General features: G+C 39.8%; 6 protein-coding genes across 8 annotated transcripts in view; all 6 read right to left on the bottom strand.

Moving 5' to 3' along the window:
• Positions 1 to 1,482, bottom strand: part of tcf25 (transcription factor 25 (basic helix-loop-helix)) — a 16,491-nt gene extending 15,009 nt beyond the window's left edge. The window contains exons 1-4 of the mRNA XM_058629331.1: positions 1,139 to 1,482; positions 350 to 496; positions 178 to 249; positions 1 to 88 (exon numbers count right to left, since the gene is read on the bottom strand). The exon at positions 1 to 88 is cut by the window's left edge and continues 34 nt beyond it. Of these exons, the coding sequence (XP_058485314.1) occupies positions 1 to 88; positions 178 to 249; positions 350 to 496; positions 1,139 to 1,354 (523 nt within the window). The 5' untranslated portion in view covers positions 1,355 to 1,482. The remainder of the gene's footprint in view (positions 89 to 177; positions 250 to 349; positions 497 to 1,138) is intronic.
• Positions 1,483 to 2,813: 1,331 nt separating this feature from the next.
• LOC131459533 (cytochrome b-245 light chain) lies at positions 2,814 to 6,384 on the bottom strand. Its single transcript, XM_058629467.1, has 6 exons — positions 6,243 to 6,384; positions 5,965 to 6,034; positions 5,294 to 5,368; positions 5,108 to 5,191; positions 4,879 to 4,960; positions 2,814 to 4,158 (listed from the first exon to the last, which is right to left on the bottom strand). Exons 1-6 carry the CDS (start codon positions 6,298 to 6,300, stop codon positions 3,973 to 3,975), a joined length of 555 nt encoding a protein of 184 aa, XP_058485450.1. The 5' UTR covers positions 6,301 to 6,384; the 3' UTR covers positions 2,814 to 3,972.
• A 963-nt stretch (positions 6,385 to 7,347) lies between these two features.
• Positions 7,348 to 10,809, bottom strand: mvda (mevalonate (diphospho) decarboxylase a). The gene is made up of 10 exons (XM_058630417.1): positions 10,591 to 10,809; positions 10,310 to 10,380; positions 9,646 to 9,760; positions 9,411 to 9,557; positions 9,024 to 9,223; positions 8,846 to 8,920; positions 8,468 to 8,686; positions 8,176 to 8,291; positions 7,978 to 8,086; positions 7,348 to 7,876 (listed from the first exon to the last, which is right to left on the bottom strand). Exons 1-10 carry the CDS (start codon positions 10,658 to 10,660, stop codon positions 7,796 to 7,798), a joined length of 1,203 nt encoding a protein of 400 aa, XP_058486400.1. The 5' UTR covers positions 10,661 to 10,809; the 3' UTR covers positions 7,348 to 7,795.
• A 563-nt stretch (positions 10,810 to 11,372) lies between these two features.
• On the bottom strand, positions 11,373 to 14,447 carry pdcd5 (programmed cell death 5). Its single transcript, XM_058630418.1, has 6 exons — positions 14,260 to 14,447; positions 13,207 to 13,247; positions 13,019 to 13,080; positions 12,841 to 12,932; positions 12,014 to 12,085; positions 11,373 to 11,918 (listed from the first exon to the last, which is right to left on the bottom strand). The coding sequence occupies exons 1-6, from the start codon at positions 14,323 to 14,325 to the stop codon at positions 11,871 to 11,873; spliced, it is 381 nt and encodes a 126-aa protein (XP_058486401.1). The 5' UTR covers positions 14,326 to 14,447; the 3' UTR covers positions 11,373 to 11,870.
• A 575-nt stretch (positions 14,448 to 15,022) lies between these two features.
• LOC131459745 (5-hydroxyisourate hydrolase-like) lies at positions 15,023 to 17,685 on the bottom strand. 2 transcript variants are annotated; one of them, XM_058629820.1, is made up of 5 exons: positions 17,613 to 17,685; positions 17,202 to 17,299; positions 16,145 to 16,281; positions 15,912 to 16,047; positions 15,026 to 15,402 (listed from the first exon to the last, which is right to left on the bottom strand). In XM_058629820.1, the coding sequence occupies exons 2-5, from the start codon at positions 17,253 to 17,255 to the stop codon at positions 15,313 to 15,315; spliced, it is 417 nt and encodes a 138-aa protein (XP_058485803.1). In that variant the 5' UTR covers positions 17,256 to 17,299; positions 17,613 to 17,685; the 3' UTR covers positions 15,026 to 15,312. The 2 variants fall into 2 exon arrangements, with proteins under 2 accessions (XP_058485804.1, XP_058485803.1); XM_058629821.1 differs by lacking the exon at positions 17,613 to 17,685 and having other exon boundaries at positions 15,023 to 15,402; positions 16,145 to 16,278; positions 17,202 to 17,586.
• A 1,787-nt stretch (positions 17,686 to 19,472) lies between these two features.
• On the bottom strand, positions 19,473 to 59,168 carry si:dkey-234i14.2 (heterogeneous nuclear ribonucleoprotein C). Of its 2 annotated transcripts, XM_058630037.1 has the most exons (7): positions 58,811 to 59,165; positions 54,259 to 54,334; positions 31,086 to 31,136; positions 24,649 to 24,818; positions 23,317 to 23,430; positions 21,458 to 21,615; positions 19,473 to 20,841 (listed from the first exon to the last, which is right to left on the bottom strand). In XM_058630037.1, the coding sequence occupies exons 1-7, from the start codon at positions 58,830 to 58,832 to the stop codon at positions 20,803 to 20,805; spliced, it is 630 nt and encodes a 209-aa protein (XP_058486020.1). In that variant the 5' UTR covers positions 58,833 to 59,165; the 3' UTR covers positions 19,473 to 20,802. The 2 variants fall into 2 exon arrangements, with proteins under 2 accessions (XP_058486020.1, XP_058486021.1); XM_058630038.1 differs by lacking the exon at positions 31,086 to 31,136 and having other exon boundaries at positions 58,811 to 59,168.
• Between the last annotated feature and the right edge of the window lie 2,817 nt (positions 59,169 to 61,985).

Raw genomic sequence — 61,985 nt, 5'->3', positions numbered from 1 at the left:
AGCCTCCACAATCTTCATTTTGCAAACTCAGACTATTGGGCTGGTCCAGATTCTCCAGCAATAAATCTATGTTATCATCCTGAACAGCCTTTTGAAACCACATAGAGAGGTCATTAAAAAACTTAACAGTGATTTAGGAGTTCTAATGGCAGATATGGAGCTTCTTTAAAAACGCACCTGTCCATTCTCTGACCTTCCTTTTGTCTTCTTCTTTTTCTTCTTCTTTTTAACTCTGTCTTCAGATGTAGACTATTAAAGAAAGGAGAAATTACTAGGTGGCAAATTGAGATCAAGAATATTTGAGTCAAATCAGAGGTAAAGTACCTTTGTCGCTTTATTTAATCCTTACCTTGGAAGATGTTTCCTGTTCCTTTGTGTCAGGTTTGTCAGGGTCTCCATTATCATTCTTTTCCATGCCACTTATTTTGTTTACATCTGGTTTCTCCACTTCTTCATCAGGTAAGATTTTCTCTGTCTCATTGTCTTGATCACATATCTAAGAAAATGTGAATGTGGTAATTAAGGGTAGTAATGGAATACTTTATTCCACAAGTATTCCATTGTTCATATAAGCTTTATCAGTCAAATCCAAAATCCATTTGACAGAATTAAATCTGATGTGTTTACTGTCTCCAAAACAGCAACAATGGAACTTGCCATAGCTAAGAGAGCAGTAACTTAAGCTAAAAGTAAAGCAATAAATTAATTAATAAATGGATAAACACAATAAGACAGATTGACTCCAGACATGTATTGTACATGACTAAATGAAGTACCTGAAGTGAGTCAGTTACTTAAAAACACATACAAGTACTATGTACTGTATATTTAAAAAGTACCAGTGCAGAAAACTACAGTTAAGGTTGAGTAAGTAGAGGTTGAGGAATAAGTTCGATTCTGTGCAGCATACTGTAGAGAAACTATGTCTCTATGTCTATGTCATAATTTTATTACTAACAGTGATGTTCTAAGGTGGAAAACACCGGTGTTGACAACATTGTCATGATACGAATAACATGTTTACATAGAAGAGCTAACTTGTATTAGCAGGGGCTAGCTTGTTTTAGCAGGGACTATCAACACATTGATAATAGTTCAAAGAAAATTATATTTCAGTATATTTGTAACGTGCCCTTACCAGCTCATAAATGTTGCTGACGTTTTTCTGCGCCTTGCTCTTCTTTGCCTTTCGACCTCGGTCTTTGTTGTCAGTCGGGTAAGAAGTAGTAGCCTCTTGCGGCTGTTCCTCCTCGGACTGCTCCTCTGGGCTGCCATCCAAAGCTAGTTCCCCGAGGTCCAAGGCCTCCTGACCCCGCTGTTTGCCTCGGAGCCTTCGCAGCGCCCGGCTAGACATTGTCTTCTATCCGCGGGACACATACACGTCAATGTCCGTGATTAAATCACTTTTACATAAGCTGGCAAACACTGTCAACCCAAAACGTTCGATGTGCTTCTTCTTCTATGTGGCCCTTTTCTTCTTCGTGGAATACATTTCCGGCAGGCTGTACGCTAACAAGCGCAATGCTGCCCTCCATCGTCACGAAAAAAATTATCTAAAAGCAGCTGTGCCCCGATTTATTTTATAATCGCCAACAAAAAAGCAACAACTTCAAAAAAAAACAGGATACTCTGTGATACAAGTGAGTAAACTCTGTGTCCTTTAAGTTTTACATTTCTCTGAGTGAAGAGAACGTGATGAACTGTTTATGAACTCCCACATCTTTGCTTCCCTAATACTTATAATATTACATGTCATGTCATGTCGTTTAGCAGACGCTTTTATCCAAAGCAACTTACAAGGGAATTGAGTACAACCTGCCAGGGGTGGAGCTGAACTTGCAACCATAAAGTCTTTTGCACACAGGGTGCCACCGTGCCGGTCTTAACCACTAAGCCACTCCACCCCCCAATGCTACAATCTATACCACAATGACCTTATAGCAACTTCATCTTTTCAGTTTGATCTGCAATAAAGCCTTTCCCTTTCACTGTGCTGTGAAAGGACAAATAAAGTTCAAAACATCAGAACACCAAATGTCAAATTAGATAAATCCATAGAACAATAAAAACACAAAGGTATCGCACCATGCTTTTTAGACAGGCTTTTTTTTTAATTGAAGAAGGGTTTTATATGATTTTTTTCTATTATTATTGTTCTGTATTTGGTTATCATTTCATTTTATTGTGAAGCACTTTGTGATTTTTATCTGTGAAAAGTGCCATTATAAATAGAATGTACTTACTTTACTTACAAAAAGCAAGTAAGAATAAATAAAATAATAACTCACAAGAAGAATAGATAAAAGATAAAAGGATAACATGGACGTGATGTGTCTGGGGCAGTGAAATTCACTCTAGAAACTTTACTGACTAACAATTAAAAAATGTAAGGGACTACTGTGCCTTGGTGGTGTGTTTCACACTTTACTGCCACACACAGAAAGAAATGAGGAAGTACGATTTCACCTCTGATTTCCCCAGACTCCAGCTGCTTGACAGGTCAGCTGTGACCAACAAAGAGGAAACACTGATAAGTGTCACAAGAAAGAAGACATGACACCAATGTACTGGTCTGACAAGAGGCAGAGTTATTATATTATTATTATTTTTTTAATAAGCCATTGCACATTCTTTTCCCCATCGTTAGAAAACAATAGAGGCCATTGTGTCAAACTACTGTACATGGGCAGACAAGCACTTGAGAGGATGATGGGAAATTCTGCTGTATTGAAATCCATTGTGCTTGCATAAGGAGGAAGTTGCACATGTTATTACAAGGTAGAGTAAGATGGAACAAACCAAGTCAGGTAGGATTCAAAGGGTACAATGGATTTATTTACAAGACTGTAAAAAGGTACAGAATTCACTCAGCCTGTCACTTTAGTCCTAGCAAACAGCACAGAGTACAGTCCGACAATAATCTGATTATTTGGCATCAAAAAAATAAAAATATACAATGGATAAAAACACAATCCAATATCCTGTCTACAGTTGACAATATTTTGTTCTTAGATCTGTGCATTACAATGCAATACAGTGGATGTAGCACAGTTTAAAATACAGTATATGGTGGTTGGAGGAAAAACACTTTTATCACAGCAGTAAAAAATACAACATAAACTCCTTTTACTTCATTTATATATTGGAGTTAAAGCAGCTACAGCATTAACATGTATCACTTATGGCACTTGATTTGTTTAACACTAAGCTTGATATTCACTTAACTCATCCTGTATGAATGCAAGTGTGAATGGTTTGGGTGATGATGACATGGCCAACGTGTAAACCTGCCTCTCACCCAGTGTCAGATGGGATTTGCATCAGTTTCGTCGACGCAAGATTTCAAGCCAGGTGCACACGACACCACTTTCTTAAATGCAAAGTAATTTAGCTCAGTTTCATATCTTTAGGTTGAATATTGTAGCAGACGTCCAATCATAAGATGATTAAGTAGAGAGCAAGCAGATTATCGGGCTGACAATCTTGTAGCATGAACTAAGCCTCACAGCAGAGCTTCCCCAGTTTCAGAGGTTACATGAAAGTAAAGTTACCAATAAATAATTATGATTATTCTCAATATTGATCTTACAATTTTACTCATAAGTAAGAATCCCTATGTAACATATGTCATTAAAATTTGAATAACGAAGTAGGATATCAAGTTTTATTAAACAAATTTAAAAAGTCTAGCTGTTTTTTTTTTCTTTATTTTCCCAGAGCAAATCATTTGTTTGCTAGATACCTGCAGTACCTTCACCTGCACTTTGAGCACTTTACCCATCATCCTTTGAATTCTCTCCTTGAAAAACACATTTATCTGCAGGTTGAGGTATATTGAGGTATACAGGCGTGGACAGAACATGGCGTCCAGTCAACGGTAACTAAACTTTGTCCAGAATAACAGAACTTCATTGTTGAGGATCTCAGGCAGTCACTGGAAGCCAAAAACACAGGACGGGACACACGCACTGGTTACTCATCTGCGACAGGGATGGGGTTGTCATATGCTGCTCCCTCCAGGTCGTCTACTCGTTTCCTGCGCATCTCCAAGGGAGGTCTCGGAGGTGGATTCTGAGGAGGATTCTTCATGCTGTCCATTGGCTTTCGAACCTCCTTATGTGGAAGAATGGGCACCCATTGTTCGCCGTGGATAGCTGCCTGTTAAAGCAAGCAGATGACAAGAAATAAATTAACGAATTAAAAGTTAAAGCTGCAGAAAAATAGTCAATTGTTCAGTCGTATCCCTAGGTCACTACATATGTGAATATGCCACAGATAACCAGAGGTTATGCCTCAATCTCCGAAACACCCATATTTACTTACTGAGTTCAATGTCCCATTTTCTTTTCCTTTTTTAGGTTGCTTTTCAGCATAGACAGTTGTTACAAATGCTGTAATAGGGACCTTTTCACTGGTAAAGGTTATTATTATTGTTATTATTAAAGGTTCCCGTCATGGGCCAGTTTTTCTCCAGGATTGGGAGCCGAGTCTACAGAAGGTGCAGAAGTCTAGTTCTCTCTGATCACGTGGAAAGGTTATAATGGCAGTATTAATCAACCACACTAACCGTAACTACATGTTGAGCGAGTCTGCACACCTTTACTCTCATCATGTATCATTAGTTCCATTTCAGAAACGTGTGAAGCCTGGAACGCTTTATGACATCATTTGCAAACTTTAGAACTGTAAAGAATCCAGACACACCCCTGACTGTCAGCTTTCATAACAACGTGACTATGTCTCAATTGAGGTACCAGTAATGAAAGCCTCTTCCTTGTTACCATCAACCAGTCTCTTCCTGCTAAGAACTTTATCAGAGTTGCCAATATACTGAAGCTTTTGGTTTGGAGAATATTACGGTGAATGCTGCCAACTTACTCCAAGGTAGATAAGGCTGGCAATACCGAGGCAGACACATCCGAGGACAGTGGCCAGCATGAAACCTCCAGGCACACACACTCTAAGGAAGACCAAGGGACAGACAAACACTTTGAGATAACAAAGGCCATAAAGACAGGTGTTTTTTTTTCCCTTTTGTTGCAGGGCTTAGCTGTTAATGACAAGAATGCTGTTCAGCAAAAGGAGGCGGCAGTTGGAGTTAACTCACGCTGCGTGTAGAAAAGCTCGTACATAGTAGTTCCTCGTCAGCGGTCCAAAGGCTTTTACACACACAGTGAAACAGTACTGACCCCTGAGGGAGAAACGACACACAGTGAAGGGACAAATCAGCTTTGCTGGCGACTTGAATCCATTATGTTGCAAAAAATATAAAAAGTAAAAAATAACATCTTACGGTCTCGCCATACTTGTTCCCTTTGACCTTTTGCTTCTGGGATACTCAAGAAGGCACACAAACACTCCAGCAGCTCTAGTTATCTGTCAAGGCTGATTCACGCTCTCTAATATGACCTCAGTGTCAATTTAAATCAAATTTAAATCAGGTACAAGAGTTGTCAAACAATTGACTACATTTAATCTAATTTACTTACTTTTCTCTTGAAACATATATATGCTCTTAGTTATCTGATTTAATAATTATGTAAAAGACACAGATCAGCTTTCAATCACACATTCATCACAGAAAATCTTTGCAGGACCAAGAAAAAAAGGTTTATTTTGCTTGCATACCTTTATTGGAGAGCGTTTCCTGATTCTTGTATAAGTAGAATTTCAGGATTTTCCATTCTTTTTTCTCTCTTTTTTATCCTTGTGGTCATTTCCTGATAATCATTTGACCTACTAGTTTTAACTGCTGCCAATTAAGTTCTTTGTAATATGGGATTTGAAATATAAGTAAGACAAAAAAAGACACATTATATTACATTTGTGGGATATCATATCATATCATATCATATGACAGAGCCATAAATAGGACAGCTAAAGTCAGACAAATACTCTGCTCACTGAGACAAATATCAAATACAGTTTGCTGTTATGGTTTGTGTTTAAAAGTATAAAGGATACACTGCATATGCAGCAAACTGCCAGCCTCTGAACTGCCCAGCCACCCCCACAATGCCTCCAGTGAGGAGAACTGAAAAGAAGAAACAGGAAGTTAAAATAAATTAAAACAAAAGTACAAATGTACACCTTTTATGGTGTAAAGAGAAGTGAGCACTGAAGTGATGCCAAAAGAGGTGACTTTCAAGATGAACACATTTCCTGTATGTATCTTATCTATGCCCTGAAATAAAGCTAAAACTCAGAACACAATCACAGGTTTGTCATCATTTAATACTCACTGAATCCTGAAGCCAGAGCCTGCTCATTTGCCCACATCGCCCACTCTATTTTCCCCATAGTGTTGAGTTCAGCAGCAGCTTCTCTGCACGAAGACCACACTTTACAAACTCACTCGCAACTTCTGATTTGTTTCAACGAGGAAGAGAGAACAATGTAACTCTGAAGTGTGGGGTGTGTAGGTGTGCGGCAGTGGGGGCGGGGCATACGTTGACCACTCCCCCTTTCAGTCGGGATGAGAGGGCGCCACGCAGGTAAATAAACCTGTTCACCTGTTCTGTCCATTTATCTACATATATAATCTAAATGTTTCCATACAAAATAAATAACTACAATCATCAGCAGTTCAACTATTCCTTAATCTGAATTGGACATTATTCAGATTTTGTTTATGGCTGCAACGATTATTCGATTAATAATTACTGAATGAATTGTCAACTATTTTGATAATCAATTAATCGGTTTGATAGTTTTATTTAATAATTAAATGTTTTCTGATCGTTTAGGCTCTTAAATGTGAATGCTTTCTGGTTTCTTTGATCCAGAAATAATTAGAGCTGAATAATCATCATATTGAGGTTTGGAAAACACAGATGAACATTTTTCAACATTTTATGGATCAAAAGATTACTCAATGAATCAAGAAAATAATCAACAGGTTCATCCATTATGAAAATCATTTTGTTTATGTGAGTTTCTGATAGAATATTCTATTAATATTCCTCTTAAAGTCGGATTATGACGGTTATTCTACCATCGTTGTGAAGACTCATTATAATCCATATAAGACATAAACATGTCTACATAATGTGATTAAAATCGCAATAATCCGAAACTTAAGAATGACCTTATTCTGGTTATGGTAAGAATGAAAATGCTGTTTACAATTCACCCACAGTGGGTTTTTTAATGAGTACATGGCGCTTTCTTAACGACTGTCGTATCATCTGGTTAATATTGGAATGTTGCTGTTCCTGTAAACCTTTACTGACTTCTCTTAACCATACAGTATTTGGCTTACCGTATAATTAACATTTAATTGCCATTTGCACCGACCCTGTAATATGGAAACATCACCTTCATTATTACAAATATTAAAACACCAAACATGAACATTTGTATAGACTAAAATATATTTTATTCAAGTTTACAGAATAGAATGCTGCAGTGTACTGCTCAAAAACACAGTGGCAGTGTTGGTACCTCAAACTCCTCATATTTATCTGTGCTGCATCTGTGAGCAAAGCCTTTGGTTACACTTGACTACTACATTACATTACATGTCATTTAGCAGACGCTTTTATCCAAAGCGACTTACAATAAGTATACTACTATAGATGTTAAAACACATTAAAGAATTCAGTGGGGTCTAAAGACCTCTTTGATAAATGATGGGACAGAAATATAAATTCCTCGTGTAAATTATTAAAAGAGGTGAAGGCCTCAGGTGTTTTTGTGCTTTATAAAATCTAATTTAAGAATTTTTTTCTTTCTTTCTTGTATGTCAGCTTGACTCTTATGAATCCAATCCATTTTTCTTCGGGGCTGCATGGCATCATACAGTTATCTTCGGCAAACCATCAGGTCCAAGCAGATGCTGAGAAGAATCCTCCACAATGCAAGGGCCTGGTCCAGCCTTGAAAACAAAACGAGAAAAGAGCTGATTTTACCAAGCAAAAGACTCAACCTCTGCAAGTGTCTGTGTGTCAATATCTAAAATCTTGTGTTTGGCAGTACCTTCGTGCTAATCATGTAGCTTATTCCCTTTGGCATGGGCTCCAAACCAATAGCCTGTTCTAGTTCCTCAGAAAGAGACGCACAGTCAACTGGAAGGCCCTTGATAAACCTGCACAGAAGGAAAAGTCACATGACATGAATTTATTTTGTAAAGATAAGAGAAGGAAATCTTGGTAAACCTGGCAACTGTAAACTTACTGTCCTGCGTTGGTATCTGGGGGAAAGAAATGTTGAACCACCTTAACAAACTCAGGAACGTGTTGCTGCAGAGTGAAGATTACAGCGTTGGGCCCTGCATCAAAAGTGTACGCCACCTAAAAGGAAACAAACAAATGGTGATTATTATATAAAGTAGGGGAGTTTTTTTGGCCACATCATCCAGCAATTAAATAGACAATGATCCCAACAGATGAGTGTAACACAAGACGTTAAAGTACAAAAAGAGGAGTAGGCCAGTTAGTTTCTGGAACTAAACAGTGAATAAGCTCACCCTGGTCTCTCCATAATGCCTGTTGTATCGATGCACCAGGTTGATGACCTGTCTAGACACATGATTAAGGTAAAAGATAGGAGGGTACGTGTCGAGGCAGGTGGCATGGAACTGGTTGCTGTCCTTCATGGTTAGTTCAGCGAACGCAGTGAAATCCTTTCTTTTTACTGCGTCGATCATCTGTACCATCCGGTCCAGGACAACAGACTCAGCCCGGTGCTACACACAGAGAAACAGTAGACACAGAGCCTCGTGCGTTTCAATTAATTGGGTTTAAATGCAGCTTAACAATAAATAAACCAGTAACCTTAAAGACCTGTTATCAACCGCATTGACAATAATGTTAGTACATCCAATAAAGCAGGGTGAATAAATTACCTTCAAGAGACAGCTGGTTTGTACACTGGTTTGCATCCCAGAGGTGCTGCCTACTGGCTTACGTTCAGCACTGGCCTGTGACAATTGAAAATTGTATCATATTCAAAATCAAAGAGGTAGCAGGGATAATATGGAAATAGAATCGAAGTCACACACAAATGCACATAATCAGACCTACCACAAGTACAAGGATTCTGAGTTCAGGCCAGTAATTCTCTGGCTCCACCTGCTGGGCTACACTGTCCTTGCCGTCATCTTCTTTTCCCATGATCCACTGCACAAAGCCACCATAAATACTTCTGCATGCACTGCCTGAGCCCTGCCGAGCAATTCCAGACAACTCTCCTTCCACGCCAAACGCCTGAGCCAGAGTGTAAACTGCAACAGTGGGACAAAAGAGACACTGATGTATCAGATAATGATACATTTAAATGTCTAAGTATTATTTATAATATCGCATGACCTCTATGCTGTGCTGAAAGGTGACTGTTTAGTTCTGATTTAAAACAAAAGCAGTGCTCTTACATCAGTAGTGTAGTATTTGCAGTGAAACAAATACACTCACCTAAGCAAGCGAATCCAGCAGCTGAGGAGGCAAGACCCGCAGCAGTGGGGAAGTTATTAACCGAGCAGATGTGGACTCTGTGTGACAAACTATTTGAATTCAAACCAGGGTCCCCATCATTACGCCTTTTCCGTGCAAGTCGTCGAACTAAATGCAGAACAAACGAAACGTTTACTTCAACTATTTACACCTCACCATGTCCTTTCTGAGGAAAATCAAAACAGACAATACTCACTCTCTCTGAGACAGGACTGTAGCCTCGGGTGGGTTATGTCCTCCTCTTTGCCATTGAGCCATATTCGATCCTCCTGAAATGATCTGCTTGTTGCAACTGTTGTGGTTGTTTTCAGCTAAAGAGAAGTAGGAAAGTGCAAATGTATTAGAAATATAGAGCCATATTATCACTAATATTATGTCCAGTTTGTAAACTTAGAGAGATAATGCATTCTTAAACACATTCATGCTTGTGTTAAAAACACATTTAGAACCAAATTTATAAAAACAAATAGAGGTTGAATATGACTTATGACACCATCTAGTGTGTCACAGCTGCTTGGATTTAGCAGGGGCAAAGCTGACAAACAGTGGGATTATCTCCATGATTAGCCCCTTAACCTAAATTTAACCATCACAATTCAATGCCTAACCTGTACCCTAACCTAAACCCAATTTTAACCCTAGAAGTCGTAACCCTCAAATAGCCATTTTAAGGAGCAACAGACTAACATTAATTTCCTGGTGACTTACTCTGGACTGGCCTTACCTACTTATCTTCACCTTTAAATGTAAGAATTGAAATTGTAGGTACTTTATTTCCATAAGTCCCCATATTGCGCCTGTGTAAACACATTTAGGTCCCCACAACATGAGTAATACCTGGAACACACACACGTACATACCTGGTCTTGGTGTAATGTGACACTCAAGGATGAGTTAATGGGAAGAATCAATTCTTCATCTCTCTTCCCCCCTGAAAAGTACAGTCGTACGAGTTATACACACAGTTATATATGCTGTAACATGCTAAAAGTATTTAAAAGGGTGTGAATGTGCTTTCTCCATTACACGCCATTATTAATATAGTATGTCAGTATTCAAGCAACACAGGTACGTACGTTTACAGATGAATAAATTAGCTTCAAGCTATACAGACCTGCTCAACAAGGCTAAAAACACTCACAGTATTTGATGACAGCTATGTTCACAGGAGCGGTACATGTGACGATGTTCAACCGTTCCTCCACGGGCATAGTTGCACATACAAAGCGACGTGGATACACGTTTAAAAAGAGTAATTTCACGTTTAAAAGAGTGACTTCACGGTTAACACCAACACTGCTCAGGGCTTCTCTCGACAGTTCAGCTTCCCTGTCACCAACTCAACCTTGTTGCAGCGTTCACGTGTCTCTCCTCATTGGCTGGCGATGAACATGTGACTGGGACGGCCGCCAATCAGAGCCGAGTACTTTTGACGGAGCAGACGAGGCAACCAATGAGAAACCATCTGACCACGGTCGTGCGAAAGTGGGGCTAGAACAGAGACCCGCCCACAAACGGAGTGTAGCGTTCGAGCCAGAAAAGTCCATAAAATAATGTCTGAATGATGTTTATATTGTACTTTTATTTATTTACTTACGTTTTTCCTAGGTATATTACGTGTTCTGTATTTTGTATGTTTCCGTTTTTTCTATGAATATGAAATGACAGTGAATCTTGAATCTGTTAATGCACCAATATCAAATTCCTTGTTTGTTTTTTGGTTATTAAAACGAGGGACAATGCTATACTACATGTTGACTATACGTTCATATTCACAGGTATGAAATTTCTTCTATTTAATTTATTAGTTAGATGCCTTGATCGATTATTTGACATTTTATTTTTATTATTATTGTTCAGCAAATTGAAACATTTCCAAAAGACTTAACACTTGACGTTGTAACAACAAAAAATAAACATGGATTTAAGGCTTCTTTACTTTTTATTTTTGTAAACTTTGACAACACAAGGTCAGCAAAAGGAAAATAATTAAGTGCCTGATCCAGAGCTGATAAGAAATTGGCCCTGAATTGAAATCAATGAATAATCAATGATGAGTCTAGATAAAATGGATCAACAGTATGTTTTGCGTTTCGTAGTAAGTAACAATGGTGAAATGAAAAGTAACTACTGTGTAGGACAAGATGATCGCATGTTGCTGCTGTTGTCTGGGGCACAACACAAGCAGCGCAAATTTATAATTGATAAGAAACACACAATACATACAATACCATATTTGACAGTGTGTGTATTGTACCCCCGCCACTTATGCCACAATGTCAAAGTCATGTCCTTGTTTTCGTTCTCTTAATGTGAAGTTTCCAGAAACACAAAGAACTTGTGTAGCATCCCAAGACTCAGCAAGTAGAGTCCAAGTAAAGCATATCCACTCCCAATTTCTTGGCTCATTCCAATTGTAAGTTAGTCATCAAACTCGTCGTCTGAGTCCATCACCTTCCGTCTGTTAAACTGGCAGAGGATTAAAAAAAAATAATAATAATTAAGTAAGGCACATAAGGTACGAATAATGCATCAAACAAATGAGACATTTCAGTGGAACTTACTTTGACAGTTGTCTTTTTCTCCGTTTGCTGACTGACTTTTTCGAGGATTTCGATCAAGCCTGACTCTGAAATCTGACAAAAGGAACTCTGTAAGCTGCACTGCTACCATGAATAAGAATATTAGGGATGGGCATTTAAAAGCAAAATTCCTTTTGATAGTCACTGATATTCACCTACGTGTCAGGATAGTTTAACACTAATTAATTGAGTCTACAGCTCACTTACATTATCACTGGGGATGGGCATTTCAGAAGCCAGTGGTTGGGTCAGGTGCAGATTTATGCAAATTCTATTCAATAAGGTTTGGTAACATTATGTGTGAAGCATCATATGCATTTTATTTGAAATGCATGTATGTTTCAGCTTATGTTGTTTTGCTGTAAATATGATAGACACAAACACATTGAACTCTCCCCCTGAGCAGGTGATTACAACACTAAAGAACCTAAAAAGTGATTTCAGGATGCATTTCTGTTTGTCACTTTCAGTGGAGATGAGTAGAAAGCTTAATTAAATTTGACAGACATGAGACAGACAAACTAGCTGAACTAGCTGTGCTTTGTGTTTTAAGGAGGAAGCTTCCAATGCAAAAGTAATACACATAATTGTTGGTATGCGAAGGCCACTGTAGTTCCCAGATATGCCTAAGGGTAAGTGGTTTGTTATAATCTGCAGTCTCACCATGTGATCTTAGTTGCATCAGTTATTTTATTTTTTGGAATCCAGTGACTTTTCAAAATATTTGAAACCAATGCCCATCCCTACAGAATATAAACAGTCACAGTCACATATATAGCACATTGAGCACCACAGCTTATTTTTGATACCTTTCCTCCTAAACTCCCCATTCGAGCCATTTGAATGAGATAGTTTTCAACTGCATTGGCCTTCTCTGGCTTCACCAAAGCAAGATTGCTTACTGGAAAAAAAGAAATAAGAGAACATGATTCATTTCCAATGGAAACATTTCAACAGGATAAAACATACGATTATAAGCACACTTACATCTGGCACGGGCAGACTGGTCAAGAACCTGGGCCAGTATACTGTTCCTCATGTCAGAATCTCTGTAAATGTAAAATAATAAAGATTCTGAAAATTAGCTCCACACACTGCAGTTGACTTTTGGTGACAAGAAGCCTCTTAAGCTTGGTGGTAAACAGGTTCCAGCTTATACAGCTTGTATTGCTTACCTTTGTTTGGCCTCCTCTGCTTGCTGACTCTTTGAACCATCCTGAAACAATAGGAAACAGGAACATGATAAATACAGTAGTTGCTGACACACGGTGTTGTAATTAAAGACAATCGCTGGCAGATAATGGTATAAACAATGGCTGAACAAATTCATCAATCACAAATGTTATGAGGGACAACAAGACCAGCAATGGAAAACACAACACTTCGGTATATTTTTCTGTTTCGTTTTGGTTTAGTTTATGTCTGTATAATTTCCTTTGGTGTTGCAAATATATAGTATTTGTTTATGGTGTTGATAATTCAACACACACACTCATGTCAACCACTCCCCATCCATAGACTGCTGATGCATGAGTGTCTGTTTTGAATGTGCACAAACATGTATGTCACTTTAAGCTGTTTTCATTGTTATTAGTGATTTTAGGTTTAGTCACTATATTTGTATTTATTAATTCGTATTTGCACTGTAAGAAGCTGGTGAGTTATATTTTTTAAGTGTTTTTTTTTTTTCAATTTGCCCAAATAAAAATCTGTCAATTTATATTGCATAGTATAGTCCCAGCATATCATAGCAGTCATATAGTGATATTAATAATTAAGAAATATCTCACAACATAGTAATATTATATATATATGTATGTATGTATATATATATATATATATATATAAATATACATATATACATGTTTATATACTGTATATACATATATATATCATGCATTCTTACGTAGCAAAAACTAATAATACAAAAATACGCGTCTTTTCTGACATTACTACTGATTGTCTATCTGTCTCATTTAGCAAAGGTAAAGCTATCACTTAAATTATGCTCATTTTTACTGAAGTTTATCTAACACGAGTACAGGGATTATATGCGTTATGCTTATTGGCCTCGGGTATTAATAATATATAAATACACATGCATGTTTCCAGTGTGAAAGCCACATTCGTTGAGTTGTGGTGACTGATTTAGCAACGTTAGCTAGCAGCACATTGAGCTCAGCATCTCCATATACGGTGGGCGCTAACACGCTCATGTCTAGCCTTACCCCGTGCTTTGCCTGTAGTTCCGCCATTCTCTGCCGCCTAATCGCCTCTAATTCGTCGTCTGCCATGTTTTACAACAAAGCGGATAGAGATACAGAATACGATAACGACTTAAAAAATCACGAACTCCTTTTTTCATCAGAGCCAAGGCCCACCTAGCCCAAGGAATTGTAATCAATGTGGATAATACCGAGGCAAAGCAATCGAGCACAGAGCGGGTTAGTGTCCTGCGCTCGATTGCTTTCATCTCTTTCTCGTCATACTTTGATGATATTCACCACCCATCATTTTTTCATTCTTACTAGTCAAAACTACAGTTACAGATATGTTCAGATACGTCAGTCAGCAAAGTCTCAAAACTTTTACTTTTACTCCACTACATTTCTTTGTTAGTAGTATCCCTTTTTTTGTACTCATACAAGACTGCAATTGAAGAAATCCGACTTGTAGATATCTGAAACTGTAGTTTTGACTAGTAAGAATGACATCACAGATATATATTTCTCTAAATTACATTTAGCTATTTAGCTATGTCAGAGCTTTTAATTACTTTAATTTTGCCATTTATGTATATTGTAACCCTTTCTGTGTATGAGCCCTTTTCCATGCATATACAGTCATTTTTTGATACTACAAATTGACTTACCTCATTGTAATTATCTATTTCATGTTGCATGCAGGAGCTGTCAGTCATTTGTAGTTTCTTCATGAGGACAGAGTTCATGCAATGTTTGAAATGTTTTATAATTTTCAACAAAATGTCAGGTTATATTTCACATAAAATACAGAGCAAGTGGAGATGTTTTGATCTGAAATGGATTCCATTTACCACCTCATCTAATAGTTTATTTAAATTATGTTTTTGTAACAGTTAATACACAAGCCAAAGTACAATGTGCAATATGGTTTATTTTCCATAACTGTCATCTAATACTGAGACGGATGTTGCTGAAGCTGAAGCTGAAGCTGGCTCTCTCTCTGTGGTGAAGAGCACGGGTGTTAGATGGAGGATGGAGGATAAAGGTGCAGCCGCTGGAGTCCATCACGTTTCATCTCTAGCTCCCTCTGTATGTACTGTAAGAGAAACGACTCAGCAGCAGAGGGACGTGGTACTTCTGCTCAGGGTCATTTATAGTGAAGACAATCTGCAGCAAAACAAAGAAGACCATTTACATTTATTTGCTTATTTGTTTACATGCAAGACACTCTTATTACAGTACTGTCAAGATGACTGATACAACTGCAAAAATACAGTAAAGCTGAGGACACACTACAAGATTATTTTGTCCGATTATTCCCACGATTCATAGTTGGGCAGAGTCTGCACCAGTCAGCACTAGTTGGGGACAGTCAGCAAGGTTGGTTGGCACAGAAATTGACAAGTGTGTGAGGGTAACAGACCGGTTGGATGGTTGTCTATGTGTGAGGATAAAGCAGTAGAAGATGGACTAGTGTGTACAGATTACTGACCCAACTGCAAACACATGTAGCCAATGAAAAAGAGGAGTTGGGACACAGGAAATAGTATCAGAAGATGAAGACGACAGGAAGTAGCCTGGCTTTCCAAAACGGTAACGACTGTGAAAGTTGTGTAGTGTGTCCCCAGCCTAACACAATAAGCACCTAAAACAACAGTCATGATGCCTTTCCTCACCTCAACATAGGGGTAGAAGGAGGTCTCTCCCATACTCGCCCAGTACTGAGCGGTTTCAAAATGCAGTTTGTACACACCAGCTGTAAACTGCTCTTTTGTGATGAGTCCTGGGCACCGTCCGTCATCGTTTGTGGCGCTTTTAGGACAAATACACGATTCAAGGTGTGAGAGTGAACATATGAATATGGCAAGAGTAACATTAGAGATTCCAATCAGGTAATTATGATAATCACCCGCTGGTTATCAGTGTCCAGGCATTGGTGCTGGAATCTTGGCGATAGAGAACGAGGGCTATGTTTGCTGCAGGCACGCCCATGCCAGTATTCAGCACATGGGTGGTCAATGTACCGAGTGCGCCTGCCATTGTCTGCTACAGTCAATAAGACATCATCAGTCGACTTGAATATGATCAGTCATATCAGTTCACACTTTTAAAAAATACTTTTTTGACGGATTAATAATTATCACGCAGAGTTAGTTCTTTTCAGTTAATGTGACTTTCATCCCAAATTTGTAAGATCCCATCTACACTTAAAGTCAAATAAACATCACAGAAAAGTGATCTTTATTTGACTTTATTTTGACTCTTAAACTGTTTGTACTCTGAATTTTAATTGTTTATTCTAGGATTATGCTGTAAGGCACTTTGTAGCTTTGTTTTGACAAGAAATGTAAATAATGAAAATATGACAAGTGTTCTGTTTTACTATGCACAGACTAAAAATGTAAATAAAAATCAGTCATGTTCGGGCTGTTTATTTCTTCTTTTCGGGAGAACACTATTTGCTGCACAGTTGGGGGATTTATTTCTTTGTAATGAAGGCATAAATCTGTTAATGTGTTGTTAACAGCTTCATAGTTCATAACTGGCTGAATAATTACTGTATCTGACAAATATTGCAATCAGTAGACACTTGAGTTTGTGATATTGAACACAACACTTTGTATCATTCCATCCTTAAACCCTACTGAACGAAAAGTAAGTAGAAAAAAGTAAATTGTGGTTCATGTGATGTCCTTAGCTGGAACTTGCTGGAAACATGATACAGTTAGTTATAATGTCTTTTGTAAATCCCCCAAAACACAAGGTGAAAAGCAAAAATATTTCAAACTTGCTCTCTACAAGCTAAAATACAAAGTAGTTGTTAAGAAATAGTCTCTGTAAATACGAACCTGACACATGTGAGTTAACAGTGAATTTCTAAATTGAAACAATATTAGGTCTCAATATTGACAGAGTCAAGTGATATAGATTTGTACATCCAATATGTTGTATATAATTATGCTTACCTTGTTTTCAGGCAAAATATGACGCTTTATATGTTGTAGTCGAAGTGCACTCATGTGTACTGATGAATGAAATCCAAACTGGGTCAGCTGGGTTTTATCTGAGAAAATATAATTTCACGGTTTCATTTAAGAATCATCTGACTTTTATCACGTTACCACTGTAGTTTGTGCACCCCATTCAGCATGACTCTGGGTGGACATGGTGTTATCTTTATGTCAACATCAGACTGGTTTTGCAAGAGTTCTTTTGCCTGCAGCGCGTTGAACTGAGAGGAAATAATGCACCGTGAGTTGCTCTGAGACTCGGGATTCGTGCAAGTTCAAGTAAGCACAACTAACCGCACTAAAGACAATTTTACTTTCTGGCATCGAACATTTGTACTGTTATAACTGAGAAAAATCGTCACTCACGAAAAGCTTCCTTACTATATTCTGTGGACCAACTTCCTGCGTTTGACACAACCACAGGGAGTAAAACTTGACAAGGTGCGTAACAGGAAAAAACTACAAAATAAAACCGGAAACAAGGAAATATATAATAATAAAAAACTCTTTGTGAATGGAAATCAACATAAAGAGAGAGAGAAATGAGGCGCTTTTCATTCTTCATTTTTTGATAACGTCCATGGATATGGCATGGATTTTTGGCAACATTGTGTATTTCTATCTCATTTTGTGATTTCCAGCTCAGCTCTTACAGTAAGGCTAAAATACACTGTGTACAAACAAGTGTCACACTCAAACCTTTAATCGCAAAAAATGTCCCATTGAAACTCATTCAAACTGCAAGTTTTAAACCCACTTCACGCATTTTGTTGGAAATTATCATTTTTACTGCTCTCCACCAGATGGCGTCATTTGGCCATATTCGGCATGTAGAGAAAAAAAACAAGCTATATCCACTAGATGGCACTGTCACAGTTCCTCCCTCCCTCTAATTGACATATCACAGGCTGTAAAAAAAAAATACTTTGCATGTGGTATATTGAAAATAACACATGATCTAGGTTTTTCTTTCATCATGACAAAAACCTGGTATTTAAAGGTAGAATCTTTAAAACCTAAGTAGTCTTTGATATCAATCATTAGGTCAGATGTAGGTGGAAAAAAGTAGAATATATTAATGTATAATGTGTTATATATATATATATATAGTGGTATGAGTGTGCTTGCGTAATATTTTCTCATGACCACTCACTAAAAGTACAACTGATATTGTTGATAAAAACAAACAAACAAGTAAACACTGAAATTCAATTGAATGCATAATATTCATAATGTAAATGGTACGTTGTGTTAAATATGTTAATATGTTAGCCCTCCATATTATTATCTACCATTCAGGTCGGTGGCAAACAGAATAAATTAACTGGGGTCACACTATAGCTGTTTTGGTTTTTGGTCTGTTGTCTTTTGTGTTCGAAACCTTTGCATGATCATGTTTTTGGAGCATCTCACTTATATACAGTACTGTGCAGAAGTCTTAGGCCACCATTAGATTTGTTCTTTTAGCAATGCTATAACGACAATACAGGATAATTATTTCTTAGTCACTTTACTGGAACACATCCAGAAAATGTGTGCAGTTTTTTGTTGTTTAAAAAAAAAACAAAAAACCCATCCTCTACAGGTGTCAAGTATTTAGCATGATCTACCCTTACACTTGAACAAAAACACAGCTCTGTAAATACTGGAGTGGAACCTTAATTAATGTTACTGGTAAATCCTGTGTTTGTCCTACTATTTCATTTAAAGAAATATCTGCTGTAAAAAAACGTCTATTAAACCAGGTTTATTCAAGACATGCTTGAGCATTACATACACATGTTGCATGAGTTAAACTCATTGACAGCTCGCTAATATGGTGGTGCCTGAAACTTTTGCACAGTACTGTAAATCTATTTTTTCCTTTCTTCGTGATCTCTTTCAGGCTAATGTGGCTCTCTAGAAATACATGTGGTAATGGAATGGCTGCAGGTGCAATTGTGTTTTTTTTCGACCCATTTCTTACCACAGAGTTTCCAGGTTGCTTTGAGATTTTTGAGTCTGAGTGGAAAATGCTGTTGTCTGTGTGTGTGCGTGTGTGCACTGTTATTGCCCCACAAAAATACACACAGTAAAATACAGTGTGCTGCTGCAGACCATCTTCTGTGTGTCAGACCTTTACTAAAACCATCAGAGTATAAAGGAAAAAAAGCGGCATTGCAGGTTCAAATAGATGCTGTGTCAGACTCAGTGTATCCAAGGAAATAATAACAACTGCATTTTGACTCAATATGAAAATACTTTTACTACTGTGATAATGAGTATTTCCACTTGGCTTATCTTAAGATCAAACAAAAAAACATGTAACATTATAAGAATTATAATAATAACATCATTGTTTTCTTAAAAATCATACGAGAAGTCCCTAAAGCAAGACTAAAATCAGACAAATACAGTTAAGTTTTACAATAATACACAATATTACACACTGATCTGGGCCTCTGCACGTTTCTAAGTGCCAAATACATCAGGGAAGAGAGTTGCAATGTTCCCCTGATACATTTGAAGTAGAACTGATACCTATGTTTAAAAAGCGTGTACATTTGTAAACCATTTCTTACAGTCAGAGAAGTAATATTGTGAATGTTCCAAGGAACAAACAAATGAACTCAGAAACAAAAACCCTGTTCTAAATCATAACTGAGAGTACACAAGTACATTTTTTAACACGCTATATTCCAATTTTCCCTTTGTTGTGTGAGATAGCGAGCACGTCTCACGACAGGAATGTTCCGGGTTTGAATATTGCATTTTCTTCTAGTTTGTGAGTGTGAGTATTCTCCATGTTCTCTGTTTTCCTCCTACAGGCCAAAGACATGCAGATTTCCAGACTCTAAATTTTGGTCCTATGATAGGGCTAGTGATGTTCCAGGGGTTTTTCCTGTCTCTCAACAAATCAGTATGTGTCATATTTCATTATATCACCTCATAACATACTATATGACATACAAAATACCAGCTCCACCATAACCTTGAAAGGATAATAGGTTAAGATAATGGAAGGATGGATTAGAGCGTGTGATACAATCATATTTTTTTATTAAATAGTTTTTTATCTAATTAAAGGTCTTTACAGAACAGATACTTAGATTTTCTTTGAATGCTCTACTGTTAAAACTGTGGAAACAATTTGAAACTCCTATTCTTACACGTTAACAAAAAAAAAATCTAGTTACATAATGTGTGATCAAAGTCCTGTTTAGTCAACTTTGAATGAATAGCGAAATACGGGCTCAACGTGAAAGTAAACTATTTACAATTACTTCTCATTCTCATGGGTCAACATAAACTGTCAGGTTCAAATGTGTGTGTGTGTGTGTGTGTGCGTGTGTTATCACCGATGTCAGTGTTTGCATTTTAAATTTAAAGGACAGCCACACAAAACAAGCTGCTTCAATACTGAACTAAATATAGAGAGATATCTGATATGTACACCCAGTTGGGGAACGGAGCCAGTGATAAGAGTGTTGGCTCGGTGGTTGTTGTTGTTGTTTTCTTCCTCAGAGTTTGGCACTTAATCCTCGGGCTCCTCCATCTTGTGTTTTTTTCCCCTCACTCATATTTCCTCCTCTGGGTCAAAGCTGTGGTTGCTCATCTGTGACACAGAGGCAGACGAACAGTGAGAGAAAAACATAAACAAAAATGACAGGGGCCCCCCCCCACGCAAGTCGGGAACGTGACCTCACTGTGTCCCTCACTCAACGGTCTTCACTTTTATTCGTTACTAGGTCAAGTTTGTGTCTGTAGACGTGTTCAGGGTCAGTTCTCTAGTGTCAGGGTGTCTAGTACAAATTGACACGTGTTTTTATGCTGGTAAGACAAATGCGCTCAGAGGAGTTCGCTCATTTACTTCGGAACATTCAATGGAACTCAATTTTGCCTGTTAGAGGGGGCGCTATAGAGCCCTTAAGCAACAAACGGGTCTGGGCAAGTTTTTTTTATGCACGTTAACTCCCTCAAAAATGACTGCAAAGCCACAGATATCACAATAATATTAATAATAATGATAATAATAATAATAATGATGATAATTTGAAGGATAACAATAGGTTCCTCGCACAAATTCATGCCAGGAGCTGTTTTGGCCCCTGCGATTCGTGCACGGGCCCAAATAATATCACTGGAAATGCACTTGCAATGACAATAAATGAAGGTCCCTCATTGATGTAGCCATTCCTGAAAATGTACACCTAATCTTATGGTGCATTTACCGTGTGGTGGTCGTCATCGGGCTCCTTCAGGTCATGAGTCTCCCTGTGGATTCGATGGCGGGAGCTGGGTGGAGAGAGGGAGGAGAGGGAGTGTTCTGGGCTGCTGGCTGACAGAGGGTAAGGGGAGCCAGCTGGACTGTCCTCCCTCAGGGGAGATCCTGCAAATTCCAAAGTAGATAAGTGTGATGTTGGATCCTAGGTCATGCTGATTTATCCACCCATATTTCTAGCTTCTTATCATATCCCATCAGCAACTACAGCACCAGGTCTACCGCTTGACTTTTCCTAATTAAGTCAAGTCCATAATTTCACTACAGACACTGCTTTCTTTAAAAAACACCTTCAAAGGTATTTTATGGACCATCATGAAAGAAACATGTTGTTGCTTTACAAAACCTTTTTGAGGGGTTCGGATTAAGGATCTTGTTGGTATGACCTGTATACCTCTGCACTTTACTTCATTATGTCTCTCTTATTTTTCTTCATTTTAGCTTTATAGTTTTAGATCTGAAACAGTTTTGTCTCTGGAACTATTTGTATTTTTTTGCTGCTATCCTGAACAGGACTCCCTGGAAGAAGAGATCTTTTCTCTCAATGGGCTAAATAAATAATAATAAAATCTAATATAATCCTGGCTAAATAAAGGATAAATATTGAAATAATGGACCACAGTATTTTTTGGCAGCTTCTAATTTGCAGTGTCCATCCCTAGAAGGGCCTTTAAACAACAAACACAAAACAACACATGCCAAAAAATTGTCGAGGAAGCCAGTAAAATAATTGACGTACAGCAGCTCCCACATAAACAAATCTAGGACAGACAATTCTGTTCAATTGTGATCTTCCACTTCTGGATGCATTCATCCCTCTTCCCTCTGGATGCAGATACAGACTCCCAGGAGTAAGAACCATCAGATATAGATATTCAGTTTCACACTACTTTTATTCGCTTTTCACTTTACTGACAGTTCTCATAAACATGAGTGGGGCTGCTGAGTGTGTGTCTATGTTGTCCCTTGTCTGCCCTTGTTTGTCTGTTGTTTCTTTTTAATTGTTTTTATTGATTTTGCACTTCCAACTGCAAATGTCCCCTTGAAGGACAATAAAGCTATGAAATAGCATCAGAATTATAAAACTAAATGTATTTTGTCGACCTCATACAACAAAAAGACTAATGAGACTAACCCACTCGTGTATACATACACAAGTGTCTTCCCCCTGTGTCCCAGTACATGACTGCACCAGTGATTACCAAACGTGAAAATTGCAAAGGCTGCACCGTGTCCTCACGAAACACTGGTCTGGTCTGTGGTCTCCCAGTATGTGACAATGGTGTCATCTTATTAGCCACTTGTCCAGAGTTAATGTTTCTGGTGTCTCACGCACAGTTAAAGCAATTTCCAAATAAAGCTTTAAAACATAATTTCTTCTAAGTGGGAGTTACTGTGCTGTATGCAGATGTCCACATGGGGGCAGCAGCAGCTCTTTCCTTCTGTGTTTCCTGAAGCCTAATTTTTTTGTTTGATAAATCGGTAACTACTTCAGCGGCTGATGTGGCCTTTGATTGAACTTCTGTAACTTTCTTACCGAAGGGACATAATTGATTTGTCAGATATAAGCAAAGTTGACTGTGCCGGTGCACTCCACCCACCACCCACCACCCACCAGCCTCCATGTGGCACACGTCCTTAATCACTCTGATTGGGGTTGTGACTGGTGTGGAGCTAATCAAGCAAAAATCTAAACGTGGCGTACAACTAAAGTCAACCTTAAAATGTGTTTTGATGCGCGAATGGATTATCTATCATCTAGTTTCACACCTCCCTGCTCCCCGCTGTCTGCCTCAATGAGTGTCTCACCTTTGTGGTCAGTCCTCTGTGTGTCCATCCTTTCAAGATTGTCGAGCAGCCCATCGATCTGTGTCTTTATCAGAGTCAGCTCCTTTTTAATCACCTGCAACTCCTCCATGCCCACTGCGGGGACACAGAGAGAGGATGGAAGCGACATTAGACACCACTCTCATGTCTGCACATAAAACATAGGGAAGTATAACATTGAAGGGAGCCAATTAGACATTTATGCAAAATTGTTCAGCCCAGAAGTAGGGGATTTAGAAAAAATTTAAATAAATAATTAGATAAAATAACACGCTTAGACACAGAAACACACAGAAAAGAACATTCAAGCAATGTTTTTTCCGATGTTTTTTTTTTTTTTTTTTACCTTTAAAGTGTTTTTTTATTCACTATACATTCAATATGCCTTTTCTCCTGTACAGTTGCATTTCTATAAATGCAAAAGGTATGGCAGGTACTATAATTCATTTCTATAAAGGATAGCCATTTTTACATTTTTACTTGCTTCTTAAGAAGCCTCTAAAATGAGAGGTGAAATGTCCTCATCTTAACTAAGGCACGTCCAGATGCCTGCAGCTCCTGAAGATACTCTGACCTGGATGACAGAGAACCTTCACAGACAATAAATCATGGGCATTAAGGAAGATAAGGAAGGAATAATCTTTCCTTAGCATTTGGGGAATTCATGGTTCTTTTTTAAAACACAATACACCTAGCACATTTTAATCCAGCAGAATCCTTTTCTATAAGAAAGAGCTTATAGTCCTGTATAGTCATCAATCCTCTCGCCCAATTCAAGTCAAAACATGATGCCAAATAAGGAGTCTTTCAAATATTAAACGTGCATCCTGCTGTTGGGCTGCTTGTACAGGATTTTTGTACATTTCGGATTTGCTGCTCAGGGTCAGATTTGGCTTTGAAGTAATCCCTGTCTGAATATAGAGAAGTTCTCCCACTACATTGTTTGCCTCATCAAAGCAGTGTTAGAGAAAACAGGGTAAAGCCTGTTTGAAGTTCAAATTCCTAGAACAGTGATTGTCACGCTGTGGGGGTGGGACCCTCACAGGGCATGGAGCTACCGCATGAACTTTCTTTCTGCTTCGGGGGGGGGGCCAAAAAAGTTTGAGAAGCAGTGAGCTGGAAACTGTGTGTAGACTTACACACTGCATATTTGGGTTGTGGTTGCTTTACAGTGAAAGGATGAGAGATTGAATGAGTCTGTATCTTCCCGTGTTGTCGCCTTCATCACATAAACATCTGTTGCATCTTATGTTTATGCTTTGGACCTGAAATGAAAGGAGCTTTGAGCAGCTTGAGTTCAGTCTTGTTACTCACACTTGGCTGTGGGTGAACTAGTAGAGTGGGCTCTGGAGCTTTTGGAGTGGGTTCTGTCTCGACTACGTCTGTGTCCAGAGGAGTGCGAGGAGGAACGGGGTCGCTTGGCCAGACTGGGTCCCAGGGCTAAAGGAGACAGGGAGGCTGGCACACGCTGGTAGTCATACACCCTGCAACATGAATAGATTCCATTGTCAATTGTGTTGATGGAGCAAGCAGTTTTTACTGAATTTGTAAGGGATGGAGCACTGTGATTGATTTTGTGTAATCCAGTCCTCAAGTGGAGCTTAACAACAATATAATCAGCAGTGAGCATGAGCACGTGACGGACAGCAGAGACAGTGATTATTCGTGTGTGGGTCGGCTGAGGTGTCCACAGCCTCTGGCCTCTGTTAGGATGCAAAGCTTTTAAAGCCATCGACAGTCGGCAGGTGCGATCACTTTACTCTTTATCCAGATCGATACAGACTGAGCACATTGCAACGCTCCAACTAGCACAGAGTATAAGATTCTAATGTATCAAAAACTCAAAAGTGCAAACCATTGGAATAAAAGTTCTACTGAGATACGTGATCTTGTTCACTTACAGTGACTTTGCAATTTTAGTGTATTTTAAAGCTAAAACAGGGTTTTAACCTCTTGACTCTATAGGCTTTTCCTATGTTATCCCCCTCTGTGTTGTATGTTACTGTTGCATCTTCTTACTTTTAGACTTTAGACTTTTCCTTTTCATTCCACCTTGTGTTGTGCTTTATCGTTGTATTTGCATCTTTATTTTATTTCCTTTTGATCGTGAAGCACTTTGAGCTGCAATCCTTGTATGAAAGGTTCTGACTCTTTTCTGAAAGTATACTATTTATAGTTGAATGTCCAATTTACTTTGCTTTTACTTTTGTTATTTATTTATTTTTGACTTTTGTTATCTATTTTTCCTTATTTATTTGATATATTATTTATTATTGTTTATAGTCCTCCAGCGTTGCATTGAAAATACATATTGTTTAAATGGCATTGAATGACAGCTTTCTTCATTTGATTTGAGTCATGACAATGTTACTTCAATATATATAAATTAATTGTAATGTATAGCTACTAATTATAATGCATCTTAAACATGATGATGCTGCGGACCTGTACATGAGGACATTTTCTCTACCCAGACCTCTCTAAATCTTAATTGGCCCCTGCTATAGGGTAATTGAATAGTGAAATGTAAATATTTGACAAAAGGTCTTGTGTTGCAGTTTTCTATGTGGTAGAAAATAAATAAAAATAAAATATATAAAGAAACTGATACTGAAACCAGAAATAATAATGAATCAAAGGCTGTAATCCATCAATTCATCATTCTTTGGAGGTTTATGGAGGGAGCCAATCGCAGCTAACACTGGGTCAGAGGCAGGGTCACCAACCTAGAGCAGGACCAACATATACAACCATTCACACAGATCTTCAGATTAACTTAAACTGCCATGACTGTGCCACACCACAGTTTGTATTTGTTTTGATTAAAGGTGCAAAATCCAACATTCACAGAGGGATGTGTTGTTATCATTAGATTGATTGTGTTGGTCTGACACAATTTTGCGTACTGCACCTTTAAATAATAGATATATTCTGTTACGTATGGTGCCCAAAATGCGTCTCGTATCAAACTGGCAGTGGCACAACAAACAAGTTTAAACAAGGGTCTGATAGATGTTAGATGACGGATAGGATACAGCAGCTATTCAAGCATCTCAGTGATAAATGTGGACGTATATGATATACATGTACGATATATTTACAGTATTTTCTATTTCATTTATCTTTTACTATTTTACCTTCTATCTCTGCTTCTCTCTCTCTCTCTCTCTCTCTCTCCTGTGCACTGGCAATGGGCCTCGTCCCCGAGGACAGCTCCATGTTTCTATCTGTCACTGACTGTAATTGGTTCTGTCAGGGCCAATCAATAGCTCCCCCGCCATGCTAGCCGTGCTGCTGATGGGGAGGGTGCATCACAGGCAAATTCATGGTAGCTAAAGAAATGAGAGTGTGTCCTGTGCATGTGTGTGTCTGTGGTGATGTTGTGACTCACTGACCCACAGACCGAGTGCAACTGGATCGAAATGAATGTATCATAACTGGGAGAAGCTGCAGAGAGCGTCGAGGCCAGGGCAAAACAACAACAACAACAACAACAACAAAAAAAAAAACAATGGGGACTTTTCTGGGGTTTCTGTGCAGTTGGAACAGCTGTGCATGATCGATTCATTAAGTGAGATGATTAAAAACAAACAAGTTTCAATTAGTGCCAGTGGCTTTGTGCCTTCGCTGACCAATTCAGTTTCAGTCTTGAAAGCTTGTTGACTTCAGGCTTTTAACCCTTAGAACACTGCTTTTTTTCCATTACAATGTTAAAACATACAGTTTATACAGAGTCTATAGTCTTATGTCCTTTTTTCAACACAACCTAGGCAATATGATGAAAAACATTTTCACTCTATAAACACACCTGAGCAAAAAGACATTTGGAAATTTGGAAATATGTCACACTTCAAAGTTCACATGGCTCGCTTTTATGAGCAAAAAGAAAAAAAAGTCTATTTTGTGACTTCTGTGCAATTATTGCTGCTTTATATCACTACCAAAAATGCGTTATAAAATTAATCATACGTTTGACTCAACAACAAATAAGAAGAGGAAAAAAAACATAATTTTTAAAGCCTGAATATGTGACCATATAAGGAGTTGTGTATTATTCCCATGGCAATTTACCATGGGTGCACCTAGGGTCAGCCTTTTCACACTGGTTTCAAGGTTCTTTTTTTATCACTTATAAAGCACAAAAAGGTCCATGTCCACAGTATATTAGCAATCTTTCATCCCGGTATAATCCTGATTGTTGTCTGACAGAGGCCTTTTAACGGTTCCACACTCTTGGCTGAAAACAAATGATTTGGTTTTATTTTTTGTCTTTTAATTTGTGTTTTTATATGTGAACCACTTTGTAACTATGTTTTGAGGCGAGTGCAAGTTAACCTTTCTGCTAGATGTAATTAAATGTCATGTGTTCGTGTTTATTAACAAAAACAATGTGTATTTGATCTTGGATGCATTGGATACGTCGTACCAAATGTTTTGTAAGGTCACATTGACCTTTAACAACTAAAGCCGAGAAGAGAGTTCAAGAAGAGAGGGTTTGTGCTAGGTTTTGGCATTTCAAGCCTTGAGACCTCGCACAGTGTGTTGAGGTTAGAGGAGTGGCTTAAAGATGCATTCAAGAAACCTTCATTTCATCACTTCTGATGATTGCTGCAGCCTGTAGTACAATATGGTTAATGTATAATTTGTTACCAAAGTTGAGGAAATTCAAAAGTGCATCTCACCGACAACCCTGAAACCTAATGCCTGGGACATTCGCTGTCGCCAGACGCAGAAAATCACCCAAACATATTTCAGATCTGATGTTGAGATTGAGATTTGAGATTTATTTACAGTGGTAACAGTAATCCAACTGGATCCAGAAACAATCTGGATATAGCTGGACGGAGGACAATCTGAGCAGAGTTTTAAGTATTTTCTGCAAAGCAAGGGGATAGAAAAATTCCTCCAGCTGTATTTCAAAAGCAACATGAGGTCAAAGCTGTCAGCTACAAGGACTGAGAGTTGGACAGTAATGTAGATTTACTGATGGAGCTCTTAACCAGTCAGTCAGAGCCAGCCTGGCTCAGCCTCTGTTGTTCTCTGCTCTATTATATTCTGTGAAGTCTCTACACTCAATGCAGCGGTTTGTGTGCTGAGCACATACACGCACAGACACACAAACACACACACACGCACATGGGTGCCACAATGTCACATGAGGATGGAGTGTACTAAGCTACCGTAAGTGTGTACGATTAGAGGCTTTGAGCAGTGTCCATGTGAGACTGAATACTTATGGGAGTTTAATGTCCTTTAGAGCAGTTTTCAGGGGCAGACAGACAATGTGTCGTTACACCGGCTTTGAAGTGTCATCTCAGAGAAGGGAGGCTCAGACAATGAGAGAGACTGTGGACGAGTGAGGATTACACAAACGTGTGCGAGTGTGTGTGGGAGAGTGTTTGTCTCTGCGGATTAGACCCCACACACCTAAAGCAGCTTTGTAAGCCCGAGCTGTTATCGGTGTGCTGAAAGTCACTTTTCTTTCATGTTTGCACAAGAGGACAGTGGACAGGGAAAAAAAAAACAAACCCCCCCCCAAAAACTCCTCCCTTCCCAACAACAAACAAAGACACACACACTCACGGTCTGCTTCTCACCCCGAGGCAAACACATGGGTGTATACCCAAACAAATAACCATGCACAGCTGTCAGTAATGCTAGCCAAAAGCATGAGAAATAATTACGTACTGTGTTAAAAGCAAATTAAAAATCAGTGGTGAGAGTTTCCCCCTGAGCGAAGGCAAAAAAAAAATGCAGAGCAAAGCAAAGCAAAGGGAAAATAAGCAAAGAAAAGATGACAGTTATTACTCAAAGCATCAGAGCATTAGGGTGTGTGTGTATGTGTGTGGTGTTTGTGTGTGTGTGTGTGTGTGCATGTTCGTATTAGGCTGTGAGGACCAAACTTTGATTCTATCTTAGTGAGGACATTTTGACCTTGGGGAACATTTTGGCTGGTCCTCACAACTTTAAAGGGCTTTTGAAAGGGTTAAGGCTTTATTTTAAGGTTAGGGGTACAATTGGCTCTAGGTTAGGTTTAGGCTTTTTATCGTTATGGGTAAGGTTAACGTAAGGATGCTGAACAAGAATGTGAGTGTGTGTGTGAGCTCCAGAAAACGTCCAAACCTACCTTTGTGAGGACATCTGAGTTAAGTCCTGGATTAAGTGTTAGGGTTATCATTGGGTAAAGGTTAGGGTTAGGCACTTAGTTGTGATGGTTAAGGTTAGGGTTAGGAGTTAGGAAATGCATTATGTCCACGATGTGTCCTCACAAAGACGTAAAAACAAGTTATTGCGTGTGCAATGTGACCGCCTGCTCTTATTCAGATGTGCTGAGTGGTGTGTTTATGACTGAGACCTGAGGGATGTGGGAACGTCCCTGAGCAATTTCAATGGAGGACCAATAATATAGAGCTCAGTCAAAACACCTCATGCATGTAACCGCTGCACTTAACTAAACTGCACATGAATGTATTTCTGCCAACTCGTAACACATTGACACAGTCCCCAAATAATCAGTCCAACACGACAACAACGGCACCTATTGGTTTGTGAACTGTCATTTCTAAAGTCCTGGAGCTCTGCAGTTTATCCAGTGCCATCTTGTTTTTTTGTGAAAACAGAAGAGGACATATTTGCATGAAAAGGTGGAGATGGTGAAGAAATGGATAGGTGGATCTTACCGAGAGCACAAGAGCTGGCATTTCACCGTGCTTCACCTCCACTGTCACTCACACCAAAGCTATGCCTAAAGCATACCCCGCTTTATTGGCCCAATCCCATGGCTCGTTTTTGCCCTTACCACCACCGTTTGGATGTGAGTTACAGGAGGTAGTAGTTCAAATCTAACCCCACAAAATGGTACACCCGCTCAAGAACATGACATGTCATCACATATGCAGACACGACATGTTTCGGCTCGAGATTTATCATGCTGTCATCAAAAAACAAACAGCCATTGTCAGCTGTTATCTAGTAGCATGTTGCAACTGAATACCCCTCACTTCACGCTTCCCTATGGAGCTCTCAGCTAGTATCAAAATTCAAAAGATGAGTAGTTTATCAGTGTTATGAGTGTTTATAAAAAGAAAACAACAACAACCCATCTGTCACTCATCTTCTGCCGCTTTATCCTCCTCATGAGGGCCACAGGAGCTGCAAATCCCAGCTGACATAGGGCCACATAGGTCAATTTAGAGTGTCTAATTTGCCTATTCCCAAAATCTGCATGTTTTTGGACAGTGGGAGGAAACCGGAGAAGCTGGAGAAAACCCACGCACACACAGGGAGAACATGCAAACTCCATGCAGAGAGGCCCTTCTTTTAACCGGGTCACAAACCCGGGTCTTTGTGCTGCAAAGGCAAGAGTGCCAGCCCACCACACCAACCGTGTGGCCCCGTAAAAAAACCATGTTGGTCCAGAATGGTGGCCAATGTAGAGCTGAGACTCCTGATATAAATATAAAAGGCTTATTTTGGGGTATAGGGACCATGCAGAGAGCGGTCCCTTAAAGATTACGATGTAGTTTGAGTAAAATCTTGTTTTTTCAAAGCAGTGACGACACAAGTCCACAATCTGATCTGCAAAGAGCAAATGACTGACAGTTGTGCAGCAGACAGGGTTGGGAAGCGGAAAGTAAAGGCAGACAGCAGGGAGGAAGTGTCTACTTCAGCTTCATCCCTTTCAGCGGCCTCTGACAAAACCAACAAGCAACATGGTGTGTGAGCTGCCGTGTGTAGCTCAGCGACAGTACCTGTCATAGTAGTCCTCATGGTAGCTGTCATAGTCCAGGTCAAAATCAGATCTGCAGCAGAGAGGGGTTAAGAGGAGGTGGTTAGTGAAGTATTACCACTACATGGTGATCACACATGGCTCTTGACAGTGGTGTGTGTGTGTGTGTGTGCAGTCATTTCATCTGGAAAGAATACTGTGCTCATGATAGTCAGCCAGCTGGAAAAAAAGACATTGGATTTGTTCTGCTGCTACATCAAAGGTGGAAAATCCATCAGAATTGTCCCATGTTCCAACTGTAGCTACCACCCACTAAACACCTCAGTGAATATATGAGCTCAGTGAGTTAAGCAGTGAGGCATGTGTGTGTGTGTGTGTGTGTGTGTGTGTGTGTGTGTGTGAGTGAGCGACGTGACAGTGGGGTGACCTTTTTGGATATGTGATGGTAGCTGGTGTCTACATACTGTACCTGTGGAACAAAGCCAGAGGAAGTGGAGGAGATATGAGCAACACTAAGCCCGAGCAAACACAAGCGTTCTGGTGTGTTAGACGTCCACATTCCTCCATAATCCATGGTCAGAGTCAGTCTTGCCCTCCCTCTCTGTCTCCCTCTGTCTCCCTCTGTCTCTCTCTGTCTCCCTTTGTCTCCATCACTTTCTCTATCCGTCTTTGGCATTCAGATAAATGAAAGAACGACCTCACTGATCTCACTCTCGAGTTCTCTTTCATTCATCACTTCAATCCAATCCAATTTATTAACTCAATTCAGTTCAATACAATTCAATTGAATTGCTTTGTAAATGAAAGACAATACCTTTTTTTTTAGGATTTCTGCAGGATTTAACAGGTTCAACTTTAACCCGCAGGATGTAATATTTCAGTGATTTATGTTGTTGTTGATGTTATTATTCTACCACTGTTTGGTCTTTGTGAACCGGAGCTGTGTAAAAAATTATTTATACGCCACACGCTTCATCTGAAAACAAGTAAAGCAATACTGTCAGACCTGAACTAAGTGAGCAATTGGGTGTGTACAGCAGCAGCAGAAGCACAGAGGCAGGTGAGAGCAAGAAGAATTGATCTCATGAAACTGCAGAATTCACGTCTGAAACCCTTTCATGGTTCATATTTTGAGTCATACTCAAACCTTTCCTGCAGCCGTTCCGCTTTACTAGCACAGTTACTGTTGCCTCTATCTGTCTTGACATAAAACTGATCACTTCCTGAGTGCAGCACATTGTCACTCATGTGTTTACAGGTGCAGTTTAATCCAGCTAAGGCCGGAGTCTTGCCGAGTTCCAGTATACATGCGATTTACGTCACAGAAAAACAAAGAGTGAGCGGCGAGATGGACGGTGACATGGATCGTGCTGGGATTCTGCTGTACATGTCATTCATGATACAAATGAGATCATTGCACGTCACCGCCGTATGATTTCCGGCAACAGTACTGCAGTTTATACGCCGTCTCCTTCTATTTCTGGGTCAAGAACACTGAGTCTGACTCCAGTTCGACTAAGCGTATACATGCAGGCGTAATTGGACTATGAATCGCATTATCCAGGTATGTTAGTCTGACTAGAACTAGCTCGATTTTAGTCGGACTAATGTGTAACATACATGACATGAAAAAAAACAAATTATTGTTTACAAAATCTGACTAAAATAACTCGTTTGACAGTGGTTTGAATGTAACACATATTTATTTACATTTATAAGTTATGCACTGTAGTTTTAAGACATGCAGGTGGACTATTTTCTTCAAAATGAAAAGACAAACGGAGACACACAGGAACAGAGACAAGAGGCAGGGACGGCACAGCTCGACAGGTACGCCGAGTTTTCTCTTTCTCTAAATGAAATGAAGTCGGTCTGAAGAGAGATGGGAAATAACAGCTATTCTCCACAATATGCACTGAGGGAAAACTAAGCTGCTCTTCACTCTCTGCTCATTTTCTTTGCTTTCACTGGTTTATTCCAATACAGTGAAGAGTCTGTCAGGCTTTGATGAAGACAGAACAATTTATTACGCAACAATTTTTATTAGCTATTAATCTGTTTATTTTTGTTGTTTCTTTCCTTAATGTGCATTCATAATTCACACTTTTTCAGATGTGATTTCCTCTTTTTGCACAGTATATCACTTAATTGATACATAATCACAGAATTTTGAATAGGAAGTGTGTTGTATTCATTTTTGTAATGCCATTAAAAAAAATGTCACCATTGTACAATAATTATATGACATTATGTGATTCAGTGAAGATAAATGTGTGAATGCTGAGCCCATTTACTCGATCTACATCCACACTGAGCAGCAAAGTGCTGGGGTCAGTGTGTGTGTGTGTGTGTGTGTGTATGTGTGTGAGAGAGAGAGGGAGAGAGTGAGAAAGAAAGAGAGAGAGACGGATGGACAGCAGGGTCACTAAAGGCTAATTAATTTCTTTTCATAATTTCTCAAGTGCCAAAGCAATCCATTAGACATGGCTGGCTATAAATCATTTCAGCCTCAGAATGCCTATGTGTGTGTCTGTGCGCACACACTCACTCACACACATATCAGACAAAGACATGTTCCGTTTTGTGAAAAAAAGAGCATTTTGCACAAAAACTCACACGTTTTCGTGCGTGTTTTTGCTTCCTTTTTTTTTGCCCTAACCCTCAGATAAAATCACTTTACATTCATTGTCAAACTGTAAACACTGAAATACTAATAATAATTTATTAAAATTATAACCCATAAAACAACATGTTAATGATTTTATGGGAATGTAGTGATGTTGCAACGACACAAACACAAGATTACTTTGTATACAACACACTTTGTTTTGTTTTTTTTTCCACATCCAGGTTTTAAAGCACATGACCACATGGATGGAGACATCTTTGAAAATGGCGTCCACAATGACTCCTCTAAGTGGTGAACCGATTAGAGCAGAATACAGTGAATCTGTATTCTGTATTCAATGCTTATGAATACTGTATATGATAAATAGTGTGTGTGTGTTGGATTATCTGGTATAAAAACATGCAGAGGTTCATTCTTCTTTTTCTTCTTTGGCTTCTCCATTAATGGATGGGGTCGCTTGGACAAATTGACCATAGGGTGTGAATGGTTGTTTTTGAGCCCTGCAGTGGACTGTCCAGGGTAAACTGGGATTGGCTCCAGCGGCCCTGCAACGCTCATGCGGAATATAAAGATAATGAATGGTTTAAAAAGCTCAGTTACTCGATAGATGTCTCACTCACTTGGTGACACGCCGCCACCATCGCCTCTACTGTTGGGTAAGAATATAAACTGCCCCAAAAAATTAAAAGGAACACCCAAATCACACATATGAATGATTAACCTTGTTCCTATGGCCCATGATTCATTGTCACATCCTGTCACTGAAGCAGAACTGGCGTCTTCCATGGTAACTAATCACAGAGAGCTGTGGGGACGACGTGATCAGTCCTCTGTCTTCTTCAACACGGTCAATTTTGAGATGCGAAAGTGACACTAAAAGTGTCAATTTAACACCAAATCTAATTAGGACAGGATACAATTGGGATTTGTGAACACAGCACTAAGAGTTAAATATAAAGTTTACTTTACTCTTCGTCTTACTGTTATTTTAACACTGCTAGACTGATCTACTATGTATTCATCATACGAGAACAACACAATGCAACAAATAAGATCAGTTGTGTTTTGTTTAAGGAGGTGGGACACTATGTTGATTACAAAGAGACAATTCAGAGTCTTATAGTGTCCCACATGACTAAGCTTGGGTTTAAATTTCAGCAGCACATGATTTTCAAACTGCACGATGTTCATGCCCTGCAGGGAACGGCGCGATCCTGAAGCCACGCAGCTGCCGCCTGTGTTTTGCCACTGGAAATAACGAGTTAAGTGCCGATTCCACTTCTGCTCCAGAAGTTTTCACCCATAATTCTCTCTGTCTTCAGTTGCATCTCCAGCAATAAGGTGGATCTCATTCGAAAATAATGGAATCAATGGAATCCATGGAATGAGGGCTGAACTGTTGAGCAAGGTCTTATAAACAGCAGAATCTAAGTTGTGCACTGCTCACCTGAGACATTGTTTAGTTAACTTTGGTCATGGGTGTTTAAAAAATAAAGAAAGAAAGTGGAAAAACAGCCACAGGGAGGATGAGTGTGAGAGATAGGAGTAGGAAAAATAATGAGGAGGATTTGGTGACAGGTCAGGAATTGACTAAATAACAAACACAAGCAAATTATTAGGCTTTTTCATGTTCCGTCTGGTTTTTACTGCCCCTTAAAAGTCCCTGCAGTGACTCACAGAGCTCCATATTCTTTGTGATAAAAAAAAAGGTAAAGGTCAAGAGTGGCTATTACACTGTGAACGTCAGAGCTGAGTGGAGGGACACATGATTAAAATCCAGCTGATGAAACCTTAAGACAGACTAGACGGGTGAAAATAGAAAAAGGCCCAGACAGGCTCAGCTCACACGGAATAACAAGACTTGGAAATGTTTTACAATATCAATAAAGGAGGAGAGCGTGAAGCGTCAAGGGCAGCTCACAGTCACTCTCTGACGTGATTGTTTATGAAGGGACACGGCGGCTTTTATTTCCTGTCTGTGGCCTGAAACTCAACCTGAAACTTCTTACTGGCAAACGACCTGTTGTATTGCTGCAGGATTTCAGTGAAAAACATGTTTTTGTGTATCTTGGCCACTTGTTTTCTCCTCTTATTGTTTATGTGGTTTGTCTTTGTTCGGTTCCTTTGTTTTGTCAGTTTTATTCTTTTTTTGTCATTTCCCTGTGCTTCTCCATGTCATGATTGTGTGGGTGTGTGTGTATAATCCTTGATAAACCTTACCTTATCTTAACCCTCAGTGCTTATGTGGCACAGAGGGTCAGTGCCACAGGTGCACCCTTGGTAAATTGCCACGGGAATAATGCACAACTCCTTATATGGACATCCTGTGTTTATCTTCAGGCTTTACAAAATGCTTTTGTCTTCTTATGTGTTGTTGAGTCAAAGTTATGATTAATTTTATATCGGGAGTAGCAATAATTGTGCAAAATGTTTATTCCTAAAAAACAGGCCAAGGGAACTTTAAACTGTGACGTATTTCCAAATTTCACAAATTCAATCCGATTTTATGAATTATTTTAGTACTTTTTCATCAGATAGCCTATTGGTTGCGCTGGAAAAAAAGGATAAAAGACACTCTATATATCTTCCTGCACATTCTTATAGCATCTGTTTTCACATAGTAATGGAAAAAAAAAGCAGTTTTCTAAGTGTTAATACTTCATATCCCATAATAATAATATTATGGGATATGACAGTTATGGGACTGGATAAATACTTCACTCTTCGTGAAATACCCAAGTCTTTACTTCACGGACAGTTTTATCTCGATTACAGCAGTTTTAGGTGAGTGTAGATTTTTTTAGTGTGTTTCACAAAAGTGTGGCCCACGACTACAGCCCCACTGGTGGACATTGGAGGTATTACAGGTGAGCTTCAGATGGGGATATAAAAATTCTTCCATTTACCAAATTGCACAAAACATATAATCTCTGATCTAAAACTCAGCAATAAATATTTAAATATATAGACTACTAGGGCTGTAAGTAACAATTATTTTCCTATTTGATTAATCTGTTGTTCGGTCCACAAAATGTCCGAAAATTTGGATCAGTGTTTCCAAAACATTGATGATGTTCTCAAATATCTTACGTCGTCCACAATGATTTGATTAATGATTTCTCTCTTTTATGGAGCAAAGAAACCAGAAATTCTCAGAAAATGTGTTTTAATTATGGAACAAAAAACAACAACACTGAAATCGATCACTTGTTGCAGTCTCACTCAGTAATTCAAATTTGAATTACATTGAATTACTAATTAAATTATTATTATTAATTAAATCATTGAATTACATTGAATGAGTCTTTAATTTGTAAACAAAACACCATATTTGGTGTCTGAATTATGGCCAAAATGGGAATAGCAATAATTTATTGTGAGTGTGGGACTCAGAATATTGACTAAATTATAGGGACTGGGAAGCTCTCCCATGTGAATTAATGCTATTGTTTATTCTTTGTTTTTCGAGTTTACAGAAGAAATAAGACTTGTCGGCATCAGTGAAACATTTTTCATCAAATGTGTTTCAAATGAATGTGGATCTCGAGCAGAAAGTAGAACACTGAAGTCAGTGTTTACGGTGTTTATGTTGCACGGAAGGATTAATTTGGGGATTAAAGTTAAATTCAAGTTGTAACCGCTGATGAATGTAACCCACAAGAAGTATGTTCACTTTCCAACAAGAATAATCGAGCGAGAACACACACACACACACACACACACAGTGGAATGAAACCTGCAGAGAAACAGTGTGCAGTGACAGCAGAGTTAGACGTGTGTGAACAAATTGCATGGAGGAACCCCCCCCCCCCCCCCCGACCCCTTAAACGGAGAAAGCTATATTTGTGGTAATGAAGATAGTATTCGGGGGGAAAGAAGAAATGGAGAACATGAATTTGAGGCTGTGATTATGTTGAAAGTACGGAGGCTTTGATGGAGGATGAGGGGAAGATGAAGGGAGTAGTGGCAGCTTGTTCTCCAGCTCAGACACTCTCTGTGGACAAACTCGGAGCAAATCTTCTTAGCATCTCATCGAATCGCAGTCGCTCTCACATTCATGACTGTCTTTTCTGTTTTTTTCCGCCCCAAAAATCAATGAGTGACGCTCCATTTACTCACATATATATCTCCAGTACAACAAATATGTGCACACAGACACAAAAGTGGATCCTATTTAGAGACGGCTCAATACCATTGTTTCACATTTATGTCCAACCCAGTGATTTTGACCAGTATGAAACCAATATGGAGTATCAGGTTGGCTTGCATTTCCTGTGAATGTATATTAAATGAGTTGTAATTTCCTACATCTATCAAATAACATCAATGTTTATATGTGTACTGTCATTATCATACTGTATAGGGCTGCAACTATTATTCCAATGAATCGATTACGAAATGAATCATCAGCTATTTTGACAATCGATGAATTGGTTTGAGTGTTGTTTTTAACAATTAAAACAAGCCGTCTAGTTTTTCAGCTTCATAAATGTGAATATTTTCTGGTTTCTTTGCTCCATAAAATGAAATAAATCGTTGAAACAGAATCATTTTGGTTTATGGACATAATAAGACATTCAAGGACATCATCGAGTCGAGGTTTGATCAACATTTTTTTCATCAATCATGAAAATAATCAATAGTTGCAGCCCTAATAGTGTATGTATCAGGGAATATTACACATGCTTGACCAATACTTCTTTAGAAATGAGTGAATGTACATGGTTTTTTCATGTTTCATTTCTCTCTATTGAATTGTCATGGTGTATGTACGGCACACAGTCAATAACTATATTGCATAGATTGCAGCCTTCACATCTCACCCTGACGGAGATGTAACACTTGACAAAGAGCATCTTTATTATTTCTTAAGAAGCTCCTTTAACACGCAGTGATCCCACACCCTCCGATGCTGTAATCGATGGCATGAAGGAACGCAGCCGATCAATATCACATCATCGCGTAACCTGCTCCTTGACATCCATTACTGCTCGGCCAAGCGGTCTGCATCATCTGGATATACTGTACTGTATGTAGCACAAGGCAGTGATATATGTGTATATACTCTATATATGACTCCACACCAGAGAACGAGAGGAACAAGACGTGTGGCAACTCAAAGAGCTCGTAAATACAGGCACATAGATTAGGTTTAAGTGTCGGAGTGCACTCATCAATCCTCTGCTTTAATTTACGTGGCCCTGAATGGCTGACAGCCTTTTTTTACATTTGATTGCAGTCACACTGTCAGACAGAGGAGCTGAGGAGCAGAGTACAACCACGCTGCTGTGAAAACTCATTCTTTTCAATAGAATCTGCCACGAGAGGACGTTTTCTCTCAGCGCAGATCCTTGGTTGTAATGAGTGGCTATTTGAGTTAATGGTACTTTATAATAATTATTTATTTTTTTACCATTGTGGTTATTCTGCTCTGACCTCACAGCAGGTTTAACCAGAGAACTGACTTTCTCTCCATTCTCTGTAAAACCCTAGTGATTGTGTTGTGTGTGTGAATATACTTGGAAAGGAAAAGGACCTTTATTGTCATTATTCAACCAAAAGAAACGAAATTATGAGGTCAGATGGAGGGTTGAGGGTTGTGCTGTGACTAAAAAGCACCGCCACAACGGACCAACCTGACCGAACGTGTCCAACATTCATAACACAGTAAATCAACAGTTTCTGAAATATGCAGACCAGCCTGTGTGGCACCAACAACCCTGCCACCTGTCACAGATCACAGTTTTCTAAACTGAGGTAAAGAGGTACTTTTATAGGCAGTATTTCATTACTACAGATAATTTGTCACATTTTTCCCATCAGTAAGTAAGCGGCGTAGTTCCTGCAACACAAATAAGCACCTAATTAGCTCTGAATCCGGCGGAAGGTGCAAACGCAGGCCTTTTTCTATCTGAAAGGGCCTTAAGGCTCGAGATAAAGTTGCTGTTTAATCACACTTCAGACTCGTTTGTTTATTTCACTTCCTGAAAAATGCTTCTAGACTTTTTCCTTAGTTTGTTTTTCAAGTGAAAACACTGTCTCTGCACTGCCCCCATTGGCCACACAGGTATTGCATCATGCAAATGCATCGGGGTTCATTTGTGGGACGTCTGTTGACACAAACACCGGATGATGTGTTCCCATATGAATGCGTAAGTACAGTACAGTATATCCATGGCCTCAGAGGCAGCAGAATATGTCAAACAACAGGTATGACTCATGGAGCATGAGCTACAGAAAAAGAGCATTTCTTTACTATATCATCTATCGAAATGCATCCATTACGTGCCCTCATAGGTGTGCTAGAGCCCTTCAGCAAGAGTGCATTGAGCGGATGAGAAGGGAGGATAAGTATGCATGAGTGGAGAGTTTGGGGACAGAAAGACGAATGAGTCAGATTCTCCCACAGCTGTCAGGGTGTGGACATTCCTGACTGATGCAGTGTGAGCTTGTAGGATCAGCTAAGGCAGGCACGAGGCGTGCCATAGCTTGGCTTGGTCACTGTTCGGTTCGCCAACCAGCTAAAGAATGTCCGCGACGGCGATCTCATGAATAAGCCCGTGTTTTTAGTGTGCCGTGACAAAGGATGGAAAACATGACTAAGCCGTAAGAGACGGTGTTTTTTTTTAAAACCGTTTTCCCACGAGGGACAGATGACAGTGTGCGAATCCATTAAGCTCGCTCACCATTTACAGCAGGACTATGATCCCACAGCAACTGGAGAGGTTCAAAAGATTGGAGGAGGAGCAGGAGGAGGAGGAGGAGAGGAGAGGAGAGGAGAGGAGACTGTCAAATGTGTTGGACCAAAACAAAGATTAACATAATCTGCCTTTGAAAACAGATAATGTTGCAGGTGTTTACTGTGTAAAATAATGAATAATGCCAAACATGTTTTGGTTCCACAGAAATGATTAAAAAAAGAAACACTATAAATTTAAATTCTGATCAGGTGTTTGATTCTGCTGACCTCTGTTTAAAACATAAAAAAACCCTGGAATAATAAAGGTCACAGTGCAAAAAAATACAGTAAATGCCATGAGTGTATGTTTGCACAACATACAAGTGTGTATACACGTGTTGGTTAAGCTCCATGTGCGCTTGTACAATTGTGTTTCCATCAGAAACAAAGACAGTGTGGCCCAGTCCTCCTGGAGGCAGAGTGTTTCGAGTCAGATAAGTCCAAAGCTTCTGTGTTACATTAGACCATCTGCACATAACATGTAAGGAAAGCTGCAGATCACGCGTCTTTTGTTTTCATGATTTTTTTCCAATCAACAAAGCATAGAAAAACGAGGACTGATTTGATGCAATGGACCAAATATTTTTACATTTCAGCATTCAGAAAGAGAGAGGATATTCCTGTTGACTGTTCTACTAAACCTGTACGTGTCCCTTCAGTAAGAAGGTGATGGTAAAAACTGCCTCCACAGCATAGAAACCTAGACACGAAGAGAAGCGGACAATGAACGCAATACGTGTCAATTCTAGAAAAGTGTGCCTAATCTTTATCCAACTTTAAGTTGAATTACTCACATGTTCTTATAACCAGACTTGGTGTTTAATATTAACAGCCATAACTTAGGATAGGACACAAACTAGGCACCTTTTCAAGGTTCCCTCACTCACAAGGAATCACCACTAAAATACAAGCAAGCACAAAATGGCTGACCACTGGATACAATTAAAGACATATTAGGATCACAGCAGACTAGAGAGAATAACCCTTTCCCCCATGTGCTAAATCTTGATTTAAGTTTTGTGGCTTCTCACCAGGAGGGCCAACTGCTGTAGCTTGGTGCCATTCATCAACAGTGCAAGGTCTAGCTGGGAGCAGTAATTGGAAATTTCCGAGTACAGGATATTTAGCACTTATTAGCAGCATTACACAGCCGTAAGGTGACAAGTGACATCCACAAACCCCTCCCTCTTCACCCATTACCCATGGAAAGCATGAGGAGATATCAAGACTCTTCCTCCAACATCCCCGTCAAACCCAACTAATAGAGCGCAAAGTTAAAAGGTTACTCAAGGCTGCCTAGAGTAATTAATCCTCCTAGCCTTTCCAGCTCTGTCAAGCTCCTGCATCATGTTCATGTGTTAAACTGCACTGTCGTCCTGAAATTAGTGAAGAATTAAAAGCTAAAAGTCATTTCAGCGCAAATGCATGAAGGGCACCGCTGAGCTAAAATTACAAATGACGAGACATTGTCACAAAATACCAAAGGGTTCTGTGTGCGTAGCTGCGAGTAGTTAGACTTTGTCTTCCTGCCAAACCAATCCAGTTTTCTCCTCGGACGGCGAGGGAGGATCAGAGCAGTGAGGAGATATCCCGAGCAAATAATAAGCTGCCACTCAAAAAGGCCCTCACGAGAGCAGTGTGTGATTTTACCGTGATCGACGGGACTGACATTTGCTGAGTCAACCTCAGACTGAAGTCTGCCATCCTCACTGGGAGAAAGCCTGACATCGGCGAACACAGCCTCCCTGTATCTGCCACATTCATGTTCAGATGGAGGAAAGTATGAACCCCATCCTAAAAGGTTCTCAGTTTAAATCCCGGGTTAAATAACTCGATTTTTATTGAAAAGTCCTTCAGACTACACTGCAGTTCACAGTGATGCATTCATTGCCATTTAGTTCATTATGGCAAAATGGAATGAAGAAAATGTGTAGAGGTACGGATTTCCAAGAACAAGGGTGACGTGCTGAACTGTAGCGATTACAGAGCACGCACCATGAAGATGTGGGAAAGAGTTGTTGAAGCTCGGTTCAGGAAAGAGGTGAAGATCAGTGAGCAGCAGCATGGGGCCGTGCTTAGGAATAGTACCTTAGATGTGATTTTTGCTTTGAGGGTGCTGATGGAGAAGTATCGAGGAAACCAGACAGGGTTGCACTGTGTCTTTGTGGATCTAGAGAAAGCTTATGGTTGGGGGCCAAGAGAGGAACTGTGTGAGGAAGTCTGGAATGGCAGAGACGTATGTGAGGATGATGCAGGACAGTGAGACAGTGCAGATGGAGTGATGGATGGAGGTGGGATTACATCAGGGATCAGCTTTCAGTCCCTTCTGGTTTGCAACGGTGATGGACAGGTTGACAGATGAGGTCGGGCAGGGATAATCTACAGGAAGGAAAGTTAGTTGGAGAAAGACACAGTGTGTGAATGACAGTGAGACAGATCACCTGGCGTCAACCATCCAACGCAAAGCAGAGAAGATGAGAGTTGAAGGCAGGATGGAGTGGGTGGAGACGAGTGTCAGAGGTGATGTGTGACACAAGTAAGGCCAGATACGATGGCTTGGACACAGTGGCACTGTCTGAAAGACAGGGGGTGGAGCTGAAGGTGCTGAGAGTGACCAGAATGGGTGAGTGATTTGGAAATTAAGTAAGAGAGTCAAGGTTGAGATGATTTGTTCAAGAGCAGAGGCGGGAACGTGAATATTTCGGACAAAGGATGTTGAAGATGGAGCTGCCGGGCAGGAGGAAAAGACAAAGACCACAGAGAAGGATCATGGATGGTGTGAAGGTGTAAGCAGAAGAGGACACAAGGGGTAGGGGTAAGATGGAGGCTGTGGCAACCCCTAAAGGGAGAAGCCGAGAGAAGAAGTTCATTATGGCAAAACGAGATAAATGAAGTGTGGAGCCTGTTCTAGCTCTATTTAAATAATGACAGCATCTTTATAGTGACCAGCCATGTTGCCAAATTACACTTTCCTCACTCCCCATGTCCGTGTTGGATTTCCTTTGCTGTTACTCTGACAGCATTGCAGGGTTCATTAAATATGTATTACATTCACAGCTAATGAAACCGATAGCATGCATGTATGCTTGAATCTGCCTACCACAAGAGAGTTTCCACACATATATGAGTCACACAGTTAGTTCACGCTTGTGTTAACCATCACTGTGGTGTTCCCTGGGACATGCAGCTTGTACCCACACTCATACACTTATCTTCTCCCCCTCTGTTCTATTAAACCCCATTACCCCTCTGTGCTGACAGAGAGCTTTTCCAGTCCAGGCCACAGAAAAGGCTCTCCTGCTGCCTTTCAAATGCTGACATGCTCAAACACACCCACCTCACCCTCACTGTTTTTTACACCGCATTCCCTCCGGCCTCTCATTGCCTGTGCTGCACCATTGAACCCATCTCTGTGTCATTCTCTCTATGTCATCAAAATGAACTTTGAGTTTGCTTTGTGTGGTCATAAAGTTGCTGCCAGACTCAATCTGGTGACCCACACAAAAACAAGCGAGGAAAGGTCACAGCAAAGTCCACAATTACACGAGTCGTTTCCAGACATGATCTCCCGAAAATGCGGCAAAATTGGACCGGGGAATTTTCCGGATTCTGCTGTACAGGACTGTCGGGGTCAGACAGATTCACAACAGAGGTAAAATGTCCCGGATTATCCAGGTGAGGGCTGGAGTGTGCAGCATACAGGACACTCAGTCAGTCACTCGCTCGCTGTCAATTATCCTGAGCTTTTCCTGCAGTGTTCTCAAATGAGACGATCATGTCTACTTACTAGGAAATTACATAACTGGGAGAAGAAGGACAAGGACACGTTGTGAAGAAACATCCTGAGTGACCTTTGCAGACATTGTGTTCTCAAACACTTCTGGAAAATCCTCAAACATTTCTGAAAGCTGCTTCAGAAACACAAACTGGAACACTGACAAAAAAGATGAGATATATCTTCTAGTATCGTGGCCAGCTGATTCTTACGGATACACATTTTCAATGGAAGCTGTGGATAAAAGACTTCCTTTACTTCTGCCCTGGAGTTTCCCGAGATATTGTTTGGTGAAAATCACTTCTGAACAATTGTTTATATGGTTTTATTTTTACTGAGCCGGGAGAGGCAGGTTGCTCCCCTAAGCTGACTGACTGTCTAAATGCAGGATGGTATTGATCGCCTTTCCTCTGGCCTTTCACATAGCTGTGCTGAGGACACATTAAATGGTTTATAAGTCATTCTGAGCTGCAGGCCTGAAATCTTACCTGTCTAACTTAGAATATATTGACATATTGTGCTCTGACAAACTTATTACTCATTGAGGAAGCCTCCAGGTGTGTACTGATGCCTCGGCAGAGGGAGCGAAAGCTTGTGCAAGTGTGTTTGTTTATGTGACTGTGTCTGTACACACTATACCCCTCTCTGTACTGTGCTGAACACTGGGTAGCATGTGAAGTATATGTGCATGTGTGTATACAGGGAGCAGGCTCGTCTTCTTGCTGCCCCGGGGGCTCAGAGCCCATTTCCTGTTGTGCAGTGTGATAAGTTTCCCTGTCAGATCCTCCCAGCACCACTATATTTCTGATAAGCTCCACTGCTAGTTTTCCCGACCTCTGGCACACAGATCAATTTGAGATTGATTCAGAATGCCCTGCTGGGCCGAGCTAGAAGATCAATTTGAGATGGATTGTTCACGCCAGGGGGCCAATGGCACGCAGTGTAGTGCTCACTTGCTTTCCCTCTTTTGCTTTCATCACCCCTCACTCTCACCAACTGTTACTTCTTTCACTCTGCATTTTTCTCTGTTGTATATATATATATATATATATATATATATATACATACTTCTCTCCCTTTCACTTTACTTGTCCTCTTTATTGCTGTACTCTACTCTAAACGGCACCTTGGCAATTTGCGCCCCTTTGCATCAAATCTTACTCTGGCGTCTCTTTTTTTGCCTCTCGCACCTGCTTTCCTTACTTTTCCCCTTACAGAATACAGGAGGCAGCAGGGATAGAGATGACTTCATTAGCAGAGGGACCAACTCCTGTAAAGTGATACGTCTGCAGGACAGGAGAGATAGTGGCTCATCAGGCTCGCCATAGAATATATATATATAGACCCAAGAATTACTGCAAGAATTACACTAACCCATGCAGTGCAGACTCCGACTCATATAACATGCACTTTTTTGACTATGGGATGACATGAGACAGGAAGGTTGTAGGTTTGGCTACATGCCGATGTGTCCTTGGGCGAGACACCATGCTTCTACGGCTGTGCCGACAGTGTGTGAATGGGTGTTTGCGCTGTATGAATACAGGTGTGAAAGGGTCAATGGCAAAACTGTACTCTCATGCAGCTTTGAGTGGTCATCAAGGCTAGAAAAGCTCTGTATACATATAGAACATTGACCATTTAAGGTCCACTGGGTAACATTCAAGAGGGTTTATTGGGAGATAGGTTTGTAAAGGTTGCATTTGGTTTGCATAGCCTTGCCCTGTCTTTTCTTACTTTTTTTTAAATTAAATTATTATTTTACAGCCAGAATGGATATATATGTGTCCAGTTACCTTGGATGGTTGTGCAATATGTAATTACATTTCATAATGTGTATATATATATATATATATATTCAACTACTGGGTGAGAGATGCATTTTCTGACTAATGTGAGCGTAGTTACTTCCACCATCTTGCTCTGAGCTCTTCATGTCACCACCACTGGCTTGCGACCAACCTGTCTCCTATCTTCGGTTGTTGTCTGTGCTCTCAAAGGCTTTGGCTGTGGCCCTGAGACCGACAGGTACACTCTCCTCCTTGCTCTGACCTTTCCACCAGCGGAACATCCACCTGTGATTGCAATGACCTTTACCCATAGTACAGCCCCTGTCACATCTCCCAGGAACGGGCTGTGGATAGGAACACGGAGGGAAAGCCAACAAAGGACAGAGGGAGAATGAAAAGAGCAAAATGGAAATAACAGCAACAAGCTATAACATATGCTGAAGGAAAAGGGGAAGGAACAGTGAGTTTTACTGTAGTTACTGGGTTGTTTGTGACCATAGCGCCAACAAAAATAGCCACCAAATTGATATGCTTGCCATTCAGGTAAAAAGGGGCAGTATTTGAAGACATTGAGGAGAAGTGGTCATCCAAAGTGTCATCTAAAACAAGTGCTCATGGTTTGTTTTGTAGTTGTACAATCCTCTGACCACAAAGATTCTCTTATTCCCAGCAGTTGGGAATAAAAATGACTACAGTATGTACACACAAAACCATTTTGAACCATTTGTCTATAGCCACACTGCGAACTCACACTCAAGACTATTTTCATACACAATGATACACTATTTCATTCCATGGGTCCATTATCTTTACTGCTTATCCATTGAGGGTTGTAGTGGTACAAACAGGACATCAACCTATCATACTGTAGGTCCAATATAGAGAGACAAATTACCATTTACACTCACGATCAGCTAAAGGTAAGATTTAAGTCTTGCATACTCCACAGAAGAAGGTCCTTGTTGGGCCTTGAATGGGAGTGGGCCTGACTGAAAGCTCTACCACTGTGCATTCACTTACACATGCAGCGACTGAATACATACCCCGCATTATCTCCAATTTTACTCTAAATGGGACCATCATTTACAAAGTGGACGTCATAAACTGCCCAGAAAAACGTTTACTGAGGTTATAAATCAAGTGAATTTATATTTAACGTATTTTTACAACCATTGCAGTCGCGCCCCTAAATCCATTCCTAGAGGTCTCGGTTTGAGGATCCTTGATTAACACCGACAGTACTTTGTGTCTAGATGACTTCCCTCATGGTTTTATAGCGGCTAATTGGCTGCATTGTGTTGGACATGTCTAGGACAAACATTGCTGCTTACACTGAGTATTATTCAAACAGGCCAAGAACTGTCTCCACACTTCATTTAACTTAATTCCACAAAAGGTGCAAATATAAGCAGAATGGTCCTGCTATTTGTGAAAACAATTTTGGCAAGAAATTCATCACTGTAAGTGCAGTGTAGTCTGAAGTGGTTTCCACTCTATGACAAATGAACAGCATAAACCAAAGTAATGCTGCTTTCTTCTTTCTTTTGAAAGCAGCACAGTTCCATCCAGCATTACAGCATTGTGGTGGCATAATTCTGATGAAAGAAAATACAAAGTGATGCCTGATTCCTTTATGTTATGCATATTATGTGCATATACTCTGATGTAATGCTGCAGCCCAGTCAGAGCTAAAATGGTTGCTCAACACAACTCAACAATGACCTCTGTGTACATAAGAGAGCAGGTCATCAAACCTAATCTGGCAAATAGTTACAGTTTGGTTTGGTACAGTATGGTACGGTTTGGAACGGTAAAGCCCCCGGTCAGGCTTGCGTTTCGACTGAGAACAGTACCTTTACTTGGTAGGGTTAGGGTTTAGGGTTAGGGTGTGCATTGTGCCTGATGGCCGTATCAGCGAGATACGCAGGGTGACGTTGTACCAGTGCTCAAACAACAAAAAAGACATTGAAGGAGACACAACAGACAACAAAGGAGGATATCCAGCAGCTCGTTTCTTTTCGGTCTGTGGCTGTTAGTTTCAATTAGACGTCAAGCTTTGTATGAGAATAGACTGCAGGTGGCAAGGGAGCCTATTCTGACCCTATTCTGTCGCCCCAATACAGTGACTGTCGTGGGTCTAGCTCCACCCTTACCATACTGTACCATTACTCCGGTACCCTAAGGGAAGCCGAGAAATGGAACTGTTTGGTACTATTCCTAATGGAAACACAAAAAAATTTGTACCGTACTGTACCGAACTGTTCCACTCGGTGCAAACACGGCTTTTGGGTTTCACATATCTCACTGTCCACTGAGCCACTTTGAAATCATGTGCCATGATGGAACCTTTTACTTTAAACCCATTTTCTTCTTTTTTTTCCCCCAACAGCTTTAACCTATTGGAAACAGTTAGTGTTCATGTCATAATCTGACATGCGCTTGGGAAACAACTTAGGGCCTGTACACATAAGAACAAGTTTAGGAGAATTCACAAAACTTTGTATTGTGTTGGAATTTTATCTACTCAGAACTGGCATTTGGGTAGCCCAAGGTCCCAGAAATCTCAGAACACGACCTTGTATTTTCCTGTATACAACCAATATGCAACTTTGGAAAAACAATGATGTCATAGTCCCACCTCTGTACACTGTGCGGAAGCTTTATTCTACAGGCTTTCTTCTTCAATTTTGGTGTATTTGTGTGACAGCGTTCCTACTACTACAGAGTTTAAAGTTGTTTCAGGGGGTTTTGTGTGAATGAAGACCTTTTAAGAATGAAAAAGAAAAGGATCATATAGGGAAAGTTCTATTTCTGTGTGGATAAGGCCTTATCAATGTATGAAGTGAAAGCTGACACTGGCAGAGGTTCTGTAAGACTCTTGAGTTTGGAGTCAGATTTGACTATATACAACGTTCTTTTAACTACAAGATAAAAGAACCACAGCAAACCCATTCACTTAGCTGACCTAGCATTAATTACCCTTGCATCGATTTTTGTAATATCTGTCATCAGGCTTGCCTTTGAGTTGCAGCCCACTGTTCTTAACATAGGACAGATCACCCTCTGGTCCTGCCAACTGCACAGTTCATACTGCAGTGCTCCACCTGTCTGGACTCCAGCCTTGAGCCAAAGGGACAGGTGGGTCAGCTGCAATGTTTCCACCCTCGCTTAAAATTCACACTTCGCTCTGAATGATACTTTAAAATTAAAGGAGAATAGTGAAAGAATGAAGTGCACAGAGAACTCAGACCAAAGTATCAGAGACCAGATGCTCACTCCACTCCATTCAGATGAGCGACCACTCCTCCCTCTCTGCCTCACCCCTTACCTCCAATTGAGATCCACAGTGGAGCAGTTAATAAAAATAAGCACGTTAAAAACCTTGACACAGGCCGAGCACGTGCACCGAGCAATTTAAGAAAGAAAAGTAAGGTTGCAGGTATGACTTAAAGGTCAACAAGCAACCCAACTTAACATCAGCCATTGGTTTGTCCCCCTTCACTAGAGGACGAGTTTTAAGTACTTCCACATTAGCTTCACTTTCTGGACACAGTGATCGCAACCATTATTATGTCGATGAGTAGCAATCAATGCTATGATAATTATAGGTTTAGGACTAAAGCAGAAATGAATGTATGTGGTGGAGAAATCTCTTTGAATGGAGTAGTGTCAAGTGTTGCCAAACTGCACGGAGGGTGTGCGTTGCTTTGCTCACATTGCATGTGACACAAGTTAAGAACTGCTCAACTTTCCAAGCATCAGCATCGAATCACAACGTGCAATCCAATTGTCCAAACAAAGCTCTTGAACAAGACTGGTGTCCCCATTGCTGGTGTTTCTTGTTGCACAGCGCACCCAACAGCAGCAGACGTCACATCGCCATCAACTCAGCAACATTAGCTACTCTTAATGTAACTCGTGAGGTTCTTCGTTGTGAAATTATGCTTAACACTATCCTGGCTCCTCTTTAACAGGAACAAAACAAAAGCAAACTACTTCAGCAGAGAAGCCCTTCGGCTCGTTAACCATGCCAAATTTAACACAGACACACAAACACACCTGAGGCACATAAAGGCCACACATTACAATGAACCTTTGTATTAGTGCACCGAAGCATGCAGGGGCCGCGGCTGTAGCAGCATCTGGGCTGTGAGATGCACGCCACTCTCTCGCTGCCCCACCTCTCCTACCACAGCTGGGGACTCGCCAAGCGACAGAGAACCTGCGACAGTCGGGAAGCACGCACGGAAAATGATATTGACTGGGTTGATGTTGAACGATCATTATACAAGGGAGATTGTGAGGTCAGGTGGACGCTTGATCAGAGGGACAAGGGACCAACCTGACTGAATGTCTCTGACATTCATAGTCAATATTCATATATGTTTTGATGGTGGGAGGAAAGCGGAGAGCCCAGAGGAAAACCCACACAAACACAGGAAGAACATGAAAACTCCGCAACAGAAAGGTTCCAGACTGGAAATCGAACCCAGCACCTTCTTGCCGTGAGGCAACAGTGCTAACCACTGGGGCTAGTCAATTATGAAAAAATTTAAATCAAGATTATTTCAAAGGATTACTCATTGATTTGAACTTGAAACAAATCAAATTTACTGCACCAAAAAAATCATGAAATTTTGAATTAACATTAAAAATAACTATAAATTATAATATATATATATATATATATATATATATATATATATATATATATCTTTACTCATACTGCGTGTTTAACCCAGGTATTCCACTGAATACCTGTGTTCAATATTTGGCGAGCGGGATAGGAAGTCAAACACCATTATGGGAATACAAGTGGTATTTTCAGAATAAAAGCTCCCATCATTTTGGGCCCATAATCGTAATTGATAATTGCACAGCCCTGCTAACCACTATTAACCGCTACTAACCAATACCAACCACTGCACCATATTTGTGTGACAAGAAGCATTTATACCATCAAACTTCTAAAGGACCAGGTTTTTTTTGAGCAGTAAAATTCACTTTTGAAACATTTCACGGGGCCCTTTAGTGTTTTCCAGTCGGAATCCAACCTGCCTGTCTGCAGCCGTCTCACATTACTCGTGCAATACTGCTGTTGCCTCCATCTCTCTCTTGGCATCAAAAGAAGTCACTTTCTGTGTGCAGTGCAGGAATGTTGCCGAGTGACACACCGTCTACACACTGCCACACTGACAGACACAGAGATAGTCATGTGGAGCTGATAGTCTTAATCAGTTTTGGTGTGAACTCATTTTACAGTGGATTGAATGAAAAAGAAACTGATTTCTATTTCAGAGTGACGCAGTACCATTTTTAAAAACAGCACAATCGAGAATCTTTCACTGGGTTTAACGTAAATAGAGGTTGATATTTACATTTATTTGAGGTGGATTATCTAAAATCATCACAGTTCATAACTGCTCGCGACACGCCTGGTGCTGCATCAGCAGATTGCACTGCTTTCGAAGACATGGGCTTGAAAGTAACAAAGTAATCGAGGCCACAGGCAGTAGTTTGTTTGCCAGCTCTGTGAAATCAGTGGGAGGAGGGAGGAGATGGGGTTCACTGCTGCCAGCAGCTCAGAACAGGATTATTGGAGTCTGGGCAGAGAGATTTTTGAAAGCCGTCTCTCACCGGTTTACATTTGTTTATGATTTACATTTGGCAAACTTGATGGAAAGGTTTGGTTTTGCCCACGTACGGCAACGTTATCATCGCCCAGGAGTCATGCCTTTATTCAACACTGTTTGTAGTCTGTTTACTGTCAGAGGAACAGCTGTTTCTTTAGCTGCAAAAGGCTTCACTAGAAGTTCAGCAGCTAGTTTGCTGTTTGGTGCTGAGCAAAGAGAAAACAAAGAGTTTTACTGGCTCTGAGCTACATAAAAGTGATTGAACCAAAAGAGAAAAGCTGTTAACCAGTCAGTTAAACGGTGAAGTGAATGTGGCTATAAAGCTTCATGAACCCGAGCTACTTATGGAAGTCAGTTCTCTGTCAGTTCATCCGTTAATGATGTTACATTATGACATTATCTCCTAATGCACAAACTTAATTATATCAGTTGTAATTAGGGATGAGACGATACCACATTTTTGTGGTATCTGCAACTCGATATTAGTCCAATACAGTCATTTTGCTGGTATTTATTTACATTTTTAGTCACATATTTACACATAGGGTTTTTGGTTTGTATCGGATTTTAAGTTTTTATCCGTCCAGTGATTTTGACCAGTATCGATACCCATTCCAAGTTGTAATGATGTGTTGATTGTGAAATTTTTGTCACATTGTGGAAGGGACACAAATAAGTATCACTTATAAAATGCTTTAAACAGCCCTTATTTCAATTTTCAAAAATACACTTTGAACATTCAACAGGATTATTCATTAAATATTCAAATATTCTGTGTGTGTGTATAAACTAATGACTGAGCTCAATAATGCATAGCTGCCAGATAACTACATGGTGGAATGGGTAAATAACGTTTGGAGGATTAAGGTTGCCGGCAGACAGGGGACAGAGCCAGATTAACGGTCCTCAAGGACACGCTGAGTATATACAGTGTAATGTTCCATACTGCAATATGTCTACGTCTACATATGACTGTACATATGAATGTACATATGATTTGGAAATGATGGAAAGGAGATTGAGATGTCAGGAAGAGAAGAAAAGCACATACTGAGATGCTGCAAACCAGTGGTGTCACAGTTACGCGACACAAGTGTATTTTTAAGGTACAGTAGACAAGACTTTTTTTGGCTTATTGATCTATAAAGACGTACATTTTCAGCATTAATGTAAATTAAGTGATCTTAGAGGGAGAATGATACTTCTGCACTGCTCAATTTAGAGCCTTACATCTTTCTGTCTATCTTAACCTGAAACAAAGGAAAAACAAAAGGAAAAAAAACGTCATTTTGATGAAAAGAGCGCAGGAAACAAACCTGTGATCCCATCATGTGAATATTTTAAACGCCTGCAGATAAAACTCAGCAGTCAACTATGTAATCATCAGACTTATTATTATCACTATTATTATTATCATCACATCCATTTGAGTTTATTTCTTACTCTTGTTTGTATTCCAAACACTCCTAACATGCATTTTTGTGCACGTCCTGAAAATGACTTCAACATTATTTATTATGTTTACCCAGTCTGCTTTAACATCAGCAACTCTCTTCTGCTCTGTCAGCAAAAAAAAAAACAACCTCTTCTCTGCACGGGTGAAGACATTCACAGCTATTTCCATTCACAGCTATTTCATTATTACTTTTCAGCAAATATACACTCAACATATGGTTTCAGAGACTCCATAAATAAGTTGGTTTTTTTTGCATGCCTTTCTGATTTAGTGATGTTACTTAAGTGCATTTCATTTTTTTTTGCACCTGTGTGGAGGACAATATTCGGGCCTCTGGAGGACGTATACCGGAGAAAATGCACGGTTGAGATGTGAAAATGAGATGTGACTCAAACTTCACACAGACTACGGTTATTCCATTAAATAACCGTAGGAGCTAAATATTGGCCGTTGGTGCTGATATTGTTCATCTTTCCTGAAAGGTGGCAGTTCCATTCAGCGTTACCACCACCAACCAACCACAAATTATAGTGATGTGCTCTGATTATGGGATAAGACGGGAGCTTGGTACATCCAGTGTAAAATTAAGAGGCCCAGCGTGCAATTTGTGTGACCCGGTGAAGTCGCACAAATGTCGTGACAAAATAACAAAATAAAACACATTTCTTTCTTTTTAAGCTTCAGCAGCGAAATCACAAAGCTTCAGAGAAACAAGTCATAGGACAGGATGCAGTTTGAGGGCTGTGGAAGTAATGAAGGCACTGATGAATTTAAACAAGCCCACACACCAGCGTTGTCTCTCCACCAGCACGCACGTAATGTTAGTGTAGCGCCCTGACTCTGTATTGAACCACCAGCAATAAACAGTAATCAGCTCCACTCATATGTGGGCACTACATCAACAGACAGATTAAAACATTGACTGATGGAGACAGCACCTCTGGCTGGAATCAATACAGGCTCTCTCACACACACACACACACACACACACACAAACACACAAACACAACACGATGAAGCTAATAATGAACAATGCCGCACTGACTGCAACGCTAAGGTGCAGCTATTGAGTCGCAGATAAAGGGCTGCAGCAAATAACAGGGTATGTGATTGTCTGTGTGTGTGTGTGTGTGTGTGTGTGTGTGCGCGAGGAGCAGCAGGGTTCATACTCACCCATACGTGGTGTTGCTGGCCCTCTTACTCGCTGCCCTGGAGCGGCCTGACTTCAGCTCTCCACTCATGCTCATGTCTGCAACGAAGAGCAACTGATTCACTTTGCGGTAACACAGTTAAGAAGCAGCGTAACACAACACAACACAACACGGCAACACAAAGCATACATGTACGCTAAGAGGGATATTCAGGTGGTTAGATGTGCGGGTGGGCGACATACTTTTGAAATTGTTTTGTGACTTAACGGAAAGAAAGGGTGAGGTGCAATATGCAACTTCACCAATAACTGTGACTAAATTTTGCATAACGCCATAGACCCAGAGGTGACAAACTGCCGGCCCGCGGGCCACATGTGGCCCCCCCAGTCGATTACATGCGGCCCACCACTTTCTTTATATCACGTTATAAGGCCCACAACCTCCTCTTCCTTTAAACACGGCTGTGGACAAACTATATTACTAAACATATTTGCAAGCAATATTTTTGTAATTATCAGGCACTCCGTTGTAATTTTCACATGATTAAATTTACTACATTCAACATTAAATTACATATATGAGCTTGTTTAGTGTTTTAATCACAGTTGACAAAGTTATTATTGACTTAAGTTTGGATTTATTCAATAATGTATTTATTTTGCATCATTAAAAATGCTTTTATTGTGAAGTATATGTCATTCCATAACCAAATAGGGACTTTTTAGATGTAATTCTGTGAAATATTGTCGTGAATATCTTTATTGCATTATGATAATTGTATATTGGGTTATAATTTTAATCTCATATTGCCCATCCCGCTACTCAACAGTTTTTTTCTCTAGACCGGCCCCCTCTTGATTACACTACATGCTTATTGGCACCCAGGTCATTTGAATTGCAGGTGTGAGTCTAACCAGGAAGTAACAATTTAAAAACACACCAGGGTTCATTCGATACCCGTGGTTGCAAAAAGATCTGTTTGCAAATTTCAGGTCTTCAATTGATCATAATATTGATTCTGTGAATTATTTTCTCATTAAGAGGAAAATCAACAATAAAACATGCTATAAGCATAAGATGGACTTGGTCATGCTGTCTGCACATGAGCTGCACCAGCAGATTTCATCATAAATGATAAATCCTCAATCATCAACTAAGGACAATTGGGATTGAAATGAATTATTTTTTGATTTGCCACGTGTGAATCAATAATTCCCAATTATAGGGCATTGAGCATTCTGTTCTTTGTATACATGTTCCAATGGGACAATTAACTGATCCGCCTTGATTACGATACCCTCATTGTTCGAGAGGAGAGGAGAGGAGAGGAGAGGAGAGGAGAGGAGAGGAGAGGAGAGGAGAGGAGGCCAGCCTGACATGGACAGATGGATGGTGAATAGAGCGTGACCGGGCCAGCTGCACATACACTCTATCGGCGTGGCTGGCAAATGGCTGGAAACTACAATTAATTAAGTATGGATCTGAATGTGTGAAAAGCAATTCAGACACGTGTATGTTCCTTTACCTCCCACAGCGAAGCCCATTTTCAGACAGTTTAGGAACAGCCGGTGACCTGCTCTCTGTAGCCAGAAATGTAACGGAGACTTACATGCACACCTGCACTCCAAATACTACTGCACGGTAGATGTGAGGGAGATATTTAAACACGTATAAGTACATGGTTTAATACAGCGTTCCCAGCGTAATTAACTCGGTCTATACCGCAGTGATTCAACCTCAGCCATGACGTGCAACTGAAATGTAGCAGAGAAAGAGAGAGATGATCTGATCTGATTTTTATACAGTTATAAAAAATATAATGAGAATGATGTTATTGGCTGAGATACATGTGACTTTAGAGCCACGCTGTGCTGCTGAAATAGAGCAGACACAGAGGAAAGAGCTGGTAAGTATCCTCTACTTCCACATTCATAAAGATTCAGAACAAGAAAAGCGTTTCTATATTGTCGCTGTATAATATTGTTTCCAGGGAGTGTGAATAAGCCACACTCAAGCACTCAAGACAATGTTATTTAATGCAATTTAGTGTGGAAAAAATGTGTCTCTGTGTTTACTTTATGTGACAACCACCTGAGCTCTTGAAGTAACACGATTATCACCGACGCTAAAGTATTGCCAGCATGTTGGGAGGTGGGCGGAGCTTCCATGCACGTCTGGTGTTCTAAGTGAACTAAACGCGGTACACTTGTGCTGACGTGGTGTTGTCCTGTTTTCATACATGCTTAACTAGATTACTGCTACTACTCTGGGTTTTCACTTTCACATTTTTGACACACATTTTTTATGTGTCAAAAATAAAAGGCACTTCCTGTTCAAATGTGATTTCCTCTACTCATTATTTTCTACTGCAAGTCAAGCTCGCCACAATACAGCGGCGTAAATAGGTCGAGCAAAGTCAGCTACAGACTTTTCACAGGAGGCAGATTTATTCCCAATTTGCTCTCTCATCGTCCTCCTCTTCCTCCCATTACCTTCTCACACTGGTATAGTGAAATTAGATTAAGATGGAGCGAGCGATAAGGTGACTCTAATTATCGTTATTTAATTTGTTTCGTTTTCTCACACACTCCAGTCATAAATCCTCAGCTCCACTCCGATCGCATACCCCCGCTTAGTAGAACAGTATTTCGGATTTTTTTTCTTAAAGTACCACCAGAGGAAGTTCCATAATGCTAATACAGGTGACGCAGATCTGCTCAGGCTCTGACAGAGGTGACATTCATCCTGTTGTAAGTTGATGGACCATCAAAATAATCGAGGAGACATTATTATTTGAAGGTTGAAATGCTGCATTGTGTCGCATGAACATTGTCCACTTATGATCAGACCCTTGAGGACAAACGTAACACAAGGTCTAATCCTGAATGACACATCAGTGCCAGCCCATGTGTTCTCAATAAAAGGATTTAGATGCTGGCCTCTTTGTATTTTATTTATTAACAGCCAGGTGGGGGGAAATAAAAGAAAATAATTTAAAAAGAGCAACAACAAAAAATTATTTATCTAAAAATAAACTAATCAATTGTGCACACATTTATAATCATCAGTGGTTAAAAAAAAAGAAAAGACAGTGATTATTTTTGAACAAACCAAAGTAGGTCAGATGAAACAACAAATTTAATTTCGCATTTACCAGACTTGAAATATTTTACAAACCTCTTTTCTAAACAAACAGGTTTTCTAGATTAAATGGATTGTGCAGAGCGACTTTGCTTTTAGTTTTTCTTCTTAAACTTATAAAAACGCAGGCCTGGTGAAGCTCTGTTGTCACTCTTTGTGTTTGCATACACTTTTAAACAGGTCATAGATCATAGATCAGAGACAGCCCATTCATTTCCACAGAGCTGGTTCATCAATCCACAGTCTGGCACCCCATGAGAAGCTAATCTGTCAAACGTGGATGCTGGAGTACAATGTGCATGCGTCCCATCTGCTCCGTGACACTTCCCAGCTTCCATTTCCTGCACTGCATTCGACTACGACTGCAGCGGATGATTATTGTCAGGATTAACTGATAACTCGTCAGAGACGCATTCACATGTAAGAAGCAAAAATGACATAACTACAGTTGTTTTTATATAATTAGGTTTTGCTTCCATGGTGTACAGTTGTTTTTTCTTTTTCTTCAATAATATAATCTTATTTTCCTGTAATTGTATTTGCCATGCAACAAAAAACACCAGAAGAAAATCCCTTGAAACTACTTGGCAATAAGACTAGTGGACTATCGATGTGGGAGTAGATTATTAATTGATTAATTGCTGTCTCTCTACAAGTGACCTCGGGTCAGTTTTAGCACTAAATGGCAACAATGAGGCATTATTATTATTATTATAGTTGACCCTCTCAGGATTAAATGAAGTAGACTCACAGCACTGGCAGCCCTGGCAGCATGAAACGTGGATTATAATCTTACGGGATAAAGAGAGTGATTGTATGACTGCGTGGTATTTTGATGGAGATTGGATCTTATAACACCACAGCCTCGGAGAAAGATGTAAACGAAAAGCACGACAGTCAGAATAGGAAACATGATTTTAAATACCTAACAATCCTAAATTCACACACAGACTGTCACTGTGAAGTATTTGCTTTTCCAGAGCAGTTCCTGAACTTGAGTTGAAGTTGTGCAAAACTGACTCTTTTTTATATATATATATATATATATATATAGTGATATTAAATCTGCATTAAAGACAAACATGTGTGCTTACTTCCATCACACCTCTGTCCCAGCAGACACTGTGGCCACAGAGAGAGTGCTGACCTTGCCAGTGTGGCCCCCACATGTATCATGTTGTGTTTAATAAACCTGACTGAGGCACATGTGTAAAAGGATCCTGGCTTTGACGCACACAGATGAAGATGGTAAGGATGAAGGTAAGCAGAGATGGATGTGGGGCAAAGATGAGAGGGGAAAGAAAAGCAAAAAAAAAATAACAACTAGGGACGCGCTTGTCTTTCAGTGAATGTTACAAACATCCAACACATCCATGCACGCGCGCACACACACACACACACACGCGCGCGCATAGAACAGCTGATATACTCACATCTTGGGCTGAACAGGGTCATATCGACGATGCACAACAACACAGCAGACCGTGAGAAGAGGAGAGAGGATGACCGAGGATTTGTTTCCTGCTCCGCTCTTTAAACTCTCTCCCTTTACGTCTCCACTCTCGCTCTCGCTCTCTATGAATGTGCGCTCGCGCGTGTGTGTGTGTGTGTGTGTGTGTGCGCGCGCACAGGATGTCGCTCGACTCACTGACTAACTGACTGACGGACTGACTGACCAGGAACCTGCAACAGTGATCGAACTGAGTCAGAGACAAACCATCCAGAGGAGCACCAATGGGATGTACCAAATGTGTTCCTGTCGCAGGGGTGGACTGATCTATTAGCAGGAAAGCTGCATCCGGAGTCCCCCACAGCAACAGGAGCTCAGCTGCAGCTTAGAGTGTGAGTGTGTCTATGTGTGTGTGTGTGTGTTCCAGGTACCTAAATCTGTGTGCACCCTCCATGGTTCTCAAACGGTGGTACGTGTACCTCCAGTGGTACGTGAGCTTCCTCTGGTGGTACTCTGGAGGAAATACTGTTCTACTGTATTATACGTTTTTGCACATTTGGAGACAAAGAATCAAAAAATGTTTTATACTGTTCACATTTCAAATTTAACACGCAAAATCTGGTGTTGGTGTACGACTGCAGTGTTATTTCTAAATAAAACGTTTTGTTTTTCTTCACTTTAAATTGTTAATGCACTACTTTGACATGCAGTGAATTGTAAATAATTGCCAGATATTGGAAGTTATTCTGGAAAGAAAATGGGCAAAAGCACTCTTTAATCTTTTATGGTTAAAATAAGCAAAAACAAAATTTAAATAAATAATATATAATAAACAATAATATTTAGAGTCAGCTTATCTCTCGCGTCACAGGTATAATGTGAGGAAGAGGAGGATGACACAGTCACATTATGGGGACTTGTCTTCCTCACGGGGAATACATTATGACTAATGAAGTTAAGGTTAGTCTATGGTTAAGGTTAGAGTAAGTCTCCAATAAATTAATGTTAGTCAATGTAATGTCCTTCTTCCACGTCTCATACACAAACTAATATCATTTCCAAATAAATCACATAAGCTTACTCTGTAACCTTTGCTTTTACAGTATATCAAAGGTAAAAGGCGATCAATAAAGTGTCCTCACGATGAAACTAAAGAGGATCAAGTCCTCTTTGTTTTACGGAGCTTTATATATATGCAGCGAGAGGCAAGAAGCACTTTCTTTTTTTTAATTCCCCTGCTGTTATTTGATGGGGTTCTGATGCTGGAGTGACCTTCATTAAATTATATTAGCCTTTTTGTCTTTCTCTTCTTGCAGTAATTCTCAGCTTGTTAGTAGGTTATTTATTTATTTATTTTCAACCATCATTTTTAACCATTTAGAAAAGCTAAATAGATATGGATGTTTTTGAAGAATCCATCCCTAATTTCTCTCAAGATCCACTAACAAATAAAATGCAACCTGTTTTCTGCAGACATCTACATACAGGGAAAAACACAACTAAGTCATTTCTCCAGCTGACACTGAAATCCAAACATCCTCTGGAGGGGCTGTATAAATGCTATAAAAACAATTATTTTTATGTATCGCAAAATGATCCTGCCAACTAGTAGTCAAATTTCTAAATAATGTCCTTGTGAATTCACAGCGAGTGAGTGGCCAAAGTGTCCTGCCTCAAGAATGTGCTTTTTATAGGCACAACCAGTCACTTGCTACAGATATTCTCCTGCTGTTTTTATTCATATGTGAAAAAATATGAATATCCAGACGGAATTCTCCAAAAATTGACGGAAGATGACTATCGATACTTTTTTACTAAAACTGACCGCTGAACTTCAGCATGTTGCTGTGGTCAAAAACATGTGAACATACACACCAGCCAAAATAAGTCTCTAAATGTGTCCCTGCCATCTGAAAACTGTTCAGTCCGTATTTATGTTTCTGTTCATTTCCAAACCCCGCTGTTTACATCTATGCCTTGGTTCCTGTACAAAGGCTTGTGTTGTTTTTGCCTACACTCAGAAGTTCTTTTTGTTTGTTTTCAAATTCCTTATTATTTCTCTCCGCTCCCTGTACTTTTCAAAACTATTACAGACATTTCCTGAGCCTGCAGGCTAATTTACTCATTGCCCTCCATGCTCTCTGTTTTGGTGAGTCACTGTGCTGGGCTGCATGCATTCTCTCTTTCCTCCAAACTTAGCTGCTAAGACTGGATGAAATCAAAGCCATAAACAACTTTTTTTTATCCACAGTGTGGACACTACAGAGCCTGCCTGATGAGAAAAAAATATATAACTTGGCTATGAAAGAATAACACATAGGAATAAGACAATAAGCGTCCATCCATCGAGTCATCCATCATGTAAGAGATGGAACCTACACAGAAGCGGGGAGAACATTCAAACTCCACAAAGAAAAGCACTGTTCAAACTGGGATTCAAACCAAGACCAAAGACCCCATTCAATATTTTATTATCTTTTTCAACCAAACATTAAAAGAGTGGATCTTGCACCAGTTCAGATTTAATATGTAGGAAGTTTACAAAAAACTTTAAAATCATTTGTTCCTATGAGCCAGTCTTGTATAAAGTACCTAAGAGGGATATAAGTACAAGAATCTTACCAGAGAAATCACTTTTTTATAATATTACTCAAGTAAAAGTAAAGTACATGACATCTACTTTACTTTGAGTATCAAAAGTAATTTTCTGATATAAAATGTGCTTAAGTATTAGAAGTAAAAGTATTTAAAAAAAAAAAAAGTCAGGAGTTAGGATTGAGCCATGGTAGCTCAGTGGTAGGGCGAGTTGTCTTTCAACTGCAAGGTTGTGGGTGCAATTCCTGGCTCTGCTAGTCTTTATGTGTCCTTGAGCAAGACACTTAACCCCATGTTAAAGTGTGTGAATGGGTGAAGTGTGTAGTGTAAAGCAGCTATATAAATACACACCATTACAAACTCTTCTTCTGATTTTATTTGGTAGTAACGAGTAACAAAGATACTTAGAGGAAATGAAGTGTAGTAAAAGTAAAAGTTGCTAGAAATACAAATAACAAAGTAAAGTACAGATATAAGTACAGTAACTAAGTCTTTGTACTTTGTTGCATTACAGCACTGCTATGAGCATCCTATCTACACTGATACACTGCTTTAGTGCTGCA

Source organism: Solea solea, chromosome 5 (assembly GCF_958295425.1).
Source record: "Solea solea chromosome 5, fSolSol10.1, whole genome shotgun sequence".
Classification (NCBI taxonomy): domain Eukaryota; kingdom Metazoa; phylum Chordata; class Actinopteri; order Pleuronectiformes; family Soleidae; genus Solea; species Solea solea.
Note: the sequence above shows the minus strand (reverse complement) of the source record. Positions and strands in the feature narration are given on the sequence as shown.

Coding starts and splice junctions, on each gene's coding strand:
- LOC131459533 (XM_058629467.1), bottom strand. CDS start 6,300: ATGGGGAAAATAGAGTGGGCGATGTGGGCAAATGAGCAGGCTCTGGCT. Junction 4,961..5,107: donor CGAGCTTTTCTACACGCAGC/GTGAGTTAACTC, acceptor GGTCTTCCTTAG/AGTGTGTGTGCCTGGAGGTT. Junction 4,159..4,878: donor CCAGCCTTATCTACCTTGGA/GTAAGTTGGCAG, acceptor TTGCTTTAACAG/GCAGCTATCCACGGCGAACA.
- mvda (XM_058630417.1), bottom strand. CDS start 10,660: ATGCCCGTGGAGGAACGGTTGAACATCGTCACATGTACCGCTCCTGTG. Junction 9,558..9,645: donor ACAGTCCTGTCTCAGAGAGA/GTGAGTATTGTC, acceptor TTCTGCATTTAG/TTCGACGACTTGCACGGAAA. Junction 9,224..9,410: donor TGCTGGATTCGCTTGCTTAG/GTGAGTGTATTT, acceptor CCACTGTTGCAG/TTTACACTCTGGCTCAGGCG.
- pdcd5 (XM_058630418.1), bottom strand. CDS start 14,325: ATGGCAGACGACGAATTAGAGGCGATTAGGCGGCAGAGAATGGCGGAA. Junction 13,248..14,259: donor AACTACAGGCAAAGCACGGG/GTAAGGCTAGAC, acceptor CTATTGTTTCAG/GATGGTTCAAAGAGTCAGCA. Junction 13,081..13,206: donor GCAGAGGAGGCCAAACAAAG/GTAAGCAATACA, acceptor TTACATTTACAG/AGATTCTGACATGAGGAACA.
- LOC131459745 (XM_058629820.1), bottom strand. CDS start 17,255: ATGAGTGCACTTCGACTACAACATATAAAGCGTCATATTTTGCCTGAA. Junction 16,282..17,201: donor ATATTTTGCCTGAAAACAAG/GTAAGCATAATT, acceptor TATTGACTGTAG/CAGACAATGGCAGGCGCACT. Junction 15,403..15,911: donor CCTTCTACCCCTATGTTGAG/GTGAGGAAAGGC, acceptor GTTTTGCTGCAG/ATTGTCTTCACTATAAATGA.
- si:dkey-234i14.2 (XM_058630037.1), bottom strand. CDS start 58,832: ATGACCCTGTTCAGCCCAAGAT. Junction 31,137..54,258: donor GCCAGCAACACCACGTATGG/GTGAGTATGAAC, acceptor TCTCTGCTGCAG/ATCTGATTTTGACCTGGACT. Junction 24,819..31,085: donor CATGAGGACTACTATGACAG/GTACTGTCGCTG, acceptor TTCATGTTGCAG/GGTGTATGACTACCAGCGTG.